The sequence below is a fragment of the Ornithorhynchus anatinus genome, chromosome 14 (genome assembly GCF_004115215.2).
Source record: "Ornithorhynchus anatinus isolate Pmale09 chromosome 14, mOrnAna1.pri.v4, whole genome shotgun sequence".
Classification (NCBI taxonomy): domain Eukaryota; kingdom Metazoa; phylum Chordata; class Mammalia; order Monotremata; family Ornithorhynchidae; genus Ornithorhynchus; species Ornithorhynchus anatinus.
The window spans coordinates 1,129,149-1,193,680 of NC_041741.1; the positions used below are offsets into that span (position 1 = coordinate 1,129,149).

Sequence of the window (64,532 nt, forward strand, 5' to 3'; positions counted from 1 at the left end):
GCTCTGCACAAGTGCTCAGTAAATACAATTGAATGAAAGGGTGGGACAGATATGAGATAATTGGGTTGGACACAGTTGATATCCCAGTTGGGACTCATAGTCTTAATCCCCATTTCACAGATGAGGTAACTGAGGCCTAGAGAAGTTAATGACCTGCCCAAGGTCACAGAGCAGACAAGTGGCCGAGGCAGAATTAGAACCCAGGCCCTTCTGACTCCCAGGCCCGTGATCTATCCACGAGGCCGCGCTGCTTCCCAGTCCCAGGGAACAGCTTTTAGGGGTTGGATGTCTGGGTTTGAGAGATGGTGATCTGTTGTGATTTGTTACAGACATCCTGTGGCCCTCCGTGGAGACTCCTGAGTTCGGGCCAGTCTATACTATTCGCTATTTATCAATCCAGTGCACTCATATTCAGTCCCGTGGGCCGGGGGGGAACGGCCTCGTCAGGTGGAAGGGCACAGGGTTTAAAACTAAGAAAAGCAGCTTGGCCTAGTGGTAGGACATGAGCCTGGGAGTCAGAAGGAGCTGGGTTCTAATCCTGACTCTGCCACTTGTCTGCTGTGTGACCTTGGGCAGGTCACTTAACTTCTCTGGGGCTCAGTTACCTCGTCTGTAAAATGGGGATTAAACTGTGAGCTCCAAGTGGAACAGGGACTGTGTCCAACCTGAGCAGTTTGCATCTACCTCAGCACTTAAAAAAGTGCTTGACTCATAGTAAGCGCTCAACAAATACCATCATTATTATTAAAAGACCCAGGTTCTTAATCCCAGTTCTGCCACCCCCCTGCGGTGTGACCTTGGGCAGCCCACTTAGCTTCTCTGCTCCTCGGTTTCCTCATCTGTAAAATGGAAACAATGCTGCCAGTCTCACAGGGGATAAAATAATGTCATCCATGGGACAGCACTTGGGGAAAATGCAAGGCGCTATCTCGGTGTCGTCCTTGACTCGTCCCTCTCGTTCACCCCACACATCCTATCCGTTACCGAGACCTGCCGGTTTCACCTCTACGATATCGCCAAGATCCGCCCTTTCCTCTCCACCCAAACGGCTACCTTACTGTTACGGGCTCTCGTTATATCCCGGCTAGACTACCGTGTCGGCCTTCTCTCTGACCTCCCTTCCTCCTCTCTCGCCCCGCTCCGGTCTATCCTTCACTCCGCCGCCCGGCTCATCTTCCCGCAGAAACGATCTGGGCCTGTCACTCCCCTTCTTAAACGACTCCGGTGGTCGCCTATCGACCTCCGCTCCAAACAAAAACTCCTCACTCTAGGCTTCGAGGCTCTCCGTCACCTCGCCCCTTCCTACCTCTCCTCCCTTCTCTCTTTCTACCGCCCACCCCGCACGCTCCGCTCCTCCGCCGCCCGCCTCCTCGCCGTCCCTCGGTCTCGCCCGTCCCGCCGTCGACCCCCGGGTCGCGTCCTCCCGCGGTCCCGGAACGCCCTCCCTCCTCACCTCCGCCAAACTGATTCTCTTTCCCTCTTCAAAACCCTACTTAAAAATCACCTCCTCCGAGAGGCCTTCCCGGACTGAGCTCCTCTTCCCCCTCTACTCCCTCTGCCGTCCCCCCTTTACCTCTCCGCAGCTAAAGCCTCATTTTCCCCTTTTCCCTCTGCTCCTCCACCTCTCCCTTCCCATCCCCACGGCACCGTATTCGTCCGCTCGACTGTATATATTTTCGTTACCCTATTTATTTTGTTAATGAATTGTACATCGCCTCGATTCTATTTAGTCGCCATCGGTTTTTACGAGATGTTCTTCCCCTCGACGCTGTTTAGTGCCATCGTTCTCGTCTGTCCGTCTCCCCCGATCAGACCGAAAGCCCGTCAAACGGCAGGGACCGTCTCTATCTGTTGCCGACTTGTTCATCCCAAGCGCTTAGTACAGTGCTCTGCACATAGGAAGCGCTCAATAAATACTATTGAATGAGTTGAAAGGGAGATTGTTGTGATGAATTATGGGCAAAATATTTGTTGACCCTTTTGCACTTCCCCCTGTTTCTCTTCCATTTACCAGATTCATCCCTTGGTTCCTGGGAGACACCCGCTCCTACACCCGCTCCTCTCAGCCTCCCAGGGAGAGGAGTAAGATGAGAGACAACTCTGCCAATCTCAGCAACAGCCGGCTGCTTGGCGTATCCTGCCAAAGCCCAGTGTTTTCTGAGTGCTGAAAGAGTTTACTTTGATTTCAGGGAAAGAGTCAGTTTGGGCTTTGACAAAACCGGCCTCCGGCTCACAGTGATTACAGTGTTCTTGTCTGCAATGAACAGAACAATCTGTTTTTAAAGACTCAAGAATGGGCTTTCGCCTATTATCATGGCCCCAACATCCAATTACCCTGATGATTTCAGTAATTAGGCATAAAGGATACCGAAGCCCAGAGGAGAAACCATTTTCTTCCAGTAAGACACAAAAAACAAAAAACCAACAACAAAAACTTTGCAACCTTTCCATAGCCTTTGTTAAAAGAGCATTTCTCAGCATTTATCCCAGCTGGGGGGCTTTTTCAGGTAGATCCCGTTTTCCCAAGGACCTAGTACTAGCTACGCTCATCGCTCTCAAGCATTTGTGCGGCTCATGTCTCCTATAGAGAAAAGTCTCTAGGTGGTCTCCCCTAGAGCCAGGAGGCTCAGATCTCTCCCCGACTCCCTACAGGGAGGTGTCTGTCTGCTCCTCCTGCCCTTGTCACCCTCCAACTATCCTGGCTGGTTCTCTGGCACCTTCTCATGGCAGTTCTGCCCTCTAGTCAAGATCTCCTCCACGCCCAGCTGCTGCACCCCCGACCTCTGAATCATGTTGTAGAGATTTTTTTGGTAAACAGCGACTGATGTCAGGAAGATCAACTTGTAAGACCTATGGGATCTTCACCCAGATCTGGGAGATGAGGGTTTAATATTAGTTTTTGATATTTGGGCAGCAACTTGCTCCAGGGAAGTAAAATTCACCATGCAGTCCTCTATCCTGCCCCTGCTGCTCCCTCTTACAGCTGCATGGGCAGAATTGACACAAATGTCTGGCCTGGGCCTATGTTCACAAATGCATAATAATAATAATAACAACAATAAATGACATGTTACTACTATGTGCTAAGCATTGTATTAAGCGATAGGGCAGATACAAGATAATCAGGTTGGACACAGTCCTTGTTCAGTCATATTTATTGAGTGCTTACTGTGGGCAGAGCACCGTACGAAGTGCTTGGAAAGTACAGTTCAGCAGTAGGGACAATCCCTGCCCACACTGGGTTTACAGTCTAAAAGGGGGGAGACAGACATCAAAACACGTAAACGGGTATCAAAATAAATAAATAGAATTATACCACAAGGAGGTCAGAGTCTTAAACAGATGAGGTAACTGAAGCAGAGAAGTTAAGTGACTGGCTGAAGGTCGAAGAGCAGACAAGGGAGGAGAAGAAGGAGAAAGAGGAGGAGGAAATGGCTACATCCTCACCTGTTCTAGTGCACAGAAATCTCAGAGAGCTAGCCCAATCCCAATTCAGATCTGGTCTGCTTCGGGTGAAACCAGACGAGCCCTTTCGCGGCCCTCCCCTTTCCAGTGGAGGGGAGAGTTCCTCTCCATCCAAAGTGCTACCTTGCTGGTACAAGCTCTCATAATATCCCGACGGGATTATTGCATCAGCCTCCTCTCTGATCCCCCATCCTCCTGTCTCTCCCTGCTCCAGTCTATATTTCATTCTGCTGCCCAGATTATCTTTCTACAGAAATGCACTGGGGATGTCACTCCCCTCCTCAAAAACCTCCAGTGGTTGCCTATCAACCTTGGCATGAAACAAAAACTCCTCACTCTTGGCTTCAAAGCTCTCTCTTACTTGGCCCCCTTCTACCTCACCTCCCTTCTCTCCTTCTCCAGCCCAGCCCATTCACTCCGCTTCTCTGCCACCACTAACATCCTCACTGGGCCTCCTCTCGCCCATCCCGTCGACCCTTGGCCCCCCGTCCTACCGCTGGCCTGGGACGCCCTCCCTCCTCACATCCGCCAAACTAACTCTCTTTCAAGCCCTACTGAGAGCTCACCTCCTCCAGAAGGCCTTTCCAGACTGAGCTGTCTCTTACCCTCTGCCCCTCCTTCCCTCCCCATTCCCCCTACTCCCTCCCTCTCCCTCCCACACAGTAAGCACTCAAAAAATATGATTGAATGAATGAGATGGGTGTGGGGGTGTGTGTGGGGGGAGCAGATGACCTGGACCTGAGCTGAATTTCCTGGGGCCTCAGGAACCAGACCAGATGCCTAGGTCTGGCCATGTACTCCCCTCCCTCACGACAAGGAGGAAACAGAAGTTATTTTTCAGTAGTCACATTCTTATCACATTTATTAAGGGCTTACTATGTGTCAAGCACTCTTCTAAGCACTGGAGCAGATAGAGGCTAACCAGGTGAGACACAGTCCCACGTGGGGCTCACAGTTTAAGTAGGAGGAAGAATAGGAAATAACAATAATTATGGTATTTGTTAAGTGCTTACCATGTACCAGGCACTGTACTAAGCGCTGAGGTAAATACAAGCTAATCAAGTTGGACACTGTCTTTGTCCCACATAGAACTCACAGTCTTAATCACCCCTTTACAGATAAGGTAAGTGAGGCACAGAGAAGTGAGGTGACTTGCCCAAGGTCACAAAGAATAGAAGTGGTAGAGACAGGATTAGAACACATGGTCTTGACTCTATTTATCGCCATTGTTCTTGTCTGTCCGTCTCCCCCGATTAGACCGTAAGCCCGTCAAACGGCAGGGACCGTCTCTATCTGTTGCCGACTTGTTCATCCCAAGCGCTTAGTACAGTGCTCTGCACATAGTAAGCGCTCAATAAATACTATTGAATGAATGAACGAATGACCTTTGGCTTCCAGGCCTGTGCTTTATCCACCAGGCCATGTTGCTTCTACCTATTTTAGGGTGAGCAAACTGTGGCACTGAGGAGTGAAGGATTTGCCCAAAGACATACAGCAGACAACTGGCAGAGCCAGGATTAGAACCCAGGTCCTCTGATCCTCTGGTTCCCAGGCCCGTGCCCTTTCCGCTAAGGCACTTCATTTCCACTTGTATTAATCAAAGATGAATTTGGCTTTTTTTCCCTTGGGAAAAAAAAAATCATAAGTGATACTGCAAATTTTCTGAAGCTGTTTGGCTTCAGCCCTACTTGGATGGGACTGGAAATAGAGTTGGCCTGTTGGGATAATAATTCTCCTCTCATCTCCTGACCCTAAAGTCTCTCACTGAAGGAACTAATCCACTCGGATAACAAACAATCCATATGGTTAGTTGTCGGTTTCGTCTAAAGCCAAATGATAATCACTTGGAAGAAGGAAAATTAGGGTTGTTGGTTTTTTTCCCCAAAAGAGTTTGCATCCAAACCCTAAGCAGTCTGCAGGCTGTCACCAACGTGCCGTGAGATAGATCCACTCTACGTGCAAAATTAGAGTTGTTGGGTTTTTTTCCCCAAAAAGGTTTGTATCCAAACCCTAAGCAGTCTGCAGGCTGTCATCAACATACCGTGAGATAGATCCAGTCTACGTGCTTCGGATCTCAGATTCCGTAGCATTCAGTATCCACGCCAGAAACGGTTCAGGGCGCTGCACTGCTTTCTGGATCTCTTGCTCTGGCAGGTTGTGAGGGAAATCCGCCCGGCCATCTAGCTGCTGCTCTTTCCCTCTAACTAGGCTCTGCACCCTGATGGACTGATTGATTACACCCTTGCTTCTGCCTTGTTTTGCTTCCTGACAAAAGACACCTTCGTTTTGGCCTTGCTTTTATGGCCCCTCCTACTTCAAGAGGCCAGGCAAGAGCTGTGGGTGTCCTGCTATCGCCCATTCTCAATCAATCAATCAATCAATTGTACTTATACAGTGTGTTGAACCAAGCGCTTGGGAGAATATGATAGAGTTAGCGGACGTGTTTCCTGCCCACAATGAGTTTACAGTCTAGAGGGGGAGACAGACGTTAACATGAGTAACTTGTAATAAATAAATTAAAGACAATAATAATAACAGTGGTATTTGTTAAGCCCTTACTATGTGCCAGGCACTGTACTGAAGGTTGGGGTAGATAAAACAGGCTCACAGGCGTTTAGACTGTGAGCCTGTTATTGGGCAGAGATTGTCTCTGTTGCCGATTGTCCATTCCAAGCACTTAGTCCAGTGCTCTGCGCATAGTAAGCGCTCAATAAATACTATTGAATGAATAAAAATAATCAGGTTGGACGCAGTCTGTCGCACATAGGGCTCCCAGTCTCAATCCCCATTTTACAGATGAGGTAACTGAGGCACAGAGAAGTGAAGTGATTTGCCCAAGGTCACCCAGCAGACAAGTGGCAGCCCCAGGATTAGAACACAGGTCCTTCTGACTCCCAGGCCCATACTCTATCCACTAGGCCACACCGCTTCTCTAAGATATGTGCAAGTGCTGTGGGGTTGCGGGTGGGGCAAATATCACAGTTAAGCAACCCCCACCAGTGACAAAATACTCTCCCCACCTTCAAAACCTTATTAAAGACACATCTCTTTCAAGAGGCCTTCTTTGACCAAGCTCTCATTTCCTCTTCTCCCACTCCCGTCTGTGTCGCCTTTGCACTTTGCTCACTTTATTCACCCCTCCCTCAGCCCCTTTGCACCTAGGTACGAAGCCATAATTTATTTACTTGTATTAACGTCTGTCTTCCCCTCTAGACTGTACGCTCACTGTGAGGAGGGAACGTGTCTACCAACTCTTATATTGTACTCTCCCAAGTGCTTAGTACAGTGCTCTGCACACGAGAAGAGCTAAATAAATATGATTGATTGAGATAAAATAGCCAAAGGTCACAGATGCAAGTGAATAGACGGCGCAGAAGAGAACGGGAATTGGGGAAGAGAGGGCTTAATCGGAGAAGGCCTCTCTACCTGAACCACGGAGCGAGGACGCGAACCCTGCTTGGGAAAGAGAGGATTGACTGCATTCTGACTCTAAGATGTGATTGTTTGTGATCCAGTTTGCTTTTAGGTGCTGAGCAGGGCATCTGTAGGTGACTGATGGAGATGCTGCAGAACCAGATGAGAGGTCTGCTAGATCTTGGTGTCACGGGGTAGACACGGCCACCGGTTGTAGATTTCTCGTTCCGAAGCACTCAATAATCAACAACGATCGATCGATGGACCTCAAGATGGATACTTCTTTTGGAGTCACACTCTGCCTCCAATTTTCCCACTGAATATGCTGCTTTCCTACCTATCTAGGTGGCTAGGTCTGAGGGAGAGGCGAGGAGAGAGGGGAGGCCAACAGAATGGAGGGTGGCTAATGCCCCGCGAGTAGGGCTTAGGTCCTTTGTGTGGACCATCCCCGAGGCTGGTTTCATTTGTCCGGTGAATGGGGAGGGCAGGGGCTGCGACTCCCCTGCGGCCCCTGACACCAATTAAAGAGATTATGTCAGCGGCCCAAAGGGGAGCTTCTCCCCGGCACCAGGGTCACGGGCCCACCAAGGCGGTGGGCGACCCCGGCCCCTAATTACCCGCCAGCCTCGGCCTCAGTGGAGTCCGTTCCCGGAAGGACGTCCAAGTCTCCCTCTTCTCTGGAAAACCTGCCGTCCCAAAGCCCTTCCCTCTGAGGGCCATTCTGCACTGCCCCTCGACGGGTGGAGAAGCAGCGGGGCTCAGTGGCAAGAGCCCGGCCTGGGGAGTCAGAGGTCGTGGGTTCCAATCCCGGATCCGCCGCTGCTCAGCTGTGTGACTTGGGGCGAGTCGCTTCACTGCTCTGGGCCTCAGTAACCTCATCTGGAAAATGGGGATGAAGACTGGGAGCCCAAGTGGGACAACCCGATGAGCTTGTATCTACCCCAGCGTTTAGAACAGTTACGTGCTTAACAAATGCCATTATTATTATGCAAACCACCTTCAATCAAAATCCATCAGTGGGATTTAGGAAGCGTTTCCCAACTGCAGAGAACTCTACTAAGCTGAATTGTAATATTAATATTTGTTAATATAATAATATTTGTTAATTCATTCATAACCGTATTCAATCATACTGTATGCAGAACACTGTACTAAGCGCTTGGAAAGTACAATTCGGCAACAGAGACAATCCCTACCCCAAAACGGGCTCACAGTCTAGAAGGGGAGGCAGACAACAAAACAAGCATACAGGCATCAAAACGTTTTGGAACTCAGTCTTGTTTTTTTTTGTGTGTGGGAGGCTTAGTCCTGGAGGGTTTGGTCCCCGTTTTGGGAGCCAGGACTCTCTCTCCACCCGGTGACACTGTAAGGAAGTCAGTCTGGTTTGAGTCAAGGATCCAGGAGACCGCTACTTGGGTGGATAGTGTATGGAAATCAGTTAGGTTTGGGTCCTGCGCCCAGAAGACCGGTACTTGGGCGGACACTGTAAAAAAATCAGTTCCGTTTGGGTCCAGGGCCCAGGAGACCTGTACTCGGGTGGACACCGTAAAAAAGTCAGTTCGGGTTGGGTCCAGGAAACGGCTACTTGGGCAGACACAGTAAAGAAGTCAGTTCGGTTTGGGTCCAAGAGACCGGTACTTGGACAGACACTATAAGGAAGTCAGTTGGGTTTGGGTCCGGGACCCAGGAGGCTGGTACTTGGGCAGGCACTATAAGGATGTCAGGTTTGGGTGCAGGGCCCAGAAGACCGGTACTTGGGCGGACACAGTAAAGAAGTAGTTCGGTTTGGGTCCAAGAGACGGGTACTTGGGCAGACACTATAAGGAAGTCAGTTCGATTTAGGTCCAGGGCCCAGGAGGCCGGCATTTGGGCAGGCACTATAAGGAAGTCAGTTGGGTTTGGGTGCAGGGTCCAGGAGACCGGCACTTGGGCAGACAGTGTAAGGAGGTCAGTTCGGTTAGGATGGAGGGACCAGGAGACTGGTACTTGGGTGGACAGTGTAAAGAAGTCAGTTCGGTTTGGGTCCAAGAGACCGGTACTTGGGCAGACACTATAAAGGAAGTCAGTTCGATTTGGGTCCAGGGCCCAGGAGTCCGGCACTTGGGCAGGCACTATAAGGAAGTCAGTTTGTGTGCAGGACCCAGAAGACCGGTACTTGGGGGGACAGTGTAAGGAAATCAGTTCGGTGGGTCCAAGAGATCAGTACTTGGGCGGACACCATAAGGGAGTCCGTTGGGTTTGGGTGCAGGGCCCCGGAGGCCGGCACTTGGGCAGACGCCATCAGTTCGCCAGTTGGCAGTGGGGGCGGACAGGGTGGCGGGCGCCCCCTGCTGGCGGCCCCGGGCGAGGAGAGGGAAGCTCCCCCCCCCCCCGCCGAGGTCACGTGACCTGGCGCCCGCTGGGCCCGCAGCCGCCCGGACGTGATGACGTCACGCGGCGGACGCCGAGCGACCCGGGCCTCGTCTGCGGCCACTCTCCGGCGCCGCAGCGCCCCCTCCCGGGCCCCGCGAGCGCCGACGAGGCAGCGGGCGCCAGAAATGGAAAATAATACTAATAATAATGTTCGTATTTGTTCATCCAGGACCCAGAGGGTTCTGGGGTACACGCTTACAGACGCTTATGAGAAAATGAAAACAATTAGGGTGTCTGTTAAGCACTTATTCTGGGCCAGCCACTTTAATAATGTTGTAATGTTGGCATTTGTTAAGCACTTACTATGTGCAGAGCACTGTTCTAAGCGCTGGGGTAGATACAGGGTCATCAGATTGTCCCACATGAGGCTCACCGTCTTAATCCCCATTTTACAGATGAGGTAACTGAGGCCCAGAGAAGTGAAGTGATTTGCCCACAGTCACACAGCTGACAAGTGGCAGAGCCAGGATCCGAACCCATGACCTCTGACTCCCAAGCCCGGGCTCTGTCCACTGAGCCACGCTGCTTCAATGTGCAGAGCACTGTTTTAAGCATTGGGGCAGATACGAGCAAATCGGACTGGACAGTTCCTGTCCCACAAGGGGCTCCTGGTCTCAATTGCCTTTTTACAGATGAGGTAATAATAATAATAATGATGTTGGTATCTGTTAAGCGCTTACTAAGTGCCGAGCACTGTTTTAAGTGCTGGGGTAGATACAGGGTCATCAGGGTATCCCACTTGAGGCTCACAGTCTTCATCCCCATTTTACAGATGAGGTCACTGAGGCACCTAGCAGTCGAGTGGCTTGCCCAAAGTCACCCAGCTGACGGGTGGCGGAGCCGGGATGAGAACCCATGACCTCTGACTCCTAAGCCCGTGCTCTTTCCACTGGGCCACGCTGCTTCTCTAGGTAACTGATAAGTTCTCTCATGGGCACAGAGAAGTTAAGTGCCAGGCCCAAGGTCACACAGCAGACAAGTGGCAGAGTCAAGATTAGCACCCATGTCCTTCCCAGGCCCATGCTACTTCTCAATAATAATGAAATTGTGGTACTGGTTAAGTGTTCACTATCTTCCAAGCACTGTACTAAGAGCTGGGGCAGATACGAGATCATCAGTTCAGTCCCTGCTTCTGCCCCACCGTCTCCATAGGAGGGAGAACAGGTATGAAACCTCCCTTTTGCAGATGAGGAAACTGAGGCACAAAGAAGTTGAGTGACCTGTTCAAGGGACAGAGCCAGGATTAGAAAGCTAGATCCTCTGTCACTTTTAAGCCCCAGCTCTTTCCACTAGGCCCCTACGCTTCTCAGCAGCAGTCAAAAACCGGAGGTCCAATCTCCGTATCCAGCCCAGAACTATCGTCCACCTTTCTGCATCTTCTGGACTGCATCGGCCGAGATCATCTGCTTTTCAGATAAAGGAATGGCTCTGAAACTTGAGAGAACCGTTTGTCAAATTACCCCATATTGACATTCTTTTAAATGACCTTATATTATTTGTATTTTCCTACGTCCTTAGTACAGTGCTCTGCACACAGTAAGTGCTCAGGAAATACAATAGATTGATTCCAAGTATTAAGCCCTTACTCGGTGCCAGACCCTGTATTAATGCTGGGGTGGAGCCAGGAGAAAGAGAACGGACGTGCTCCCGCCTCCACTTGAAGTGAGAGAGGGAGAACAGGGATCTTATCCCCATTTTTAAGATGAGGAAACCGAAGCCCAGCGAGATTAAGTGACTTGCTCAAGGTCATAAAGAAAGGCCAGTGGCAAAGCCAGGACTAGAATATGAGGCTCCCGCCTTCCAGCCCTGGGCCCTTTCTTCTACGCCGTGCTGCCTCTCATCCATCTGTTGAAGGAATTTTCTGAGCCACTACTCAGTGCCAAGCACTGTCCTGAGCATGTGGGTGGAGGCAGGACAGCCAGCTCAGAATGCATCCCTACCTCCCTTGTGACAACACAGGCAGGCAAAATCTAAGCACTTAGATAGTCACCCCAAAAGCTGCCATCACTTTTGTCCACATGCTTACACGCTATGTCCCTTATCCATAATTTACTTTACTGTCTCCCTCCTCCAGACCCAGTGCCTTGTGGGCAGGGATTACATCTACCGACTCTATTGAATTATACTTTCCCCAAGAGCTTAGTACAGTGCTCTGCATTTAGTAAGTGCTCAATAAATACCACTGATTAAACAAGGGTCTGTTTCATTTAAGAGCTCTCTGGCTGAGCAGGTGCTGCTGCAGGGGCAGGGCCCAAGCTTCCCCTCTGTCTCGGGGGGTCGGGCCCAGCCGTGCCTGCTGGATGGCGCTTTCTCTCCCTTTGAAGCCCTGCCCTGGTGATGCAGAGGTCTATCAGAGTCCGGCTCCATAGAGATGATGCGGCCCCGGTTCCTCATGTGTCCTCCAGGATGGAAGATTTTCCTCTTCGGCTCAGGGACCACCCAAGAGCCCTTTTTTTTTTTTCCCCTGTCTCAATTTTGCCAGAGCAAAGAAAGGGAGATTTACCACTCTGAGAAGGGCTTGGGGCCCACCGGGCCTTTTCCTCTCAATTTGGTGAGGCTGTTGTAACTTAATCACTTTAACATCCTGACTGGGCAACACCTGCATCTCCTAGCCTTAATTAGATACTCACCTGCTCTCACCCCCCCTCCCCCAGCCCCCCCACATCCTTCTCATCTCCTCTCTGGCTGGCCTGCTGAGGGATTTGTCAAACACAATTGTTGCAGAGAACAAGTTACAATTAGTTTCCTGTGTAGTGGGCCATCAGGCTCCTGACCTGTCAGTCCTCGGCCCTTCCCTCTTCAAAGTCTCCCCAAAACCCACCTCCTCCATAAGGCCCCCTTCCCTGGACATGTCATCCGATGGCCAGCCGGCTCAACAATCGGCCAAAGTAATAATAATAATAACAACAACGATAATAATAATGGTAATTTGTTCAGCGCTTACTATGTGTCAGGCACAGAACTAAGCACCGGGGTGGATACAAGCAAATCGAGTTGGATGCAGTCCCTGTCCCATGTGGGCTCACAGTCTCAATCCCATTTTACAGATGAGGTACCTGAGGCCCAGAGAAGTGAAGTGCTAGGCTCCCAGTACAGCGCTCCACATCCAGCGGGTACCTAGGCGACGCTCCTCACCCAGGAGGCAACAGGTATAGTGATCTGCACCAGGAGGCACCGGGTTCAGTGCTTCTTAAAAGAGCAGTGTGGTTTACTGGCTAGAGCACGGCCCTGGGAATCAGAAGGTCCTGAGTTCTGATCCCCGCTCCGCCACGTCTGCCGCGTGATGTCGGGTGTCACTTCACTTCTCTGGGCCTCACTTCCTTCATCTGTAAAATGGGGATTAAGACTGGGAGTTCCATGTGGGACAGGGGCTGTGTCCAACCTAACTTGTACCTACCCCAGTGCTTAGAACAGTGCTTGGCACATAGTAAGCGCTTAACAGGTACCCCAATTATTATTATTATTATTACAAGACCCCCAGCCTAGTCCTCTGCACCCAGGCGGTGCCCGGTAAATAAGTGAAGAGTCTGAGCCAGGCTGACGCCCTCGGCATTTGCGGCTGAGCCCGAGGTGGTTGATTGGAGCTGGTCTCACCCTTGCACCGTGGCCCTGCAGATCAGGACAGAGCGAGGGAAACTGTCAAGATGCAGCATGCAGCCGGGAGCGGAGGCAGCCTGGCTGTCTGGGTCCGACTCGGACCTCCACGTGTCAGTGACCAAAAGCTCAGCGATGAGGAGGGCAATGGGTTATCCGGCAACGTGCACTGACACGCTCGGCCGGGAAACGGGCCCGTGACCTGCGGAAACAAGGCCCTGGACTCAAGCCCAATGCTGAAAGGAGGCAACCCTCAACCTGAGACCGTCCCCCGTCCCCTCTGCCGGCAAAGAGCATCAAAACTTCACCGGTCGATCACGGGGGCTTCCGCCGGGACCTCTGGATAACAGTTTCCGGGGTCGCAGGTAATAATAATAATAATAATAATGTTGGTATTTGTTAAGCGCTTACTGTGTGCCGAGCACTGTTCTAAGCGCTGGGGGAGACACAGGGGAATCAGGTTGTCCCACATGGGGCTCACGGTCTTAATCCCCATTTTACAGATGAGGTAACTGAGGCACCGAGAAGTGAAGTGACTTGCCCGAAGTCACACAGCTGACAAGTGGCCGAGCTGGGATTCGAACCCACGCCCTCTGACTCCAAAGCCCATGCTCTTTCCACCGAGCCACGAGACTAGCCAGCTGGTCCGGCGAGCCATCAAAAGTGTGGACCGGACAGGCCACGCCCACATGGCGCTAAAGCCACCCGACGGACTTCGTCGGCGGAGAACGAAGCAGTGGACATCCCTGGGCTTGAGCCGTCACCGGGCCGCCCTCTCGGAACCGGCCAAGACCGGATCAGCGGGCCATTGTCACACACCAGCCACGGTGGAGGGTGGCAGTTTAATGTCGGGGAGGGGGCTCTCTGCTGCCGAACTCAGAACCGGGGTGGGGTGGGATAGGGGGCGGGGGAGGTTGCGTGCCCCGCTCCAGGCTGGGCGGGATCTTTCGGCCAGGCTCCCGGCACCTACTTGGAGAGCAGGGCGAATTCTCCCACCGACTGCAGCCACGCGTCGTGGTGCGGGGTAAGGGCCTCGCCCCTCAGCTGCAACGGAAACAGAGCAAAGTTAGGCACGAGCGAGGAGGCGGGAGTGAGCAGGCCTCGGGGACGCTGCTCCACCGGCCCTAGTTGGCCACAGGTCACAGGGCCAGGAGGCACGGCGGGGGGCGGCGTTGGAGCCTGCCAGAAACCATCCGTCAATCAGTGGGACGTATTGAACGCTCACTGCGCGCAGAGCACTGTACTGACCTCTTCGGAGAGGACAACGGACTTGGTGACATATTCCCTGCCCACGGGGACCTTACAGTGTAGAGGGGGAGACGGATACTAAAACAAATTATGGATCTGTACACGAGAGCTGTGGGTCTGTGGGAGCAGACGGTGCATATCAAGTGTTTAAAGGGTAGGGATCCAAGTGAACCGGCGACACGGAGGGGAGAGGGAGTAGGGGAAAATGAGGGCTTAGCTGGGGAAGGCCTCTTGGAGGAGATGTGATTTTAAGAGGGCTTTGAAGGTGGGGAGAGTGGAGGTCTGTCATACACGAAGGGAGAGAGAGTTTCAGGCCAGAGGGAGGATGTGGGCTAGGGTTCGGTGGTGAGAGAGGCAAGATCGAGGTACGGTGAGTTGGTTGGCGTTGGAGAAACCAAGTACGAGGAAGTAGGAAATCAGAAAAGTAAGAGGGAGGAAAACCGATTGAGGGCTTTAACATCAACGGTAAGGAGCTTGTGTTTGATGTGGAGGTGGGTTTAGAGGAGTAGGGAGACGTGGGCTGAGTGTTCTGTCAGGAAAACGATCCGGGCAGCAGAGTTAGTGGGGAGAGATAGGAGGCAGGGAGGTCAGGGATATGATAAATGACCTGGATGACCCTGGGGTGCCCTAGATCTCTGCTGCTCCTGGCCGTCCTGCCACCCAGAGGAACGTGGCCACGTGGTTCTCCTGGGCAACGGATGACGGATGTGGCTCCACGCAGAAGGGTGAGTGTCTACGCACTTTGAAAATTCATGGCTCTTGCTCTGACCTTCCCTTTCATGGAGGACCAGGTCTGTTTGCTCCCAGATGGGCAACGAACGCACTGAGAAAAGTGAGTTTGAAGGCTTTTATCCTGCAAGGGCCGGACCACCATGCCAGAGCACACGACAGGGGCAAAGGGGTGCTGAACCCAAAACCCGGTTCCGGACAAGGCAGCACCACCGCAGAACGCAAAGGCCTCAGACGACACACTGCACCGGGGCCCACTGCCATCTACTCCGACTCCACCAGGGCGAGGCCCCAGCGACACCCTCCGGCTCCGGGGAGGAGGGCTAGTGAAGGCGGGAATGGGCCACGGTCCTCACGGTCGGGTCTCACCCTTCCAGGCTTCACCCACGGCCGGGCATTTCCCCTCGGCCGCCCGGGCCCTACCGATAGGGAGGCCACCTGGAACCGGAAGCCCACGGCTCCCCCACTACCTCGCCCCGCTTCCACTCGAAGCTCCCCTCCGCCGCAGCCGACCCGTCCCCTCCCCTCTGCCGGCCCAGGGTCGACTTGGCTTCTCGGGGCCGTTTCCTCTCTCCCCTGGTTGCTCCCACTCTCCATCCATCCGTCTGTGCCCAGTGTGGGAGTACAGATACGCAGCTAACACAGACACAAGGAGGTTACCCTTCTGCCGATCGCGAACCTGGGAAGCGTCATGAGAGTCAGGCAAAGGAGTCACCGGCTAAAGAGCGTAGTACACAGGTCTACCATAAAACAAATGCTATAACCGTACACAAGTCTGAGTGTCAAAGCCCGCCTCGGCTAGACTTGGTGATGGAAAAGCCAGGTCAGAGTACGCAGTATCTAGTTCCCTGGGCTGCCTAAGGGGGTGGGATGCAATGACCTCTGAATTTTGGAAAACGGATGACAGGCCCTCCAGCTGAACAGCCAGTGACCCTCAAGGCGTCAAAAAGCAAAACCAACAAGAGGAAGTCAGGCAACATGAGCAGTAATCATTCATCCATTCAACTGTATTTACTGAGCACTTAATGTGCGTAAAGCACTGCACTACGCGTTTGCACCGTACTAAGTGGTTAATCACAGAGAGAATGGGAGAAGATAACCCCGGCAAGTAGCCTTCTTCTTCGAGTTGGGTTAAGGGGGGAAAAAAAACACCTTCCTTCCCTGAGTGGCTGAAGGAGCCCTAGTTCTTGCCCAAAAGGAGTCACGGCTAGGCCTAAGGGGCTGGGGCCCCCCTGTCATCTAAACTGGATTCCCGGACTCACGGGACCCAGGCCTTGGAAACGATCCGAGTTTCCACCCGGGGTGAGAAGACCCTGAAAGGTAGCTTTTTGAGCTATTAACTCTCGGATGCCTGTTCCCTCCTAGTCCAATTAAATCCCCGCCTCCGCTTCATCCCCGCACTCACAGTGAAAAGGTGGGCCCCTGACGGTCACCCAGACAGGCCCCAGGGCCGGCCTGAGCCAGAGGTGCGGCACGCAGACCCATGGCACTTGTATTGGCGGACGTGGCAGGGTGACTGGTCAGCCGCCACTGGTGGTGGACGAGCCCGCTGAACTTCCCCTGTCCCCATTCCAACCTCAACACGAAGAACATTGCTTGGCTTGGCTAAAACCAGAAGCGGAGCCTCCACGAGCAGCCAGCGCCCTCTGACCTGGGCCTGACCCTGGCCCCAAAGACGGCCCTAGGTTCTCCCAGATGAGTGGGACGCACTACTCCGGCAGCACAAGAGGAAATACGGAGGGCGGGGGAGGGCGGGGGTGTGTGCTCGACAAAGAAAGCAGAGTTCGCACCTCTTTAAGCCCTGGATTTTCAGGTGTCAAAATTACATTTTGCCCAAATGTGAAGCTGCCTTTGAGGGAGACGTGATGGCAGACTGTTATCAGGAGAAATCTCTAGACTTCCAGTACAGTTTGCAGCAGAAGGTGATTATTCTGTCCCCTGACTTCTTGGGAGCCTGGGCTTTGGGAGAAGCTTATTAGTGGCACAGTCGGGCAAAATATGACGACGTTTAAGATTCGAGGAAGGATTTAATGCTCTGAGAACTACCCTACTTTCAAAACGACCAGGGGAAAGCTAAGCCCAGAAAACAAGCTGGTGGTGAATTTAGGTGGCACCAGTTACTCTTCAGTGAAGTCAAGAAAACGGAACTTGGAAAAGTTTGGCCTCATCGGCGTCTTTCTACTTTAATTCTTCACAGAGAAAGAACTTCCATAAACTGCAAATGTTAGATTATCACTTTGAAGAAATGCCACTCTAATCCTTCGCCACTTAGGGAGGAGGACAAGCCGGCCTTTAGGCCGGCACGAAGACATGGAACGTGGTTCAATCCACCCCACAAAACAAAGGTTCTGCCACCCTCCAGGTGCTTGTCTTCCTTAAAACAGGAGAGGGCAGGGGAGGTTAAGGAGAGGGAAAGGGAGGGAAGAACGGAGGGGAAGGGAGAAGGTATCCAAGTTTCGGGCTACAAGATAATCTATTTTAAACTCATGCCCAGCTCTGGCCTGGGTCAAGATTGCAGGAGTTTTGGCTAAAATGCTACAGGATCTTGCGCCAATGTAACAGTGATGATTGATAATAGTAATAACAACCACGATAATGATATTTCTTAAGCACTCTATGCCAAGCACCGTTCTAAGTGTTGGGTTAGATCCAAGATAAATCAGATGGGACAGCTCATCTGGGGCTCACAATCTCAGTACGAGGAAGAACAGGTATTGAATTCACATTTCACAAACGAGGAAACTGAGGTACTAATCAGCTGGGATTAGTACCCAGGTCTTTTCCACTAAGCCTCACTGCTTCCGTAATCTGGGTGATACATAGCCCCCATTTTGCTTAAAAAGAAGTGGGGAAAAGCTTTGTTCAGGTGAATACTAACCCCTTCCATCACCCCAATTAATTGCCTTTACAGCACTGGGGGGTTCCAACTCTAAAAACTCCTCTAGGCACAGGGCTTTCTTTCTTACTAAAACGGCAGCTACTGGACTGAAATACTGATAATTTAAATTCTCAGTCTCTGCCGAGGGGCATTTCCTCACTGCTGTGCATTCAGATGCTCTACTGGAGTCCAGCGAGGTTGGAAGAGAATGAAATCCAGAGCTACTTCAGGTGGGGAGAGGGGAAGGGCACCAGTTTTGACTGCCGGCTCAATTGGAATTTCAAAACCGAAACCACCGGAGGAAACAAGTCAGGGCTCAATTGACAAAAAGATCCCCAGGACGGCGGCACCGGAACGAGACCTCAAGTTTAAAATCCTGCAAGCCGCGAGGCCACGGTGGCCAGTGGTAGCCCACTCACATCGCTTCTCCTTCCTGCCCCAGCTCCTCACGCGACCATGGGTAAAACCCACGAGCCCCTTCTCCCCACCCCAGCCACCCCAACCATGGGAGTCAGCTCTACTTTCTACAGGACCAGATGTCATTTAACCTAACACGTTTTGAATAGCGAAGCAATGAAGTGAGGAAAATGATCACCTTAAAAAAGCGTCAATTCTAATTTAGGAGAATTGTTTATGGTAATACCACCACAGTCAGCTATAAAAGTACAAGTATGTTTTGTGTGTGTGTCCCCGGCCCTTCAAACATGTAAAACACTTAATCTGATTAAATACATTTTCACAGAAACAAACAACTCGGGAAAGGCTGAAGGGACAAGTTTGCGGGGGTCTACATAGCCCGTTGGTTTCCCAGACCTGTTCCTTCCCCTGGAGGCAGGCCAATTGAGGCCTCCATGGAAGAATCCTTCCATCAAAGCCCAATCCGTGGTGTCCACATAAATTCTTCTCCAGAAATAGCACACAGCACTACCTCAAAAATGCCCCCTGAGATGGTGTAATTTCTAGCGGTAAGAGCAGAGTGTTTAACTGATGCAAAATGGTGACAGGGCAAGCCACCCATGTGGTAACAGTGGTGTACTCTTCTAAGTCCTGGGGTAGATACAAGTATATCAGGTTGGACACAGTCCCTGTCCCACATGGGGCTCACAGTCCTAATCCCTTATTTTACAGATGAGGAAACTGGCGCCCTGAGAAGTGAAGTGATTTGCCCAGGGTTCCACAGCAAAGTGGCAGAGCCAGGATTCAAAGCCAGGTCCTTCTGACTCCCAGGCCCAGCCTCTATCCACTAAGCCAAGGAATCTCGGTGAGAGCAGTTGCCTCTGACCACATTAGATGATGTCCTTGAAATGTTTTTTTCCTTTCACCTCCAAGAGTCTCAGCACTGGTGATGGCATCAGAGGAATATTCCTAAAATCTCTTCACTCAGTGGTGTTTACTGAGTTCTTACTGTGTCCTGAGTAGTGCTTTTTTCATATTAATGTCCGTCAACTCATTGAGGGCAGGGAACGTTTCTGCTAATTCTGTTGTATTGTACTCTCCCAAGCACTTGGTACAGTGCTCTGCACATAGTAAGTGCTCAATAGATACGATTAGTTGATTGATTGCTGAGCAGGGTACTAGGTACTCGGGAGGGGACTACAGTCATGATCCCTGCCCTCAAGGAGTTTATAATTTAGGCTTTAAAGGCACACCATGATGACACAATGTTTAGGATTAAAAATATGACTTGCTATTACAATTTTGCTGTGAATTAAGAATTTACAGCTCAAAGTTGGTACAGTCCAGTTTACAGTTTCTAGAACTAAATTTTAGTCTATCCTAACAAAACAAAACCACCCTGCCTCGACTCCAGGCTACCACCAGTTACCACTCCATCTCCCTCCTACCATTCAATCACTCAACTGTACTTACTGAGAGCTTACTGTGTGCAGAGCACTGTACTAAGCACGCGGGAGAGTACAACACAACGTAACAGACACAATCGCTGCCCATAATGAGCTTACAGTCTTGACAGTCTTCTACACCCCTGGTTCCACCTTCCCCTCCTCCAATTCTCTCCTTGATCCCTTCCAATCTGGTTTCCAGCCCCTTCACTCCACAGAAACCGCCTTAAGGTCAGCAATGACCTTCTTGCCAGATTCAATGGCCTCTACTTTATCCTAATCCTCCTCGTCTTCTATGACACTGGAAACCTTATCCAACCTTTGCGCTTCACTGACACTGTCCCCTCCTGGTTCTCTCTCTCTGACCGCTCCTTCTCAATCTCTTTTGCAGGCTTCTCCTTTGCCTCCCACCCTTTGTCAGTCGGGGGGTGTCCCTCAAGGCTCAGTTCTGGGTCCTCTTTATAGTCTCTCTACATCCCTTGGAGAACTCATTTGCTGAATGGATGATTCATTCAATTGTATTTATTGAACGCTTGGGAGAGATCAATACAACAACAGACATTCCCTGCTCACAACAAGCTCATCGTCTGGAGGGGGTCAGACATTAATGTGCATAAATAAATTACAGATATACGCATATGCACCGTGGGACTGGGAAGGAAGACAAATGAAGGGAGCAAGTCAGGGGGACACAGAAGGGAGAGTTCCAAATTTACTTCTCCAGTCCTGTCCTCTCTCTCCTCCTCTGCAGTCTCACTTTTCCTCCCTGCCTTTAGGACATCTCTACCTGGATGTCCCGACACCTCAAACTAAACATCTATTTATATTAATGTTGGTCTCCCCCTTTAGACTGCAAGCTCTTTGTAGGCAGGGACCATATCTACCACCTCTCTGTTGCATCATGCTTTCTCAAGCACTTACTACAGTGCTCTCCACAAAGTCAGTGCTCAATAAATACCGCCGACTGATTGACAGCTTACATGGAAGATGCAAGGTGAATCTGCCTTGTTCCCAGAAGCTTAGCTTTCCGCACTAGCCCACCTGGTAGCCTTTTGGTCCTCGGGGCACTGCTATGAAGTTCACGTTACTTAGGGCCGGCAAAACCATTGCTTAAGACGGTATAGTTCATAAGACAATTAGCATTAAGCCTCCATCGGAAGGTAGAAAGGAAACTGGCTCAAACCAAAAATTGGTATAAACTTTATAAGTACTGCTAAAGCTCATGTTTTTCTTCATTCCCACTCAAGGAAGGTACAGAGTGAAAAACACAACAAAATTACAATCAATCACACTAGAAACAAGAGGGATAAAGAAATAGTTTTGCTGGTTTACACTTTACTTAAATTGGCGATACTTTTAATGTTCTTCCCCACTATTCCCAAACCCTCCATCAATTTTCAGAGTACGTATACAAATGTGTATATTTTAAAATCAGGAAAAAAACAAAAGTAGCAAACATATTATAACAATATTTTTAATGGCCAAGTTTTCATTCTGAATTAATGGAAGAACGATCATCTTATATTTAAGAACTTGCCTTGGGGGGAATCTGCTTGCTGAGTGATTAAGCTACAAACTAAGAACACACAAATAACCTCCACCTAAAGAGACAAGGATACAAAAGGGCAGAAAACAGTAGTTTTGCAACTTGGTTAGTTTAAAAACGGACTTTTCATAAGCACACAGAGAGAATTAAGCCTAATAAAAACTAATGATTTCATGTCAATGTCTGCAATTGTTTAACTTTTGGAAAAATTTTAACCAGCCACAGTTAAATGTTGCCGAAATACTAAGTTTCATATTGCAAACACTTCCGGTTTTTCTAAAGTGGGGCACACATACACACACAAGCATGCCATAAAGTGGAACTCTGCCAGGCCTAAAGACTTTTCATTCAGTAGTAGTCAGGTTTAAGCTGATGCCCATCAATGAAAAATAGGCAACCTGAAACACCCTCATTTTTACAAATGGCTAAGGAATAACAGAAGCTGGAATTCTCTCCAGCCCTTATCAGGAGGGGAGCCCAGCCACCCACCCATGCCAGGGGTAGCAATGGCGTCCACTGGGAAACGGTCTTCCAGTGAGGAAGAATACCAATATATAAAATCAATCTCTCCTAGTAATGGCATGGCATTTTAGAAGAGAGGAAGAGAGTGAGAGAGTGAGAGAGTGAGAGAGAGAGAGAGAAGGGGGAGGGGGGGAAAATAAGAAAGAGGAATTACATACACATGATTAAGTTTCTTGTTTGTTAAATCAAGCTTTATTGATAAAATGGAATTCAGAATATTTAACTAGGAACAGCAGCAGCAGGCCCGGCCAATCACGAGTAAAAATGCTGCAGACCCCTACTCTACGGGGAAGCGGGTCATCCTCCCCGTCCTCGATTAGTAACTGAATGGAAGGACGTGTAAAAGAGGTGCAGTGAGTCAAGGCGTCCGAGCCCCCAGACCGCCCTCCTCGGGTAGATGCTGCAACGGAGAGCGGCGGCCACCGGCACAAGGGAAGGCCCTCGGGGTGGGGGGGGAACCCGGGGGGAGCCGGGGCCCGTGAACGGGGACAGTCTGGAGAAATAACGTCTCGGGGTTCGTCTCGGTCGGACTGTGAAATGATCTACGTCTTCATAATCGTGTGCGCTTTGAGCATCTACCTGGTGCTGCTCCTTCCCTCTGCCCCACCCCAAATCCAAACCACAACACGAATTTAAAGGGCAATATATTCTGTTGCATCACACAACAAGCCAAACGTTTTCTTATAACTTTGATAGTGATTTAAAGCGGTTCATAATTAAATATGAGCATTTTGTACAAGGACAATTGCACTTTACAAAAAAAAAACAAAAACAAAATCATACAACAAAAATTGCTGGAGTCTGATTCACAACATGGATTATGGTTTGAAATCACGTTTACATAAATCTCAATTTTACAAAAAAAAAAAAAAAAGGACTCAGTTCTGGGCCAGTTGTTGCACTGCTGTAGTTCTCGGGTGTCGTCACACTCCCCAACATTACATCCCCTTCTCTTAACACGGCTGACGGCGGAGGTTAAGAGGGTTCAATGAAGTTGGATGGAGCCTCTCATTTGGAGGATGAAGAAAAACTCCACGGGTGACGGGCAGTTTTACCACATGTCATCAGTTGATGCAGAGTCCTTTATAAACAAGAAGGAGGAGGAGGAGGAGGAAGAGGAGAAGGAGAAAAAGAGGAACCCTTTAAAGTCTGGAGTGGCATCGATTTCAGCAATTTCTGGATAATCCCAGACTGAAGAGGGTGGAAAAAAAAATGTGGGGTTTTAGGAGATATTCTAGTCTGGTCCCCAAGCTTTTTCAGTCTGTACTGTGGTCAGGAGAGGTCATTTGTGAAAAAGGTCAGTCTGTAAAGGCGTTAAGAGGATGATCCGTTGGACCGCGGAACTCTGAGCCCGGCGACAGGCAAAGTGAGGGCTGGCGATGGTGCGGGTTGTCTCTGGAGACCCCCCCCAACCACCGCCCCAACCCAAACTCCACCCTGACTTTGCCTGGGCCGACTCTCGGCAGATTGCTAGGCAGACGACACACGTTCACTGAGGAACCTTGCTACGTGTACTAAAAAGAAACAAAACAAAAAAAACCAAACAACAACGAACAACAACTCATATCCCAGGGACGCAGGCTGAAAGTGTTTTACTTCAAATGGGGTGAGTTGTCCAGGCAATTCCGTTGCAAAACCAAATCAAGCTGACCCCGGCCCAACATTCAACTCAACTTCAGAGATTTATCTTCCTAGCTCCACTTTTAAATAAGCCTCAGTTGAAACAGACTTCCTCATCGATAAAGTTAGTATGGTTAGGGGCCCTGTGCTAACCATTGTGGAAACCACTTTGGTCAAGTTCCCAGGAGAAATGCATTCTATTACAGGAAACTAAAATAGGAAGGTAACTTGCAGAATCTCCCAGGGCAACACCGCAATGCCAAAATTTACTAGCATGAACATCAGTGTTACTGTTTGCGTAGATTACAAGAAGTAGAGAATGGGAGAGTAATCTTGGGAGAGGAAGAACAGGAATGGGAGAATAACCCTGTGGAACCTTGTTGGGCCACGTAAAGGCTGAGGAATTAGAGGTGCTCCAACTGAATGCTTTCCAGGCAGGGGTTAGGTGGTGGATGAACTTTACAGGCTTGGGGAGATCCTCCCAGACCCAGACAGGTTGGGGGTGACACCTCCGCACCATCGGTGCCTAAACAGGCTCAGGCTGACCAGGCTCTACCTCGTGGAGATTAGTGGGGTGTCCCTTCCCCGCCACAAATCTTAACTGAGAAGAATCTGAGGTTGCCTACAGTCCCCAAGAAACGGGTCATGGGTTGGTGTCTTTCCTCACAGAGGTGACCCCGACCACGGCCTTGATACGTGGAGCCGGCACGACAGCGAGCGAGAGACCGCGCGCGCACAGGCGAGGACAAGTGAGGAGGGGTGAGGTGAACCACACTGCTCCAGCAAGCAGAGGGGAGGAGGGGTGAAGTGCACTTTGGAGACAGAAGGGGAAGAGGAAGGGCCACTTACAGTGTCATCGTTTCGGTAGGGATTCAATCGATTGTAAACGGCTTCAATCACACTGCGCCTGAAACAAAGTCAAAGATGGATAAGATTCCAAGGCTCGGGTTGGGCACCAGCTGTGGTTTCTGGCCAGTTAGCATCCAGTGCCAGGGAGCAGACCCTCGCCTCGACCCCAGGGAGCTCCCTCCTACTTCTCCGTCCCCAAGCCTGACCGGGCTCTTTCTAGTCCCCTCGTGTGCTTCCACCACGGACTGCCAACAGTCAGGATCCTCTACCCCTTCCCGCACCGAGCCATTAGACAGAGTACCTTGCCTAGTGAGCCCTTATCGTTAGAGTGAAGAAATCCCAAGTCCTCTGCCCTCACAGAACTTTTAGGGCATCCTTTTGGCTTGGATATTACTTTCAGTAAAGAGGAGATTGACATTTTTAGATGCTGAGGACCTTTTATGCAGCATATTGAGAGAGATGGCTTTGATTTGCTTTGGAATGGAGGATTCTACCCACATTCTGTCTCGGCTGCTGAGCTCAGAGCGGGTGGGGAGCTAGTGACGTGTCACCGGGCCACGGTTTAGCCCCACAGCTTGTCTGCTCTAAGGGGCTGGGCTGTCAGAAGTGACCAGGTGCTCAGAGGATAAAAGGCTCCTTCTCACCACCAGGAAGGGTATCTAATTTGGGAGGCCAGAGCTTTAAGAAATGGAAGAAATGGTTTGAGACAGGCCCTGAGGGTCCTAATCTGTGTTTGGCAGTGGTGAGTGGATCCAATCAATCCATTGCGCGCAGAGCACTGTACTTGGGAGAGTACAATATAATGGAGCCGGTAGACACGTTCCCTGCCTACAACAAGCTCACAGTCATGGGGAGTGGAGAGAGATCCCACATTGGCAGCTTAGTTGTGAGCAGTAGCCTTGCCCCTCGCTCGGGTGCCCAGCCACAGCCCGCCGACGCCACGCCGACCCCACTTACTTGCTGGCCAGTTCCCCCCCCCGGCGGGAGGTTTGGGATGCTCTCCGTGGCTAGCGTCCGCATCACGTGGACTAAGTCTGGAACGCCTTCCCCCTGCTTCTTTATGATTTCTGGGAATCAGAAGTACTTTTTTGGTAAGTGCTGCCCACATTTAAACTTGAAAAAGACCGAAACAATCTACACGTTTGCAAAGATAAAGTTGACCCGGTGGAGGTTTCCTAGGTTGGTGCCCCAAGACTAGGGTGCCCCCTTGTCCTCTGAGAGACGCCCCTCCCCGAAGAACAAACACAGATTCCCGGGGGGTGGGGGTGATGCGGATGAGCCATCTGTACATTTCAAAACAGGAGAGCAATAGCAACAGGACCAGGAGCATTTCAAGAACCGGGCATCATGTGTCTGAGACAGACACACAAACACACACATACACACTCACACACACACTCTCAAGAATAGCCATCTATCTGGGGAGAGGTCAATTCCCCTCTCTGGTCGGCAACGGGTTTACTGAACTGAGCCCTGTAAAGGAACACATTACCCCCAACTGACTCTTCCCTCGGTCAGTAGCCACGGAAGAAGGAAGCACTACACTTTGGGGGAAGAAAAGCACCTTAAAGAAAGGCTGAATGTGGTAAGCGCAGGACATAGCCGGACTGCATTTACATCTCATAAGCAATTTTAAACGGATTATCTCCCGGGAACAATATTGAACACGCAATCCCTTGCAGTGGAAAAGAGGAGGTTTTGTTTCGCTACCCTCGGCGCTCACTTAAAGTATCTAGAGAGTCATTTCTCTGGCCTCACCTATGGGGTGTGGATAGAGCAAGTTGAGGGTGGGCCATCTGTTTCAGAAAGACCACTTTCCTCCTTGCTGCACGGGAAGCTTTGTCTTACTCTGACACAGCGCTGAGGGCAGACGGCCCATTCAGAAAGGTGGTCCGGAGGCACAGTTGTCCAGGACAATATCCCATTACAGCAGAAACCTCAGACAGCAACTCCACCAGAGAGGAAATCCCCCGGGGGGCTAAGCAAGCCTTGGCCCGAGTGGTCACCGTGCAAGGGCGTGTGTTGTCACGGGGACCCCTGGGCTTCCTTCCTGTTTAGAACGGGCCAGCGTGCTTGTGGTCAGGGGCAGGGTGGGGGCGAGGGGGCATCAGGGAAAGCACCCACTCCCGGGATCCATCCCAGACCCTATCCAAGCCGCTAAACGTCCTGGAAAACAGCCCATCTTTCGCTTGGCTAACCTGACCCGGTAGCTTGGGATTCGAGATATGATTTCTGCTCCATCATGGAGCAACAGTTGAGGAGAGGAGGTGTGGCCTCCTGCTGATCTCCAGATGTAAGAACACACATCAAAGGGGATCAGATTGCTCCTTCAGAGCCAAGGCCGGCGTCTTACCGCCTACCACTTACTGCCCAGGATTCCCTAGCGCTGTTCCACCTGAACAAAAAGCAAGGATCTCAGATTTGGTTTGCCAAGTGCCTTTATTAGGTCATCTGTTAACATCTAGTGTAGTCTACATAGTGTTCTAACGCTAAGATATTCTGCTATACAAAAATAAAGGGATTTAGTGTCTACCTGAACTACACAATTTCACAACCTGAAGTTGCAGTACAATTTACATACAGTCTCCACTAAGTTGATACATTTGTGTTTGGGTCGAGAACTAGATACACAATCTGAATCAACATTGGTAATGCATATAACCACCCTGCCAGGGCTCAGGCAGGTCTTTTTTTAAAAAAAAAAAAAAAAAAATCACAGTGAATCACCTCTGCTTCAACTCAGCTTGTATCCTTCCCTGACAGTATAAATTGGGCTAAATGTTTTAATCCTACAAGAACCAGAAAACATCATGTTCTTTGAATATATATCTATATCTATATATTCATAATCTATAGAGATATATAAAAACTAGCCTCGAGATTTGGAGGAAATTTTGAGTTCCCTATAGGGCGCTTTGTAGTCCCCTCAGCTGGTAATTTTCCAAATTGAAGAGAAGCACAAAAAAAGGGTTTCTGAAGTAGTGTCCCTCTGATTCCTTGCTCCGGGGAAGGTGGGCGTTAATTAGTGGTGAATGAGGACTACTTCCCCTGCTCTGGATCACCTGACATCAACCCCAAGTCTACAACGAAGCACGCCTGCCTGTCCTGCCAGTCACAGCGATGACCTCCACACTGCCGGCCCGTCAACCGAGAGAGCAGCCCAAATAGAAAAATTGGGTGTTACGAGTCACTCGGAGAGAGCTCCAACACACTGAGCCGGGTTCAGAGATTTAAGCACTTGCCTGCACTCCTCTCTCTTATCGGGCCAGTTCGCCTCTTACGAGCGCGGCTCCAGAAACAGTGAATTGGGCAGGAAGGACAGCTGAGGACAGGAGGGTCACTGCAATCGTGGGTGGCCCTCGGTCATGAGCTCAGATCTCGGGGAGAACCTAGTGGAGCAATTTTGCATTCGCAAAGGTTAAAGGAGCACCTCTCCTGCTTGGGTTGGGGATGCCCTTTCTGAGCAAGCCCGCTCGGCCGGGATGGCGGATGTAGGCTCAATCCTCGAGCCCCGGGGCCTCTAGCAGAACTAGGGAAATTAATCAATCCAGAGGACATTACTGGAGAATTGGTTTTTCGTATGTCCTATTAACGTGCCGAAGCCGAAGCTTCTTAAAGTGGTAGCTCATAAGACTTCTCTAGGCTGAGCCTAACATTTAGGCACAGAAGGTCCGTTTCATTAGCTCGACTTTGGCAGACAGTGTCATGAACGTAATTAACAGCAGAAGGTTCCCCACGGACATGGGGCGGCTAGACGCAGTGCAATAAGAACGCTTCCCCCGACCGCATCTCGGGTCCCGACGTAAAACCGTCACCTGACGGTTCCTCTGACTGGTCAATAATGAACAGTTTAAAAAAGAAATAAAAAGATCAACAGCACAGCTTACAGGGGGGAAATTAAAACTGAATCTTTGGGTAATTTCGGGACCATCTGGGAACAGGGAACAGACTGAAAGGCAAACAGTGATGATGCATTACCCTAACGGGTCCCCAATCCTTTCTATTTCTGAGAAAAAGTGCTTCCCGGCTAAACAGACGCTCACCCTTTATCTCCTGCATCTTACATTTAAGATTCCAGACGATTCTACCTCTAATAATGCCATGGCTGCCGCCATCAGCCTACGGTGTTCGAGGTATACGCGCTGTGCAGTTTGAGATTCTAAGTATTTTTCGCGGGCGAGAATAGTTTCATGTCACTGTGTCCTTGACATTCATATTCTAGGATTCGCTTGGGACATTGGAGAGCAAAAGCAAGGAGTCAAAACAGCCGGTTAGAGTGGCAACGCTCCGCTGGCCATGTCGGCAAACCGCATGCGACGAAAAGCTAGGCGCCAAGCAAACGGGCAGGCAGGCTGGCAGACTACCACCCCCGAGGAGGAGAGGGGCCAGCCGGACAGCGGCGGGGGGCCTTCCGGGTGGCCAAGCCCGGCGACTAACCGAGGCACCGACGCAGGCGGATTTGGGTTAAGGCAAGACCGTCATTAAGGGGAAAACGAAAGCAAAGAAATTAAAGTGCACCAGGGAACGTTCAGCATTCCGGCCGCAGACGTCACGGAGCCTGATAAAAGGGACGCGAGGTGCGGTTAGAGGCTTGGACGAGCACATCCAAAATGGCTTTTTTGCAGCACCAAAACCATGCTAAAAGGCTAGTCTACTGAGAGCACGTCGCATTGTTTACGCATGACTAAACTGCGTCTACGCAGTTGATTAGCGTCTCTAAAGATAGCTACCACGTGCGGCGCGAACAGGGGCGTCTTCAGAAACCAGTTGGGTTTTCCACTACCGAAGGCCCTAAATCCAAGTTACCAAACAGCTCATTCACGGTCAGGTTTTAAGCCGAAGCCATCTGCAGTTTGAGAACGCCTCCCCTCCCCTCGCCGGCCCCGCGCCCCCGTGGTGCTGGGGCGGAATCGATCCCCGCTTCCGGCTTCCGACCGTTTGTGAGGCAACGGGCAGCGAAATAGCAGTGCAAAGCGAGAACTGGTAGTTCAGTCTAAACGTTTACGATTTAGGGTCGTAGGCCCAGAAGAAACGCTTTAAGATAGGAATGCTGATGTTTTTAAAAATGCAGTGGCACTTGCAGATAATACTAGGGCTTCGAAACCAATCTATGCCTCTCAGGTGATCACGCCATCACCTGAGACACCCCAAAATCCTAACAGTGCCCATACGACTTTCCGCAGAGAACCGGTACTCGGCTTATCATCTTCACGACGGAGCTACTGTGCTGTAGTGAATTCGCAACCGCAGCCAGGTTTGACTGGCACGGAGTCACGCCCAGTAGCGAGCTTGCCACAACTCCCTTTAGCCTCTTTCTCGTTACCTGAGCCACTTTTCGGGTCGTGGCTGTCTCCCTAACGGGGCTTTAGTGCGTCCCAACCCCAGAGGGCTACTACAAACAGGGCCTTTTCCACAGATGCACACTAGATGTCCAATCGATGGCACTTCAGAAATTTATTAAAAGCTAGCTAGCGTGTTAAGAGCTGGACTGCTCGGGGTGGGGGGGAGGGGTTTCTCAAATCTCGTTACTTATTTTTTTTTAAAAGATCCACCTTCTACTCTGCTTTCCAGGTACTTGTCCAACTCTGCCTCCCTCTTCACGGCCTCTGGCAATACCTTCGGTGCATTCGGAAAACAGATCAGTATCACGCTCATGTTGTCTCGGCTTCCCTGGTGGGAGAAAACAGTTTGAGAAAATATCCTGGTCTACGGGGAGTAATACCTTCACTCCCCTCAACTCTCACCCCTCTACTCCACCCACACGTGGCTCTTTCCAAACCCAGCCAACTTTTTACTGCTGTAGCAATGCAATACGCTATGAGAGAGAGAGGAAGAAAGAGAGAGAGAAAGAAGGGGGAGACAGAGACACAGAACACAAGCTCTTAACTCACCGCTCTTTGAAATGAAAACTCATGGGCAACAGGACAGCAGCATCTTAGAGCTGGCTCATTGGGTGAGAAGTATTAATCCCCCAAAGGTGAAGAATTCAAATACGACAGTAAAAGGAGCGATATTCACAGTGGAAAACAGATCAAAGGCGAAGGACAGAAAGAACAGCCACAGTCTGTTAATACTGGTTTGAGTGTATTGATCTTTGCAAGGCCCTTAAATATTTCAGCGTGTAAAGGAACACAGAGGTGCTTGTTACCATCCACTCTTAGGGGCCCCCCAACTTGATGGGCAATATCTTTTTTTTTTAAAGCCAATTATTGATTACCTGAAAACTACAATATAGTCTCAATGGAAAAAATGGTTTCTGCAACTCAAGCTCAAAGGGCAGGGTGTGAAGGATGAAGCTTAAGGAAAGCAGCTGAATAACTTTGTAAAATACTACTGGCTAAACATGTATTAGGGTCAGTGTTTTCCAAAATAAATCCAGGCAGTAAAGAGACAAAATTAAGGCAGAGAGACATCTGCCTTAATTTGGCCCATTTGCAAGTCTGTTTATTCTTCAGGGGCAGACTTCCTCAATTCTGGGCAATTAGGCTGTGTTGAAAAGTTTGAAGTTTTAATATTTTGGAGCTCTGTATATATGTCCATTCAGTTTATTTTGACAGTGCTGTAAACATTTTTGTCTCCCCGCATAAGAGTGTAAGCTCCTTGTGGGCAGAAATCGTGACACTTTATCATTTAGTATTTCCAAAGCACCCAGTACAGCGTACCACACGAAGTGGGTGCTCAATAAATTCTACCTCTACTACGGCCAAATTATGCAACACTTTAACCTTTTGATGAAAAGTGTGCTGAGTACTCTGGAAGGTTTTGTTTTTTTTTTTTTTTTTTAAAAAAAGAACCTAATACCTCTTGCACGCTAAAAGAAAACAGGAATAGTAAGATCAGAGCTCTTAAGGAAAATTCCCTACACTTGCTCGTAAGAAGACATCCTAATTATCTGCATCGCAATTCTTTGTGAACACCTGCTGGCTTGCACGAAAAACATGGAATATTTGGAAATGATTATTTCGCGGAATCACCGTAAAAAGCACAGACAAAAAGTTTTAAATCAGGACAGTCCAAAAAAGTAAAAACCCAATCCCCAAAAAACCCAAATAAAAAACCCCACAAAAAAGTTATTTTTAGAATTGGAAGTTTTGCCCATGCTCTCTGCAACTACTCAGGCAAGGTTTAGGGAGCAGTACTTCAGTGGTGCCAACTGTGGAAATTTTGGCAGATAAAAACAGCGGGTTAAACCGCTGCACAGAGACCAACGAGCAGCGACTCCAGCGAGGAGCCCAAGTAGAGCGATTCCGCCCTAACCCACTGCCTCCAGGCCCACTTCCTGCCCCCAAAACCCGCAGCTGGCACGACGACACTTCTAGATGAGGAATAACTGGCAGCGCGATGCCAAGGTCGGGTAAGCCCGGCCCAGAGAGTACTAAACCCGGACCCGCGGGGTGGAGAGGGACGGCGTCTCTCTCCGACAAACCCCTGGGCACCCGCTAATGGCCCAGCTACCTTGTACAGGCAGGTGTCGACGATTTCGTTGCAAACTCTCTCCAGGTCGTCGGTCACCTCGAGCCGGGACCGCACGAAGTCGCAGAGCTCCTCGTTGCCCATGACGTCCCAGATCCCGTCACAAGCGAGGATGATGAACTGGTCGTCGTCTTCCGACCGCTCGATCTCGCACACTTCGGGTTCCGGGGAGACCAGCTGCTCCGTCGGCCCTTTCCCGTGGACGCATTTGTAATCAAAGTCCCCCAGTGCCCGCGACACGGCGAGAGAGCCGTTCACACGCTGGATCATGACCGAGCCACCCGCGTTCTGGATGCGCTCCTTCTCCAGGGGGTTGCTGGGTTTGTGGTCTTGGGTGAAGAAATGAACCTTCCTGTTCCTACAAAGCAACCCGCGGGAGTCTCCACAGTTGATGAAATAAGTATGCTGGGGAGAAATCATGACCCCCACCGCGGTCGAGCCGCTCCGGTCGGCACCGTGCTTCTTCTCCGAGATCACGCGCATGTGTTCGTCAATCTGCAGGAAGCCCGTCCGGATCCCGTTCTTGACGCTCTCCACGGACGGCGGCCCGTCGGCTCCTCGAAAATCCTGGTTACTGGTGATGTGGTCTAACAAGTGCTCGCAGCAGTACTTGGCTACCTGGGAGCCGGCGTGCCCGTCGTAGACGGCAAAGAAAGACCACCCGTCCAGTCCGCTGGGCAAACCGATCACGGCCGTGTGCGCGTCCTCCATCTCCACTCGCCACCCCTGCATGCTGCTCAGCCCATACCGCAGCCCGTTGCCCTGGCCCTGGGCATTATGTTTCTCCATCTTTGGCTTGTCTAAAAATGCTCCCATTATGTAGGTCTTGATGCTTTAGCCCTGAGGAGGGAAGGCAGAGTCCGGTTAAGGTGTCGGCCCCGCGAACCGCTGCTCGGAACTCGACCCTCGGGCGGCCCCGCCCGAGACGCACACGGGCCCAGCGGGGATCTTGCCAAACCATAACTGCAGACTGAGGTGAGAGTCAGTTGATCGAATTTATTGACCACTGTGTGCAGAGCACTGTACTAAATGCTTGGGAGAGTGCCATACAACCGACACATTCCCTGCCCACAGTGAGCTTACAGTCTAGAGTGCAGCCTGAGTTCCCTCCCCCGGCCCCATTCAATTCCAAAGGTTGATGACGTTACCGGGGATTTACCTAGCCCCAGGCTGGTTTCCACTACATTAAAGCTCTCGACTCGCCCTACGCCCAGTCACGGCTGAAGGAAATGGTATCCAGTGCGGTGTCTAGATTTTTTTTTTTTAAGATTGACACCATTTGATACAAAGTAATTGGTTTTGTGTATGCAGGTGACTGCTCGGAGGGCCCTCATCCAAGAAGACATGCAAAAGAGAGAGATAGTGTATGTGTGTGCGAGTGCACAGAGGAAAGAATACATAGTCCAGATGAGTTACTGCCACAAGGAGAATTTTTTTTTGTAAACATCACGGGCAAGACAAATTTGGGAGAAGATAAATCTGCTCCAAACTGGAAAGGCCATGAAAACTCTCCTCAGCAACCAGAGATCTACTCAATAGGCTATCCACTAAGTGCATCTTCTCCCTGGGGCTTGTCTTCAACTCCCAGCAACTCTGTGGACAAAGAGGTGGACATGGATTGCTGCTTCTCACAGCCCATTGGGCAGGAGGGTCCCCAGCACCCCTTGACCAGGTGGGAGAGACCTCCAGCCCGGCTGGGCCAAGACCAGCCCCAGGGGACAGAGAGGCACTTGAGCGATAAAAGACGGGTGGCAGGCAGCCGGCATTTCCTGGGCTCCTTGCCCACGCTGGGCACGACCCGGAACCTGGCACCAAGTGAGCCAGAAGCAGAAAAGCAAGGTGGCAAGTGTCCTCAGCTGTAGGATACTCAGGTGGGGCGGGAGGAGGGCAGGAGGAAGGGAGGGATGGGAGAGATGGAGGCTTTGAAGGAATCTGCTCCCCCTTGGCCTTAGAGGTCAATGAGAACTAAGTGGCAAAGGCTTCTGTCTTTGCCAAAGACCTTGAAACACATGGGCACCCTGCCCAGGTACACGGGGGAAGGAGGGGAGAGAGAGAAGAAAGCCACTGGGCCAACCAACCACGTCGCTGAGCAACTCCCCAGAAGATCCACCACGAGAACACCCCCCTCCCCAAGGGGCTGAGTGCCGGGATGCCCGGCCAGAGCCCGGAGACTAGTCGGGTAGCAGAGAGCCACCCCTGGGACCACAGGATACTAGACGGAGACACTGGACCAAAGGGCAGACGGGACAAAGTCCCGGAACCAGGCGAGACGCTGTCGGGGTTGTGAGGTCAAGGGGCAGTGTTTATCGGTGATCAGGTGCTGGGGAAGTCCATGACTAAACCCGATTTTAACATCTTGCTCACGCCAGGTTTAGCTGCTGGACTCGTCTGGTCGCGGGGCTTCCTTCTGGCACGTCCCGCTGCCCTCTCGGACAAGGCCTTTACCTGCTCCGGGCAAAGGCCTTTGACCCTTCTCACGCTCCCGCTCTCTAGCAACAGGCTTCCGCTTCGTGGCCCACCCTCAGCGCGGGGAGAGAGGCTCACCAACCATCTCCCCCACCCCCCAATCACAGACCCAATGGACCGGTCATCCTCTAGGAGCCCAGCCCCAGCTCTCTCCCTGCCACGTTCACCATATGTGCAAGTGTTCAATGAAAGCTCCACTGAGCAGGCTCCCGGCCCCCCCGCCGCCTCCCCCCATCTCCGACTCCTGGATTATGCCGGCTCACCGGAACGCCAATGGCTCCGGAATACTGCTCTAAGCCTCCAGCCCTTCGCGACAAAATGCCGGCACGGCTGCCTGCCCCTGCCATCTTGCAGCAAAACAGGCAATGCGTCACGCTGCTCTGCAGCCCCTCGGGGTCCGGAGCAGACGACAGGGAGCGGGACCGCCTCACCGACTGGGTCCGACCCGATCGGCTTGTTTCTACCCCAGGGCCTAGCGGAGTGCACGGCACACAGTAAGCATTGAACCAATACCGCGGTTATTACTATCTCGGGGGCCTGCCTGCCTTGGGACCTGCAGACCCAGAAAACTGCATCACAGGTGCCGAGGAGGGAGCGATCCAAAACCACGCCGCCAGTGGCTCGGTGGAAGGGTTAAGAGTCCAAGGCTCCTGTCTGACTGGCTGACAGCCTGACTGGCTACCCAGAGCGGGGTAGTGGGTCGGGCCCGTTCAACTCGGGCCTCGTGATAACGGCTGCAGGGATGCTGAAGCTGGAGCACATTTCCAGTCCCTGGGAGACTGTGAACGAGCAGCTGTGGGTGACTTGGGCCCGAAGACCCACTTGCCGGAAAACACTGTCACCCTGGAGGCAAGTGAGGAACCGGGAATCCCTAGCACCCAGCCGAACCCCTCCGGAGGCCACCAGGAGCAGCGCTCGGCTCTGGAATTCTCTCTTCTGGGTGGCGCTGGGGCAGTAGATGCAGCCGGGGCTGGGCAAGAACAATGTGCTCGCTGTTTTCTGGAACAAAGATGGGCGAACCGGAAAACCAGAAAGGCCCGGGGTTGGGGAGGAGGGTGTGGAAGGGGAAGAAGAAAACCAAAAAGATGCCCCTGTGTAAACTGGGTTGGATTTTTGGCTGCACGGCGCCACCGGGTCAGCTGCTCATGCGGCCTGCTCCGGCCGAGATTTTCCCAGCCTCTACGGCGCGGCTCTTGTCGCTGAAGCCGCCAACAAAGGCCACCGAGTCTCCCCTCCGGCTGTCTACACACAGACAGCTGACGTGGGGCACGCGAGGGCCAAAGTCTTCCCTCCCGCCTGTAGAGAGGCACAGAGGCTGGCATCCCTTGGGCCTGGCGTCTCGGCTCTCCCCTCTTCCCCCTCTACGGGAAGGGCACGGATGGCCCGTGATGTGGCCGATCTGCGGCCGTCCAAATAAGAGTCCAGTTCAGGACTGAAGTAAGTCAAGGTCCCGGGGGCAACTCCAACCACATCCCCTCTGGGTCATCCCCAGTGGCGAGGGGCAAACGGCATCACAAACACTGAAACCCTGACCGGGACTCCGCTGCACAGATGTTTGCTCCCTTCAACAGGAGAAGCGGCATGGCCTAGTGGAAAAAGCATGATTCTGGGAGACAAAAGGACCTGGACTCTAAGCCCGGCTCCACTACTTGTCTGCTGTGTGACTTTGGACAAGTCACTTCCCTTCTTTTGGCCTCATTTACCTCATCTGTAAAATGGGGATTAAGACTGTGAACCCCTTATGGGACATGGCCTGTGTCCAACCTGAGGAACTCGTAGCTACTCCACCAGCACTTTCTACAGTCCTTGGCACATAGTAAGCACTTAAATACCATTAAAAACAAAACAGAAAAACCCGCAACAAAAAAGCAAAGCAGCTCAACAGCTCCTGGCCTGAAACACCCCTGCCAGAAAGAAGCCCGGAGAGGAGGGGGTTGACGAAAACCCTCTACAGACACGGAGAGTGTGGCCACCACACGTGTGTGGGGGAGACCACGGCAATAGGCAGATGATCCTCTCTTTCCAGTGGTGACTCTGCACAGAAGCTCCTGAAGGGTCGTGGCAGAAGGAGGCACAGCCCAAAATGGTTTCTGGTGCTGCATACCAAAGCTTGCCAGCACAACAGGGGACCCGTCTTAACCCGGGCCTAGCACGGGTGGGATCGGCCACACTGATGAAAATGTTACCGCTGGCAGTATCATAACCTATGAATTCGAAAAACAGCAGTGTGTGTGTCTGTCTGTGTCTTTCATGTCTTTTCAGAAATACAGCCAAGGTAAGTGAGAACACTTAAGGAGCTCCTTGAAACAGGGCAGCATTAATATTTTAGGTTAGAGCGGATCGAGTCCTTTTCTTGAAAATCAAAACAAGAACAATTTGGATTCGATGACTTTCAAAAACCCTGCTTGGAGCACGTGATCCCCTCCCAGGAACTTGTCCACTGCCGATCATTACATGTGGGAAGCACCCGAAACCAGAACCACGTGCTCCTTTCCCCAGCAACATTCCCATCAATCAACCACATTTACTGAGAGCTTACTATGTGCAGACCATTGTACTAAGTGCTTGGGAGAGTACAGTATAACAGAATTACCAGAAATGTTCCCTGCCCGTAACGAGCTTGAGGTCTACAGTGGGAGACGGACGTTAACACGAATAAGCAATTTAAAATATACAATTTAAAGACATGTACATAAGTGCTGCGGGGCTGGGGTGGGGTGAATATCAAATGTCAAAGGTTATAGATCGACACAGAAGAGAGAGTGAGGTGGGTAAGAGAGGAAGGTCTTATGGAGGAGATGTGACCTTAAAGATGAAGGTTTGAAGGTGGGGAGAGCTCGCACTTGAGGCTCCTTCCAAGCAAATCTTTGAATCGTCCCTCTCTCACACTATTCTCATCCCTGGACCAGACACGACTTGCACCTTACCCCAAACAAGGATTCCCTTCCACCCCCTTACGTCCCCCCAAAGTCGATATTGACACAACACTTCCCTCCCCTCCTAAAATCCTCCTCCGCCAGGCTCTCCCTCTGTCACTCCCTCGGGAAGGTGATCCAGCTCACGTGGCTTCGGGTACCCTCTGACGTAGAGCCAATTTCCACATCCATCTCCCCTGCCCTGAGCTTTCATCTGACCTGCAATCTCCCAACTCTTCTTGTCTCCGGGGCATCTCTGCTTGGATGTCCCACCGGCAACCCCAACTCAATGAGCCTAAAATGGAGCCATCCATCTTTCCCATCTCCGTCAAAACGTCACTGTCCTCCCCGCCCCAGAAGCCTGTAAGCTCAGTGTCAACTTCAGCTCGTTGCTGCCTTTCAACACGCAGTCAACCTACTGCCAAATCCTGCTAGTTGGTCCTTGAATCCTGCTTATGTATCCCCTATCCTGTTTATGTCTCCCCTATCCTAAAATAATCCTCCCTTGACCCCCAAGGCTCCTTCCAGTTATGGCCATCTCCCTCCTACCGTTTCTCTCCAAACTTTTTGAGAGAGTTGTTTATACGTGCTCTCTCCACTTCCTACCCTCCAATTCTCCCCTCTATCCCCTCCGATCTGACTTCAGCCCCCTACCCTCCACAGAAACAGTCCTCTCGACGGTAACTCACGACCTTCTCGCCAAATCTGATGGCCGCTACTCCATTCTAATCCTCCTGGATCTCTCGGCCGCCTTTGACACCGTACAGCACCCTCTTCGCCTTAAAGCCTGATCCAACCTTGTATTCACTGACACTATCCGCTCTTGGTTCTCCACCAAACTCTGAGAGCTCCTTCTCAGCCTCGTTTGCTGGCTTGTCCTCTGCATCCCACCCTCTGATAGTAGGGGGTCCCTCTCAAGGCTCAGTTCTTGGTCCCCTTCTATTCCCCCTCTACCACCATTCTCTTGGAGAACTCAAATCCTCACAGAGCTGCCATCTCTATGCAGATGACTCCCAAATTTACATCTCCGGCCCCGACTTCTCTCCTTCCCGGCAATCTCACATTTCCTCCTGCCTTCAAGGCATATATACCTGGATGTCCCGCCGACACCTCAAATTAAACATGTCCAAAATGAAACTCCTTATCTTCCTACCCAATCCTGGTCCTCCCCCGTCTTTCCCATCACTGTAGACAGCACCACTATCCTCCCCACCGCAAAAGCCTGTGACCTCGACTCATCTCTCTCATTCCACCCACATAGTCAATCTGTCACCGTATCCCGTCGGTTCTACCTTCACAACACTGCTAACATCCGCCCTCTCCTTTCCATCCAAACTCCTAGCACGCCGATCCGAGCACTTACCCTCTCCCGCCTTGACTACTAAATCTGCTTCCTCGCTGACCTTCCGGCCTCCTGTCTCTCACCACCCCAGTCCCTACTTCACTCTGCTGCACGAATCATTTATCAACAAAAACGTTCAGTTCACGTCTCCCCACTCTTGAACCTCCAATGGCTGTTCATCCACCTCCACATTGAATACAAACTCCTTAACATTGGCTTTAGGGAGATCAATCAGCTCACCACATCCTACCTCACCTCATTAATCTCCTACTACAGCACAGCCTGCACACTCCACTCCTCTAGCACCAGCTTACTCACTGTGGCCCAGTCTCGTCTGCCTCCCCCCGACCCCCATTTCCACATCCTCCCCCTAGCCTGGAACTCCCTTCCCCTCCTTATACACCAGACCATCACTCTCTCCACCTTCAAAGCATTACTGAGGTCACATCTCCTCCAAGAGGCCTTCTCTGATTAAGTCCTCTTTTCACCCGGCTCACTCTCCCTTCTGCATTTTCTACACACCTCAATCTCTGACCTTTGCACATTCGATATTCACCGCCCCCCCCCAGCCCCACAGCGCCTATGTACATATCTTTAAATTATATATCATACATGACCATTTATTCATATTGATATTGTCACCCCTCTAGACCGTGAACTTGTTATGGGCAGGGAATGTATCTACTAATTCTGTTATACCGTACTCCTCCAACTGCTTAGTACAGTGCTCTGCACATAGAAAGCGCCAATAAATACCGGTGACTGATTCCTACACATCTCCTCCCAGATCCATCTCCTCTCTTTCCCCTTCATTCATTCAATTGTATTTATTGAGCGCTTACTGTGTGCAAAACACGGCACTGAGCATGCGGGAGAGTACAATAGAACAACGCACAGACACATTCCTGCCCAGAACGAGCTCACAGTCTACAGGCGGAAATAGGCATTAGTATAAATAAATTAACAAGATATACACAGATATATATACACGTGCTGTGGGGGTGGGCGGGAGGAAGAACCAAGGAGCAAGTAAAAGAGGCACAGAGGGGAGTGGGAGAAGAGGAGGGCTTAGTCAGGGAAGGCTTCTTAGAGGAGATGTGCCTTTAATAAGGTTTTGAAGACCAGACAATTGAACCTGGGGCAAGCTTTGGTCCAACTGTAGCTAGTCTACTGCATCACTCTTTGCTCCCCTCCCTGCCTTCACCTACTACCCCTCCAATCTATATCCCACACTGCTCCCCAGATCTTTGGTCCACATCTCTCCTCCCTCCCAACCTTCCCCTGGCTTCCTGGGTCCCTCCGCGACCAACAAAAGCTCCTCACATCAGCTTCAAGGCTCTCCAACTCATCCCACCTTACCTATCCGCTCTCTCTACCTCCTATACTCCAACCTGCTGTCTTCTTTCTGCCCGAGTTATTCCTTACTCTCTATTCTCCCACTTTCGCCCTCTCACTCACGCCATTCCCCCGGCTTGGAACTCCCTCCCGCCCTCCCCATATTCGAGAGTGCAACAGAGTTAACAGAGAGGATCCTCAAAGATCTAACACTGGCGACGGGGCCCAAAATAACATTTCCCACGTTCAGTGCCATCCTAAACACCACCCCGTTTTTAAAATGGTATCTGCTAAGTGTTTACTAAGTGCCGAGCGCTCTAAGCACCGGGGTGGGTACTGCACTAAACACTGCGGTAGATTCAAGTCAATCAGGTCAGATGCAGTCCATGTCCCACCTAGGGCTCACAGTCTTTATCCCCATTTTACAGATGAAGTCACTGAGGCCCAGAGGCCACACGGCAGACAGGTGGCGGAGTCGAGATTAGAATCCAGGTTCCCCGACTCCCGAGCCCGTCCTCTATCCACTAGGCCACACTGCTTCCCAACTATTTATGACATACTTTTACCCATCCTCAGCACTCGTGTGTAGTTGTTTATTCAATTGGACATTTAATGATTCAGTTTCCTCCGGGAAACATTTCTGCCTGTCTCCCACATTAGAGTGTAAGCTCCTTGCGGGCAGGAAATGTGTCACTTCTTTAGTCTGCTTTTCTAAAAGTGCACCGTTTAGAGCATATCACTAAGTGGGAGCTCAATTAAGTACTATCACCATCTGGACTAATACTTCCACTTCCAGGCAGGCAACCCAACAGGCAAACTTGGAAGTTATAACAGAGAGTTTATCTTTTGCCTCTGATTTATTGATTTTTTAATGGCACTTGTTAAGCTCTTACTACGCACCGGGAACGGTACTAAGCACTGGGGCAGATGCAGACTAATCAGGTAGGATTTATTCGCTCGCATTTGTCATTTGGGTCTGTCCTCTAGCTCTTTAACTCTCGCACAGCCGGCAACGTCGTCTCTGCTTGTCTCGCTCACTGGACTCACCCATCACCACTTGCATATTCTCCAGGCTGCTAGAACAATGCTCTGCCCCAGCAGGTTAGTGCTCAGGAAATGCTACTGATGCCAAGAAGGCCCCTGTGCATGCACGGGCACACACACACGCTCTCTCACAATGTGAAAAATTCAGCTTCTCCTCAATTTTGCGATGCTTCGAACTATAGCGGTATTTAAACGCACGGTTATTTTAAGATCAATGGAACCAGGAAGAGAGTCCAAATTTCCTATAAAAGCTGAATTTATAGAATAGGCTGATTTTCCCATTTTCTGGGATGCTTTCAAAATTGCTCTACGAATTTGGAATGGTGTCATACTTGTTAGCCAGATTAGTTTCTTTATCTGGATTTAGTTTTTAATCTCCCCAACAGTCAACCAACCAATTAAAGGTACTTACTAAGTGCACACAGAGCACCATACTAAGCACCTTCCATTCATTCAATCATTTACTGAGCACTTACTGTGTGCAAAGCGCTGCACTAAGCACTTGGGAGAGTACAATGTAACAACAAACAGACACATTCCTGGCTCACAACGAGCGCAGGGGTCTGGAGGGGAGAGTACATTCGAGTTAGTTCTCATGATGCTTATCCTCAAGGAGTTGACAATTTAGGGGGAGATCGACATTAAAGCAAGTTCATAGGAGGATGAGTAATACTATTTCTAGCATTACTGGTAATACTATTACCAGAAATAATAACAAGTGATTATAATAATAATAGTCTGTGAGCCCCAACCGAGGCAGGGGCTGTGTCCTCCCTGACTAATTTGTAATCTATCTACACCAGGATCCTAACTTTGAGGATCCTCTCTATTAACTCTGTTAGCACATAGTAAGTGCTTCAATACCATAAAAATAAAAAGAATTGATCCATGTTATTTTTGATCGATTGTCCCCTGAAATTCCAATCCAGGAAGTGGCTAATGCAGTCGGCTTCTTGAAAGCACACATTGCAAAGGGCTGGGTGCAAATGCTTTGAAAGGAGGCAAATCAAAGGCTTATAAATCCAAATACGCATTCACAGTCATTTTCACCCGGCTCAAAATGGGCAAGAAGAATCCTTAGCCAGCCCACACATCTTGGCTTGTGGAAAAGTAGACTGGGTTTTGACTCCTGTAGGGGAGGGAGAGGGAAGAGGAGAAGGGAGAGTGGATGAGAGGCAGAGGGAAGGCAGGTTCCCAACCCCTTCCACCAGCCCAGCTGCCCACTTTCCTTCTCTCTCTCTACTCATTAGTCGTCCTGCTTCGCCTGGGTCCCATCATCCTGGGCCCGGCTCAGCGCGCCCCTCTCTACCCCTGTCCGAGGCCGCGGGCTATTCTGTACAGGGGCCCTGCTGCGGGCCCAGGGACACACCACAGCAGGGCAGAGGAAGGAGGAAAAAAAGGGGAACAAGAAGCCAAGCTGGCTAAACTAAAAACTCTTGAGGGACCTGAAGGGCAAAAAAGAAAGCAGCTGAAAGTCAAAAGTAGGCCACATCCAACTACAGAAAAGTACAAAGAAAGAGCAGGGTTCTACAGGGGTACAAGATTAGAAGTGAAAGCCTCGGAAATGAGACATGACATCGTAAAAAGCACCAAAATACTGCCCCTTGCTACATTAGGTAGCAGAGGACCCTGGAGAAAATGCTCCCAATCTCTGTAGCCAAACAAATGAGGGAGAGTGGATCCCTGATGGCCAAACACCCAGACGATCCATCTTATTTTTCCCCCATTTGTCTTTTAAAAAGATCAAACACAGGTTCTCCTCATGGGGACAAGCCACAGTTGGGATGGAGGGCTGGAAATTTGAATAGAATAGGGGAAGAAATGAGGGCAGTCCAACATGTCTTGTATCTCCCCCAGGGCTTAGAAAAGGGCTTAGCACATAATAATCGCTTAACAGATAACATTTCAAAATATAAATTTGAAAAGCGGAATGGATTTCCATTAGCAGAGCTTAATGGCAGGTCTTCCAGGGCATTCTAGGAGATGGGTGGGCATAGGCTATGGCAGAAGTCCTTGACTGCCACTGCTGAGGGCTTGCAGAAGCTAGGACCAGCCCGAGGACCGGAAAGGGATGGCCCCAGTGCAACTACAGCTCGGCTTCCACATCGGAATAAGTTACCGAATAATAATGCTGGTCTTTAAGCACTTACTCTATGCCGAGCACTGTACTAAGTGCTGGAGTAGAAACAAGACATGTGGGTTAAACACCCTGTCCCACATGGGGGTCACGATCCAGATAGGAGGGAGAATAGGCATTGAATCCCCAATTTGAAGAGGAGCCAAATGAAGTGCGAAGGTTAAGTGACTTGACCGAGGTCACACAGCAGGCCAGTGGCGGAGCCAAACTAAATGCCGCCACCAAGAAGAGAAGATACACCTTCAAACCCTTGGCTAGTAGCACTGTCTTGCACACTCTTCCCCCACCCCTGGCAGGATCCATTTTTCAACCTCCTGATCATTTTTGTTGCTTTTCTGCACCCTCCCTGGTTTTTCTGTTAACAATCCAAAGGTTTACCTTAGGCAAGATAGCTGAATAAATAATTGAAGATACAAGTAAAAATATGTGCATGCTGACATGCCTCGGGGGTTGGGAATCAGTTGAGAAGGACCTCTTGGGGGTGAGATTCCAGGAGGGCTTTAAAGATGGAGAGAGCTGTGACCTGAAGGATTTAGTAAGGGCCTGGGGGCTGGGGGGAGAAGAGCATGAGTGGAGTTTGGGGACGGGAGAATCAAGAAGGTGGTTCGGTGAGGAGGAATGGAGAGAGTGAGCTGGCGAGGAGTGGGCACAGGGGGCCAACGTGTAGGAGGCACCAACCAGTGGGCACCTCCAAAGAGCAGAATCGGTAGGTCGAGACCGGGTGCAGAGCGGGCTTTGAAACCTCACATCCTAATGAGTCAAACACAACCAGGCAATTGATTGCTCATCAGAACTTTCTAGATGTTTGGTGAGAGGCTCTGATCACTCAGCATCCGCCTTAATGACCCCCGCGCAGGACAACGGGGTCAGGGAAGGAAAGGCTGCCCATCAAGCTCCCCTCCCTCCCCAGCACCTCCCCTCTCCCCAACTCTCCTCAGGGTAGGCCCTCTTTCGAATGATTGAGGTGCTCCCACCTGTCCCCCACCATCGACGGGCTTCAGAGACAAGGTCTCTGGGGCCCCGCTGCGAGAGAGACAGAGAGAGAAAGTGGCTGGTTTTTGGCTTCCCTCAGTGACAAGTTTACATCTGACACGGCAAAACTGGGTTCAGCCGCCCCAGGCCGTCTCCTTCCCTGGGGTTGGGGGGGGGTCTATCAGCGGGGGGGGGGGGGGGGGGGGCTTCTGTGAGTTCTTCACGGTGTGAAGGGCCTCGATTTCATCAGGTTCCCATAAATTCCTCTATCGATTACAGGAGATTGAAGAAAGCCACTCTACTTAATGGGGACTCAATGATCAGTCTTGATGCTCCCATTAAGAATTTCTGTGATGTTCCGTTTCTGTTCTCAGATGGAAGCTCTCTCTCTCAGGGGTAATGCGTTTCCTAACCTGATTGCCGACTCATCAGCCCGACTGTCTCCGCAAGCCCGGCCCTTCCCCTCTCCAAGCGTGTGCACACGGTTCCTACGAGAACAGACGGACGGTCGTTGGAGGGCCGAGTGGACCTCAGGGAGGGGATACCTGGAGTCCAGAAATGCTCGCTGAAGAAAAAAACAGAATATACCGTCGCCTACCTGGCCCGGACCGGAAAACCCTGCTAATGGGAGATACCCTACGTGGTGTAGGTTCGCGGTTTTGGGGCATCTGAAGACGGGCACGCCAGTGCTCCCTCTCCCGCCGAACCAAGACCTCTCAGGCCACCTCAGTCCAGCTCGGAGGGCTCGGCTCAGGCTCGGCACCCGCTGATCGCGCAGGGCACCCCACCCCGCCACAACGGCGCCAGCCTCCGCCGTGTGGCTCTCGGCAGTCCTTCTTGTCAGCCAATCGTATTTATTGAGCCTTTACTGAGTGCAGAGCATAGTACTAAGTGCTTTGGAGATGACATCAGAACAATAAACAGACACGTGCCCTGCCCGCAACGAGCTCCCAGTCTAGAGTAGGAGACAAACATTATGGCCCACAGCTGGTAGATGTGCATGACACATGGTCCCTTGGGTCTCTCGCTCGGTTCGCTGCTCGCAACAGTGGACGGGAAGCCCACACAGAAGACAGCGAAGACTAGGGGACAGAGCACGGGCCTGGGAGTCAGAGGGACCTGGGTTCTAATGTGGGTTCTGCCACTCGTCTGCTCTGTGACCTTAGGCAAGTCACTTCACTTCTCTGGGCCTCAGTTCCCTCATCTGTAAAATGGGGATTAAGACTGTGAGCCCCACATGGGACAGGGACTGTGTCCAGTCTGACTAGCCTACCCCCATCCTGGCACAGAGTACCAGGGTTTGACACAGGAAATACCATTTAAAAAACAAAAAAACATAACCAGAGACAACACTCCAGTTCATCCTCATGGGAGGGTTCCAGCCCGTTAGACAGCACACCCTATTAAAGACTTGGAAGCTTGTTGTGGCCAAATTTACATATTTTACATTTAATAACAATGTAAATGTTTATTACGGTTTCCGGAGGCCGCGCTGGCCTCCTAATGCGACGCGCCAGCCCACCACCCCAAAGGAAAAAAAAAATCTATATCTATTCTGGGGAAGAGGTGGCAGTTTCAATTGGCTTTGGAAAGTCAAATAACCAAACCATAATTCCCAATTCCCTTTTCTAAGGAGGTTGAAAAAACACAAAAATATTATAATATCACCCCCTTGAAATTTAAATTTTGAAATTTTGGACTTAGCTAAACAGCAGTGAGCTTTCCATGGAAAAAGAGTTGATACCGACAAGGCGATTTAAATGGGGGTTAAAGAGTCTATTTAAATAGCTCCGTATCGGGTGATATATAAACCTTCAGAAAGAAATATGGGAAATCAGGGTCTTGGCCCATATTTTCAAAATGATACTCTGGAGAAATGATCCTGAGAGGGCAGATGTCTTTCACAGAAACAGAGCAGTGCAGCGTTGCAATAGCAGTAATAGGATTTATTACATACAATTAGCTGTACTGAGTGCTTGGGGAAGAACAACAGAAGCAGGAGGTATCTTTCCAGCTCACAAGAAGCTCACACGGATGCGGGGGAGACAGACATAAAAATAATTACAAACAGTAAAGTCACAATAAATTGCACACACATAGACACACAATCGTGGAGGATGGTTAGAAATGATGGTTCATATGATTCGGGGTACTGGGAATTAGTCGGGAAAGGTCTGTTGGAGATGCGGGTGGGGGAGGAGACCCTGGGGGGTTTTGAAAGTGGGAAGGGCTGAAGTCTGGCATACTTGTGTGTGTCTCTGTGTTTGTTGCTCTACCTCCCCCACCCCACAGCCCTTGTGTATATCTATAATTCTGTTTATATTAATGCCCGTTAAACTTGTTCTGATGTATGTGGGTATATATGTATAATTGTATTTATTTATAGAGATGCCCGTTTACTTGTTTTGATGTCTGTCTCCCCCCTTCGAGACTGTGAGCCCGTTGTGGGCAGGGATTGCCTCTCTGTTGCTGAACTGTATTTTCCAAGCGCTTAGTCCAGTGCTCTGCACACAGTAAGTGCTCAATAAATACAACTGAATGAATGAATGAGCAAGGGTTCCAGGATGGGGGGACGGCGGGAGCAAGGGGTAGAAAGTGGGTGAGGTGAGAGCAGGACAGAAGATGAGGCGAGGGAAGACAGCAGAGTGCAGGCTGGAAAATAGCAGGGGCTCTCTTAGGTGCTTAGGAGTGCTCTGCACACAGTAAGTGCTCAACAAATAACACTGATTCACTGACTGGTACGCTGTAGCACGACTCAGTGGAAAGAGCACGGGCTAAGAGTCAAGAGAACCTGGGTTCTCATGCCAGCTCCATCCCTTGCCCGCTGTGTGACCTAGGGTAAGAAACTTGGTTTCCTCATCTGTAAAATGAGAATTCAATTCCTGTTCTCCCTCCTACTCACACTGTGAGCCCCATGTGGAATGGGGACTTGTGCCCAACCTGATTATTTCTGTCTATTCCAACGCTTAGTTCAGGGTTTGGCACATAGCAGGCCCTTCGAAACCGCAATTCTATTATTATTACGTATGAAGTGGAGAGTGTCCTGAAACCAATGATAAGTCTTTGTCTGACATGGAGGGAGGCAGGCAACCCCTGGGATGGTTTTGAGGAGGGGAGAAGGATGTGGAGCAACACTTCGGGAAGGTGATCTGGAAATCAGGGAAGGAGGGAGAGGCCGGAGACTGGGAGACCAGAGAAGAGGCTGATGTGATGACGGTTCAGGCGTCATGTTCACTCTTGGGCTGGAGAGTGGGGGAAGCAGGATGCAATCAATATACAGCATCCCTGACCTACTCAGCTCCAGATCGAGGTTGTGCTCATTCCCACTGACACTCAGAAAAATAATCACGCGGGCCAACACAGCCGGAGCACAATCCAGGGGCCTTAGTCAGGCTGCATCGGCCCGGCCTCACTTTCCCCATTTGCCAAACAAAAGCCAAACCTCTTTTGAAATTTCCACTCCGAGAACCTTCCTGAAGGGACAATCCAATCTCTTTCCCACCATGGTCCTGGGCCCGGCCCCCACCAATCTCGCTCAGTCCCTTCAGCCAGAACTCTCGCACTCGGTTACCGATTGGTTTTCTTTCCATTCTAAGGGGAGACCAGTACCACAAGGCACTTCACACTCTTTCTCTCTCCTTCTCCTCCGCTACCTAGCAGCTCCAGTAAGGAGGGAAAGGAGGGCGAGCTGGCTTTCCGCAGAAGTGGGAGAGACACCAGATCTCCGAGGGAGATGGGCTTGGCTCAGTCCCGGTCTCCAGATCACTTCCACTGTAGCTACCCGAGCGCTCAGTACAGTGCAGGGCACCAAGTGCTTTCCATCTACCTCAGTGGGCAACATCACCATCGTCAGTACTTTAGTCGCTGCACGGGCTGAAACTGACTGAAGCAGTGAGGAGAAAGGGGGTGAGGGGAGAAAAGGCGGAGCGTTCCTTGGGCAAGTACAGCTCTTCCAAAAACTGTCGGGCTACACAGGACCCCCTTCCCCACCCCGCAGCCGCTTAAATCACTGCTCCTCACAGGTGAACAAACTTGTTTCTTTCCATTCCTGTTTAGGCATAAAAGACCAGTCTGGTGTAGAGGCCTTAGAAGGATTTACAATAGGGCAGAAATCCAGACCCGACCTCGCCTCCGAAATCTTGGGACAGTACCACAGATTCTTCTCTTTAAAGAAAAGCCCAGGATTGGACAGAGCCAAGATTGAGACTGGAGGGTTTGAAAACACTACCACAATGTTCTTGAGAAAGTTTTCCCTTTGTTCTGCAAGACCAAAAAGCAGCTTGCAGGCTCAAACTGAAGATCATAATTCATATCAGGCTCTCCCTTTCCAAATTTACAGACACTTTAGAGGTTAAATTTAAAAAAAAAGTCACCTCAATTACCAGAGACCCCCCCTTTGGCAGAAAGAACAATGGAGTGGAATGAATTGATTTTAAAATACCCTTCGTTGGAATTGGGACAAAGATCGAAAGGAAGTGGAGGCTACCACATCACACAGGAATATTAAGGAAGAAAGTCCTTTAAAGAGCAAAAGAGTTCTCCTCCCCCCATTATTCTCCCATGTTCTTTTGGGGGTGGGAAAAATCTAGAATTTAAAAATTCCCTTATGCACACAAAACTATTGCTAATTCTTTTCCCTTACCAGTTTCCACCATCAGATCATTTTGAACAAGCTTCCAAATAAGAGTACTACGGGCAATATTGGCAGTTAGTGAATGGAGCTACAGCTAACAGAAATTGTAATGACCTTCAACAGATCTTTATACATTTATTCAAGGGAAGATTAAAGGCTGGGGGTGTGGTGTGGGGGGAGGCGAGGAGGAGGAGAGACGGCATCTCTTTTTGACTAATAAGAAGGGCCCCAACCCTTTCCCCATACCCGTTTCTAGCCTAGGACTTTCTCCCTCTTATTTTCCTTATCAGACTTCTTAAGCCACAAGCATACACCCTCCCACCCCCACCCCCCTCCGCTCTTAATCATTGACCCTACTTAGCCCCTCCTACTTTTGCAGCAAAGGAGGAAGAGTGTAGTAAGAGATTATCTACTAAGAACATAACCAGGACAGCAAAGGTCAAACTTATATAGATTCCAAACTCCTGTTAAAATGAGCCATCAACAGTTACGGGATTCGGCCTGGGGTCTACGGAAATCCATAATTTTTTGATTTGGGCTAGCAAACTGTGAGCGCAGTACTTGGGTGTTATGAATTCTAACTAATAACCCAAAGAACCAAAATAAAAAGGAGTCTTGGCTTCTGAACCAAAAAAAAAAACACCGAGAGTTTGTGATAGCGAGCTCTAATTTGCTCGTAAAAGATACTTTCCTGGAAAAAATCAGTTCCCAGGGTGTTGGTAGCCATTTAACTTTTACCTAGTTGCCTTATAACACCTCTCCCCTCCTTCAAGGCCTGTGTATTTCACAGTAACACGCCTTGTTTTACCTCATTGCTTAACTTCTTACACAACTCTCACTGAACTGATTCTCTTCAGAGATCTGACAGGGCTATAGGTCTCTGATGAATCAGGAAGGTAAAAAATACAGTGCCCACCCAGGTCTCTTGCTGCCCTCAAAAAAAAGAAAATACTATAATCTGATGCATTTTGGCACTCTCTACTAAGCTCACTGTGGGCAGAGATGTGTCTATTACACTATACTCATTCAATCATTCAATCGTATTTATTGAGCGCTCACCGTGTGCAGAGCACTGTATTAAGCCCTTGGGAGAGTACAATACAGTAACAGTCACATTCCCTGCCCACAACCAGCTCATAGTCCAGGTACTCTGCACACAGTAAACACGCAATAAATCCAGTCAACTGATTTCTCTCTACCTGAATACTCAAAAGGTCCTAGTGAAGTCAATCTACATCTTCTGAGGGATTTTTTTTTTTTTTTAATGTAGAGAGAGGATCAGTCCCTTGGTGAACATATTTCTATCCTCGTTTGACAATTTAAGAGACTAAAAGTAGTTAGGCTTAGTAGCAATGTCCAAGATGCATGCAGATAAAGAGAAATTCGCAGCAATAAATCCATTGGAGGCAGTTTACTACGGACATAATACCCTGGGAGCCTTAAAGCAGGGTCTCGGCCCGGGTTGGCGTTATAAAAGTTGCCAATGTTTTAAAGAGCCCAACTGGCAAGCCCCAAAAAAGTACTTCGGGATTCTCTAAAATCAGGTTTCCCTAAAGTACAGCTTTATTCAACATATTTAGTTAAAATCTGAGCCCAGATAAGCAAGATCCAGCTTGAGTTGATAGAAAAACCTTCTGAATCTGCTTTTGAAACACCGTTCACCTCCAACTAGCAAATGTGTGTAGCCTGTTCAGACCTGTATTCCAGCTAACTCACTCTTGTCTCCCTTGGTATCTCCATCTTCTTCCTCCTCCCTGGGGTTTCCCCCAGGACCATCCGGGGAGACCTCCCAGCTGAGCGACACAGAGCGAACGGCTCCGCTCTTGCTAAGAAGGCTTCCCTGGAACCTTTCTCTTTCTTTAAATGGTTCCGAAGTTTGGAAATCTTTAAACTGAGGGGGCTTAGGTGTTCCCCCTCTAGGCTGCAAATGGGCAGAGAACGTGTCTGCTAATTTTGGTGCAATCTACCCTCCCAAGCGCTTAGTACAATGCTCTGCACACAGAAGGCGCTCAATAAATGGCACTGGTTGATCTGTTATTGTGAAGCTACCCTGAATTGTATTGTCCCTAAAAGAATGGAGTCAGAGACACCGCACTGGCTGTCAAAATAAACAAATATCCTGACCCTCCACTGTTGTATTAAGAGGCGCGGCATGGCCGAGTGGAAAGAAGAGGGGACTGGAGGCTCTGGACTCCTAAGATCTCTGTGGGCAGGGAACAGGTTGATCAAATGTTATACTGGACTCTCCCAAGCACTTAGTACAGTGCTCTGCCCACAGCACGGGGCTCAGAGAGTACCACTGACTGACTGACAGAAGAACTGAGGGCCTGGTCCCAGCTCTGCTGCTGGTGAACTTGGACAAGTCACTTGCGCGTCTCTGAGCATCCGTTTCCCGATTTGCTGAATGGGGGTCAGATCCCTGCTCTCCCATCCTGACTTTGAGTACCCCATGGGACAGAGACTGTGCCCAATCGTATTTTCTTGTATTTGCTCCAGCACTTAATAAATATCATTAGTGCCTACCTTTTCAAGACACAGCTAACTTCTCTGGGACTCTGACTACCCATCTGTGTGCACTGGTAAAATGCCCCTCTTAGGGAGAAACTCAAAAATTCTGACTTTACTAAAGCTTCCCCTCTAAACTGTAAGATCACTGGTGGGCAGGGAATATGTCTACCACCTTTCATATTGTATTCTCTTAAGCGCTTAGTACGGTGCTCTGCAAACAGCCAATGCTCAATAAATATGATGGAATGAATGTCAATAAGAGCCTCTAACATTTCTTTGGAGGCCTTCAAACTCTGCCTTATGCATTTTGGTAGCTTTCACTGAAAGTGAACTAGTTACGCTCCTCGAATGAGATCTGAAAATTGATTTTCTGAGTTTGGTTAAATAATAATTACAATGGCATTTGTTAAGCGCTGATTATGTGCCAAGCACTATTCTAAGTGCTGGGGTAGATACAAGGTAATCACATTGTTCCACGTGGGGCTTACAGTCTTCACCCCCATTTTACAGGTAACTGAGGCCCAGAGAAGTGAAGTGACTTACCCCAAGTCACACAGCTGACAAGTGGCGGGGCCGGAATTAGAACCCATGACCTCTGACTCCCAAGCCAGTGCTCTTTCCACTGAGCCACGTTAAAGAGATGGGGCTCAGCAAAGGGGTGAGGGGCAGGGAGGGAGAGGGGTGTGGAAATTATAATTTGGATTCTCTGCAGAAGCAGCATGGCCAGGTGGATAGGTACTACAAGCCTCGAAGCCAGAAGGACCCGGGTTCTAATCCCAGCTCCTCCAGTTGTCTGCTGTGTGACCCTGGGCAACTTTTCTGTGCCTCAGTCCCCTCATTTGTAAAACAGGGTTTCATTCATCCATTCAATCATATTTATTGAGTGCTTCCTAAGCGCTTACGCCCCACGTGGGACAGGGACAATGTCCAACCCGGTTATTTTGAATCTATCCCGGCGCTTAAGTACAGTGCCTAGCATAGAGTTGGGGCTTAATACCAGTAATATTATTATCCACCTGTGCTTTTATCTCTAAAGGGAAAATACCCCCCTGCCTTCGGGCAGGTGTTGAGGGAGAAAGGATTCAAAACTATTAAAAAGTCATAACCAACTAAGGTATCTCCCCCAAGACAACCTTCCCCTCCACCCCTTAGTCCGGGAGAAGGGATGAAATACTGGGGAACAGACAACACCCTGCCCTGCATTTTCCTCCGCGGGCTCTCCTCGTTGAATCAACTCTTCAGCCCATCCCACCCATCCTTCCGATCGGCAGAAGGTGGACAGAAGGGGATTGAGGAAGTGGAGAAAACGGAGCCTTATTTCTCTGGGTTTCGGCAACTCTGGTCAACCGAGCTCAGTTTGGGAGCTTTCTGAGCATCCGGTCTCACGTCCCCCCAGCCCTGGGATTTAAAAAAAAGCAAAAAACAAAACAAATCGAAGGCAAAAGTGGGGTGGGTGGGTGGGTGTATGTGTGTGTGTGTAAGGTTGTGCGGGTTCTGGGGAGAGATACCCCTCGGGTCCCACCTCGGGGGCGGGAGAAACTACCCCCTTCCCGGGACGCCCCCAAATTAGAGGCCCGGAGTAAGTGCCCAGTGCTCTGCACATAGTATTCATTCAATAGTATTTATTGAGCGCTTACTATGTGCATGGAACTGGACTAAGCGCTTGGAATGGACAATTCGGCACCAGAGACCATCCCTGCCCATTGACGGGCTTACAGTCTAATCGGAGAAGCAGTGTGGCTCAGTGGCAAGAGCCCGGGCTTGGGAGTCAGAGGTCATGGGTTCGAATCCTGGATCTACCACTTGTCAGCTGGGTGACTGTGGGCCAGTCACTTCACTGCTCTGGGCCTCAGTGACCTCATCTTAAAATGGGGATGAAGACTGTGAGCCTCATGCGGGACCACCTGATGACCCTCTATCTCCCCCAGCGCTTACAACAGTGCTCTGCACATAGGAAGCGCTTAACAAATACCAACATTATTATTATTATCGGGGGTGTCAGCTGGGTGACTGTGGGTCACTTCACCTCTCTGGGCCTCAGTGACCTCCTCTGTAAAATGGGGATGAAGACTGAGCCTCACGAGGGATAGCCTAATTATCCTGGATCTCCCCCAGCGCTTAGAACAGGGCTCTGCACACAGTAAGGGCTTAAAAAATACCAACATTTATTATTATTATTCTCTGGGCATCAGTTCCCTCCTCTGTAAAACGGGGATTAAGTGCGAGTCTCACGTGGGCCACCCTGATGACCCTGGATCTCCCCAGCGCTTAAAACAGTGCTCTGCACGTAGTAAGCTCTTAAAAAATACCGCCATTATGATTCTTCGGGCCTCAGTTCCCTCCTCTGTAAAACGGGGATTAACTGTGAGCTTCACATGGGACATCCTGATGACCCTCTATCTCCCCCAGCACTTAGAACGGTGCTGGGCACACAGTAAGTGCTTAAAATATACCCACATTATGATGATTCTCTGGGCCTCAATGACCTCATCTGTAAAACGGGGCTTAACTGCTTTAAAAATACCAACATCATGATGATTCTCTGGGCCTCAGTTCCCTCCTCGGTAAAACGGGGATTAACTCTGATCTCACGTGGGCCACCCTGATCACCCTGGATCTCCCCCAGCGCTTAGAACAGGGCTCTGCACACAGTAAACTCTTAAAAAATACCCACATTATGATTCTCTGGGCCTCAGTTCCCTCCTCTGTAAAACGGGATTTAACTGCTTAAAAAATACCAACAACATGATGATTCTCTGGGCCTCAGTTCCCTCCTCTGTAAAACGGGGATTAACTCTGATCTCACGTGGGCCACCCTGATCACCCTGGATCTCCCCCAGCGCTTAGAACAGGGCTCTGCACACAGTAAGCTCTTAAAAAATACCCACATTATGATTCTCTGGGCCCCAGTTCCCTCCTCTGTAAAACGGGGCTTAACAGCTTAAAAAACACCCACATTACGATGATTCTCTGGCCCTCAGCGACCTCCTCTGTAAAACGGGACTTAACTGCTTAAAAAATACCAACATCATGATGATCCTCTGGGCCTCAGTTCCCTCCTCTGTAAAACGGGGATTAACCGTGCGCCTCACGTGGGCCACCCTGATGACCCTGGATTCCCCCCCCCAGCGCTTAGCACAGCGCTCCGCACCTCGGAAGCGGTTAAGAACCCCGACACACGGACAAAAACCAGGCACCTTCACCACCGTAAAGCTCCCACGTCCCGGATGAACCAGAGGGGGTGGCCTCGACCCCCGGGGAGGGGCAAGGACCGGCCCTCCCTCCCCCCCGCAACGGCCTCCCGGAGGAAGCGTTGATCCCGCTTGTTTACAGGCCCCGGTGGGGGCCGTGGCGGGGGCGCAGGCCCCGCCGGCCTTCCTCCTCCTCCTCCTCCTCGTGGTGGTGGTGGTTCCCGGTGCTTACCCGAGGGCGCGGGTCCCGGGAGGGGGGTCCGGACCGGGCGGGGGGGGGGGGGGAGAGGGAGGGCCAGCGTCCCTCAGACCATGGAGGAGCAGCGGCGGCGGCGGGCGAAGCCGAGCGGGCCCCGATGGAGGGGCAGGAACCGAGAAGTCATCCCCCTGGCCCGTCCTTCCCTCCTCTTCCTCCTCGTCGCCGCCCGCACGGCTCCGGCCTGAGGAAAAGGCCGAGGCGCCTCCTCTCGCCTCGCTCCCCGGCGCGCTCCCGCTCCCCGAGGCCGCCAGCGCGCAGGCGCGCTCGCGCCCCGCCCCCCCCTCCCCCCAACAGCTGCGGCCCTCCCGAGCAGCTGGAGAGACCCGGATGTTGTCGGGCAGGAACCGCAGTGCCGGGCGGGGGGAGGAGGAGGCGCCGCGGGAAGGGGAGGACCGTTGGGCCATGACGTCACCCTCCCTCGCGCCGCGCGAGCGCGAGGACGGGCGCGCGCACGCGCGCGGGGCCCCGCCCTTCCCCTCCTGGCCCGTCGCCCTCTTCCTCCTCGGCCCGCCTCCCCCGAGGGGAAAGACTGATGCTATTTGTTGAGCGCTTCCTAGGTGCAGAGCGCTGTTCTGAGCGCTGGGGGAGAGCCAGGGGCGTCAGGGGGGGTCCCTCGTGAGGCTCCCAGGCTTCATCCCCATTTGACAGAGGAGGGAACTGAGGCCCAGAGAAGTGAAGTGACTCGCCCCCGGTCACCCAGCTGACACTCCCAATAATAATAATAATGATGTTGGGTTTTGTGAAGCGCTTCCCAGGTGCAGAGCGCTGTTCTAAGCGCTGGGGGAGATCCAGGGGCATCAGGGGGTCCCACGTGAGGCTCCCAGGCTTCATCCCCATTTTCCAGAGGGGGGAACTGAGGCGCTGAGAAGAAGAAGAAGAATGTTAGGATTTGTGAAGCGCTTCCCATGTGCAGAGCACTGTTCTAAGCACTGGGGGAGATCGAGGGTCATCAGGTGGTCCCACGTGAGGCTCAGTCTTCATCCCCATTTTACAGATGAGGGAACTGAGGCCCAGAGAAGTCAACTTGCCCACAGTCACCCAGCTGACACTCCCAATAATAATAATAATAATGCTGGTATTTGTTAAGCACTTCCTAGGTGCAGAGGGCTGTTCTAAGCGCTGGGGGAGATCCAGGGTCATCAGGTTGACCCATGTGAAGTCACAGTTAATCCCCATTTTACAGATGAGGGAACTGAGGCCCAGAGAAGTAGACTTGCCCACAGTCACCCAGCTGACACTCCCAATAATAATAACAATAATGTTGGTATTTGTTAAGCGCTTCCCATGTGCAGAGCGCTGTTCTAAGCACTGGGGGAGATACAGGGTCATCAGGTTGTCCCACGTGAGGCTCACAGGCTTCATCCCCATTTTCCAGAGGAGGGAACTGAGGCGCTGAGAATAATAATAATAAAGATGTTGGTATTTATTAAGCGCTTCCTATGTGCAGAGCGCTGTTCTAAGAGCTGGGGGAGATACAGGGGAATCAGGTTGTCCCACGTGAGGCTCACATTCTTCGTCCCCATTTGACAGATGAGGGAACTGAGGCCCAGAGAAGTGAAGTGACTTGCCCAAAGTCACACAGCTGACCGGTGGCAGAGTGGGGATTAGAACCCATGACCTCTGTCTCCCAAGCCCAGGCTCTTGCCACTGAACCACACGGCTGGCGGGGGGGGGGGGAGGGGGACAGGCCTCAATACCATTAAAATAGAACAATAGAATCCAAATCTGCACGAGTGCTGTGGGGAGGGGAAGGGGGTAGAGCCGAGGGAGGGAGGAGGAAGAATGGAGAAGGAAGGAGGGAAAGGTACGGCTTGGTCTGGGAAGGCCTCCCGGAGGAGGTGAGCTCTCACTAGGGCTTGGAAGAGGGTTAGTTTGGCGGAGGTGAGGAGGGAGGGAGGCCCAGGTCAGCGGTAGGACGGGGGCCGGGGGTCGACGGCCGGACGGGCGAGACGAGGTCCAGTGAGGATGTTAGGGGTGGCAGATGAGCAGAGTGTGCGGGTTAGGACGGAGAAGGAGAGGAGGGAGGTGAGGTAGGAGAAGGCAAGGGGGTGGACAGCTTGGAAGCCGAGAGTGAGGAGTTTTTGCTTCATGCGAAGGTTGACAGGCAACCACTGGAGGTTTTTGAGGAGGGGAGTGACATGCCCAGAGCATTTCTGTTGAAAGAGAATCTTCCCCCCCAGCCACCGTCACCTGGGCATGCAGCAAGGAACGACACCCTCCACCCCACACCCAGCTCGCCTCAGAAAGTCCATGTTTTGTTCTCCTCTCGAGGATTGCTCCAGAAATAGTCATTCCCGTCTGGAGGTAATAATAATAATAATAATAATGATATTTCTTCAGTGCTTACTATGTGCCAAGCGCTGTCCTGACCACGGAGGTAGATACAAGGTCATCAGGTTGCCCCACGTGGCGCTCTCGCAGCCTTGATCCCCATTTTCCAGATGAGGTAGCTGAGGCCCAGAGACGTTAAGTGGCTTGCCCACGGTCACACAGCAGACAAGCGGCCGAGCCGGGAATAGAACCCACATCCTCTGACTTCCAAGCCCCTGCCCTTTCCAGTAAACCACGCTGCTTCTCTAAGTAGGTAGGCAGGGATGGGATTCCGGGCAGATCCTGCCAGCGTTCCTGCCCAAAGCAGGCCCAGCAGCCCAGACTCACTTCCCCTGGAGTATTTAAGGGGGGTGCCCGCCCATCACCTTCTCCCCCCTCGACTGCACAAACCTGAACCTTTTACATTAGTATTATTATTATTATTATTATTAATCGTATTTATTGAGCGCTTACTGTGTGCAAAGCACTGTACCAAGCGCTTGGGAGAGCACGACATAACATCAAACGCATTCCCCGAGCAGCGTGGCTCAGTGGAAAGAGCACGGGCTTTGGAGTCCGAGGTCATGAGTTCGAATCCCAGCTCTGCCACTTGTCAGCTGGGTGACTGTGGGCGAGTCACTTAACTTCTCTGGGCCTCAGTTCCCTCCTCTGTAAAATGGGGATGAAGACCGTGAGCCCCACGTGGGACAATCTGATTCCCCTGTGTCTACCCCAGCGCTTAGAACAGTGCTCTGCACATAGTAAGCGCTTAACAAACACCAACATTATTATTCCCTGCCCACAACGAGCTCATGGGACCACCATGAATAAAACCTCCCCTTCAAAGCCCCATGTACCCACACACGCTGGGAAGACACATTTCTCCTCAGACCTGTTCAGTGTACAGCAAGGCAGGGACTTCCTGTGAGAAATTAATCATTTATTGAGGGCTTACTGTTTGCAGAGCACTGTCCTAAACTCTTGGGAGAACATAATATAACTGAGTTGGTAGATACGTTCCCTGCCCACAGCAAGGTTACAGGCTAGAGGGGGTGACAGACATTAATATAAATAAATTAAGGGTATGTACCTAAGTGCTGTGGGGCCGAGGGAGGGGTGAATAAAGGGAGCAAATCTAAGTGCAAGGGCGAGACGGAGAGGAGGAAACGACGGCTTCGTCAGGGAAGGCCTCTTGGAGGAGATGCGCCTTCAGTAAGGCTCTGAAGGTGGGGACGGTAATTTTCCACCGGGCCGTAGGGTCTTGCTGCCTGACGGATCTGCACGTATGCACAATCTGGTCTCGCAGAAGAAAACCCCCTAGGCCTACCCCACAAACTGTCCCGTCACATCTCAGCCCAAGTACCCAATTCACAATAATACAGTAATAGTAATAATAACTGTGGTATTTGTTAAGCGCTTACTATATGCCAAGCACTGGGCCAGATAGGAGATAATCAGGTCCCACATAAGGGTGACAGTCTAAGTAGGAAGAATATCTGGTACTGAATCCCCATTTTGTAGGTGAGGTAACTGAGGCCCAGAGAAGCTAAGTGACGAGCACGGGCTTGGGAGTCGGAGGTCGTGGGTTCTAATCCCGGCTCCGCCGCTTGTCAGCTGTGCGACCTTGGGCAAGTCACTTTACTTCTCTGTCTCTCAGTTACCTCATCTGTAAAACGGGGATAAAGACTGTGACCCCCCAGTGGGACAACCTGATTACCTTGTATCCCCCTCCAGTGCTTAGAAGTGCTTGGCACATAGTAAGCGCTTAACAAATACCAACATTATTATTACATTATTACTTCCCCAAGGTCACACGGTAGGTAAGGAGCAGAGCCGGGGCTCCCAGGCCCGTGCTCTTTCTACTAGACCACGCTACTTCTCTGATCCTTCCCGGACACAAAGCAGCGTCGTCAACCGACCCTTCAAATTCCTAACCACCGAAAGGTTCGTTGTCCCTTCTCCCTGTCCTTCCATGGGAGTGTCCTATCGCGTGAATCATTTTACCCATTTTTAAAAGCAGGCACCCTTGCACCCACGCCTCATCCAACTTCCTCCCTTTAATAATGTTGGTATTTGTTAAGCGCTTACTATGTGCAGAGCACTGTTCTAAGCGCTGGGGTAGACACAGGGGAATCAGGTTGTCCCACGTGGGGCTCACCGTCTTAATCCCCATTTTACAGATGAGGGAACTGAGGCACAGAGAAGTTAAGTGACTTGCCCACAGTCACACAGCCGACAAGTGGCAGAGCTGGGATTCGAACTCATGAGCCCTGACTCCAAAGCCCGTGCTCTTTCCACTGCGCCACGCTGCTTCTCGTGCTTCCCTTTGCCATCCACACATCTGAAAAACCAATAATAATCACTTTTATTAAACACCTGTGAGCTAGGTGATGGAGTAAACTCTGGATGGGCAGATCAGATACAGTCCCAGTCCCACACGACAGAGCAAGAGGGAGAGCAGGGAGCAGAAGTAAGTACGTTTATTAAGCACACATTTGTGTGCAAAGCACCAGAAGAAAATACTCGGGTGGGAATTAGACATGTTTCCTCTGCCCCCTCCCCCCCCGCAGAGGATTCACAATCTCAAATGATAAGTGAGGAGAAGGGACTGGAGACGGACATATCAGGACTGATGAAATCAAAGTAGGACACAAAGAAACACCTAAAGTGAAAACAAAATCAGGAGGAGCTGTGGCTGGAGAAAGAGAATCTGAGGCTCCTAGTGGCACACAGCCCAAGGCCCACCCGTAGCCGTGGGGCTGAGGGTGGGGCGAATATCACATGTCCGAAGGTCAAAGATCCAAGCGCCCAGACGACGGCAGAAGGGAGAGCGAGCCGGGGGAAAGAGGGCTTAGTCGGGGTTTAATCCCATGGCATCTTGTCCCCGTTTGATAAGTGGGGAAAACAGGCCCGGAGAGGTTAAGTGGCCGAGGTCCCACAGTGGATCAGGGACAGGGCTGGGACTAGCCACCAACCACCTGACTCCATCTCAGGCCAGTAGGCCACGCAGCCTTCCAGGAGGCACACTTACGTGTGTTCCTCTGACCCCCAAATCTCACCACAACGCGCCACACAGCTGACAACCACTGTGCCATAATAAGCCCAAGGAGGAGAGGGCACCCCAGGAGAGGACAAGGCCCGGGATTACTAATTAGGGTATTTATTAAGTGCTTACTATGTGCCAAGCGCTATACTGAGCACTGGGGAAGAACCACGTGGCCTAGTGGACTGGGAGTCAGGAGACCTGGGTTCTAATCCTGGCTCTGCCACTTGCCTGATGAGTGGCCTTGGGTGAGCCCCTGCACTTCTCTGTGCCTCGGTTTCCTCTTTCCTCATCTCTAAAATGGAGATTCAATACCTGTTTTCTCTCCCCCGAGACTGGGAGCCCTGTGTGGAACAGGGACTGCATCTGATCTGATTTTCTTGTATCTTCCCCAGTGCTTGCCACAGTGCTTGTCACATAGGAAGTGCCGCATGAATGTGGCAGTTATTATTTCCATTAGGGAGAGGGGCTAGGGATGATGGGGACGGGAAGGGACTGGGGGTAATAATAATAATAATAATGATATTTTTAAGCCCTCACTACGTGCAAAGCAGTGTTCTAAGCCCTGAGGGGGATACAACGTCATCAGGTTGGTAATGGGGAGGACTGTGGAAAGGGGCCGAAGGCACTGCTGTGAAAATGATCCCCTCACTCTTCAAACCATCTGGCCAGTGGCATGTGGAACTCTTGAGAGGCATAACGGCGATGAGCAGGCTTGGGGTGGGGCGGGGGAGGAGTCGGAGAAACACGGGTCGCGCCACCCCTATCCCGCATCCCGAGCCTGCCGCCTGCCCCCACGTGCGAAATGGAAAGTCGGGAAACGTCCGTGGGCCGTCTGTAAGCTGAGCGGAGTCACGTAACTCCATCCCTAGGGGCCTCGGGCAGCGACGGCTTAGGAAAAGGGGCTTGAAAAGGCCGGGGCCGACAGCTGCGTCTCTAAAGGGGTAGGAAGAGTTAAACCTTCATTGCAACTGCACGCGCAGGACACCGAGATCCAGTTCGGCCGGGCTCTCTGGAAAAGTCTACCCACGCGGCCAGCCTACTTGCCCAAGCAGGAGCCGGAATGACAACACGCTCAGCCAATGAATCAGAATGGCCGGGAAGGACATCATCCGAGCGAGGTCTGATTGGCTGACTTACCTCGGGCCCCGTCTGTCCAAGGCTTAACTCTTTCGCCGGTCCGGCCTCCACGCTGGTACTGGGACAGACATCTGGGTTGGCTCCCTCTCCCCACCTCCCACAGTCGAGACCATGTGGGAGGGGGACAAAGTCGTGAGCTCTGCCCTGGCGGCTCTGTGGGCCGGGCGGGCGGGCTCTTGGAGCTGGGAAGGGGCAGGCCAGAAGTGGGGTGGCCAAGGTTGCGGCGGTAGGCCGCAGCAGGCCCGGGTGGGCTTTACGGATTTAATCGGACTTTCTCTTGTCTCATCCTCAGCACTTAGGGCTTTACGGTCACTCCACTGTTCATTCATCGTCCCAAGCAGCAGCACGGCCTGATGGAAAGAGCACTGACCTGGGAGTCACGGGACCTGGGTGCAGAGGACCTGAGGAACAGTGTGGCCCAGTGGAGAGAGCCCGGGCCTGGAAGTCAGAAGGACCTGGGTTCTAATCCCGGCTCCCCCACTTGTCTGCTGTGTCACCTTGGGCAAGTCACTCGATTGCTCTGTGCCTCAGTTCCCTCATCTGTAAAATGGGGATTAAGACCGGGAGGTCTATGTGGGACAGGGACCGTGTCTCACCCGATCAGCTTGCATCTACCCCCGCGCTTAGTACAGTGCTTGGCGCAGCGTAAGCGTTCAACAAATACCACGATTATTATTATTATCATTATTAATCCTGACTCCGCCACTTGCCTGCTGCGTGAGCTTGGGCAAGTGACTTCGCTTCTCTGCGCTTCAGTCACCTCATCTCTAAAGTGGGGATTAAGGCTGCGAGTCCTACGTGGGACGTGGACTTCGTCCAACCTGATTAGCTTGTGTCTTCCCCAGTGCTTAGCACAGTGCCTGCCACATAGTAAATACCTAACCAATACCATTAAAAAACCAACCCAATTATCTTGTATCTACCCCAGTAAGCACAAGGAAGAGAGGGCACCCCAGGAGAGGACGAGGCCCAGGGTATTAATGAGGCCACATTTCTGCCGGCCCAGGGACGGCAGACTACAGCAGCAGAGAGGGTGGGGTGAGGAGAGTGAGGGGATCATTTTCACAGCGCCTGGCACATAGTAAGCACTTAACAGATTTCATTTAAAAAATCAATGGTATTTACTGAATGCTTAATGTACACAGAGCACTGTGCTGTGCAATTATACGTTTTGATTACGCTATTGGAAAATATTTTTACGCCTGTTTCCGTTAGAACAAAAGCGCGTTGTGGGCAGGGAATGTAATTCTTCTTTGTTTTGTATTTCCCAAGTGCTCATTTCCCCGCAATGCACCCAGTGGGCACTGGATAAATGGCATCGCTATTCCTACTCCTCCTCTCTTTGCCCTCTCTGGGGCTTGTGTCTGCCTTGTCTCCCTTTCTCTCTTGTCTCTGTTTTACCTCAGTCTCTGCCTCCCTAATCCCCGCCTCTGCATTTTTTTTATGGTATTTGTTAAGCGCTTACTATGTACCAAGCACTGGACACTGATTACTTTGCATCTACCCCAGCGCTTAGAAAGGTGCCCGGCAGATAGTTAGTGCTTAAGAAATACCATTTAAAAGAAAAAAAAGACACGTTCCCCACCCACGTGGCGTTTACTGTCCGATTGAATTTTCTGGAGTCGCTGCCTAGATGGCCTGTGCCGAGTTTCGCGGCCTGGTCAGTTGGGCTCACCCCACCCTCTCTGCTGTTCTGGTCTGCCATCCCTGGGCCAGCAGAAATGTGGCCTCTCGGTGCTCAGGAGGACTCTGGCAACGCTATTTCCGGAAGGCCGGGAGAGCCGAGTCCCATTTTCCCACATCCGATCTCACAGGAGTTGGGACTGGTTCCAGGGAGAAGGAGTCTCCGGGCTGACTGCTTTGAAAGTCAGGAACGAGCCACCTCCTTGCCCTGCCCCCACGATTCCCAGCCCCAGCCGCCCGCCCGGGCCTGCCAAAACTGGATTGGGATCGAGATCTTGTGGGAGCTCCAGTAGCTTGGGACGAGTGGTGGCATGAGCCGCAGCCCTCTGCAGTGTTGTAATCCCAAAGCCGCTTGGGAAAGGATTCTAGGAGATGCTCGCTCTCCTTGGGGCCTAGTGGAAGGAAAAGGAGACCTTGGGCAGGTCACTTGGCCTCTCTGGACCTCAGTTCCCTCATCTGTAAAATGGAGATAAACCGTCTGCTCTTTCCCCCTTAGACTGCGAGCCCCGGGCGGGACAGGGAGGGCCTCTGTCCGATCTGATTATCCTCTTCCGACTCCAGAGCTCAGCCCTCCGCTCGGCAGAGAGTGAGCGCTTAATAAATCCCATCGCTAGTATTTCCGATTAACTGCGGTTGTGGGAAGTGCTGAGGGCTTGGAGAAGGGTCTTGGGGACCCTCCTTCTCTTCCTCGGACTGACAGCAGCCACCGGAAGGACCGAAGGCAACGGCAGCAGAGGCTTCTTCTCCCTGGGGCCTGACAGTGACCATTCATTTCTCTCAATATGTTAAGTATAAAGAACAATCGCTTAATCTATTAATCAATGGTAATTACTGAGTGCTTACTGTGTGCAGTGCACTGTATTAAGCACTTGGGAGAGTACGATACAACTGAGTAGGCAGACACGTTCCCTGCCCGCAACGAGCTTAGTCTAGGGAAGCGGGCAGACGTTACCACAAACAAATAAATTACAGATACATGCGTAAGTACTGTGGGGCTGAGGGAGAGGTGAATAAAGAAGAAATGAGGGCTTAGTCAGGGAAGGCCTCTGGGAGGAGATGTGCTTTTAATAAGGTTTTGAAGGTGGGGAGAGTGACCGTCTGTTGGACGTCGGTCAACCCACCAATCGACGGTATTGACTGAACGCTTACTGGGTGCAGAGCCTCGTACTTAATGCTTGGAACAGTTCAATAAACAGAGTCGGTATGCCTGACCCCGCCCACAAGGAGCTCGCAGTCCACAGGGGGAAAGAAACGTTCAAATGAATTACAGATAGGGGAAATGGAAATGGGAGAGAATAAGGATATGAACACACTTGCTGGGAAGCTGGGGGTGGGGTGGCCCTCCCAAGCTTAAGGGGTACGGATCCAAGTCCATAGGCTATGCAGAGTTTATAATTAATAGTATTAATTGTGGGTATTTGTTAAGTGCCTACTTTGTGCCAAACACCAGTCTAAGCACTGGGGTATAGATTAAACGGAAGCAGATCGGACATAACCCCTGTCCCACGTAGGGCTTGCATTCTAAAGGGGAAGGAGAACAGGTAATTTTATCCCCATTTTACAGATGAAGAACTTGAGGCCTGGGGCCTTAAGTGACTTCCCTAAGGTCACAGAGCAGGCCACTGGAAGAATCGGGATTTAAACCCAAGTCCTCTGAATTCCAGGCCTGTGTTCTTTCCATCAGGCCACACCGCTTCTTGACTAAGAGCTCTGACTGAGTCTGGGTAGAAGGTCTGGGATTGGGGTGAGGATGAAGGGGGGGGGGCACCTGCCAACTCTGCTTTATCGGACTCTTCCAAGTGTTCAATACAGTGCTCTGAACACAGTAAGCGTTCAATAAGTATGACTGATTGATTGGAAGTCCTTTTGCCTGCCCTTCTCCTATGATGCCTTAGGCCTCCTTCATCCTTCTCCTCCAAATGAAGTCTCCCCAGCCAGTCACCCCACCCACATCTTCACCCCT

At 51.0% G+C, this 64,532-nt stretch overlaps 1 protein-coding gene across 1 annotated transcript; it reads right to left on the minus strand.

Annotated features, from left to right (window-relative positions):
- Window positions 1–20,908: 20,908 nt before the first annotated feature.
- On the minus strand, window positions 20,909–54,411 carry PPM1A (protein phosphatase, Mg2+/Mn2+ dependent 1A). The gene is given in 7 exon segments (XM_001512747.3): window positions 20,909–22,730; window positions 24,119–24,176; window positions 25,076–25,095; window positions 25,097–25,185; window positions 29,671–29,788; window positions 31,574–32,431; window positions 54,367–54,411. Coding segments are annotated over 6 exon segments (1,149 nt in total). The 5' UTR covers window positions 32,408–32,431; window positions 54,367–54,411; the 3' UTR covers window positions 20,909–22,700.
- Window positions 54,412–64,532: the final 10,121 nt, after the last annotated feature.